General features: G+C 42.4%; 1 protein-coding gene across 1 annotated transcript; it reads left to right on the plus strand.

The window, feature by feature from the left end:
• Positions 1 to 293: 293 nt before the first annotated feature.
• Positions 294 to 32,441, plus strand: GFRA2 (GDNF family receptor alpha 2). The gene is made up of 9 exons (XM_075207164.1): positions 294 to 1,245; positions 20,531 to 20,827; positions 23,134 to 23,217; positions 24,295 to 24,634; positions 27,840 to 27,949; positions 28,034 to 28,174; positions 29,130 to 29,308; positions 29,510 to 29,557; positions 31,612 to 32,441. The coding sequence occupies exons 1-9, from the start codon at positions 1,191 to 1,193 to the stop codon at positions 31,732 to 31,734; spliced, it is 1,377 nt and encodes a 458-aa protein (XP_075063265.1). The 5' UTR covers positions 294 to 1,190; the 3' UTR covers positions 31,735 to 32,441.
• The last annotated feature ends 39,648 nt before the right edge of the window (positions 32,442 to 72,089 follow it).

Below are 72,089 nucleotides of genomic sequence, written 5' to 3' on the forward strand. Positions count from 1 at the left end.
CAGTACCTCCCTCTCCCTTCATCACTGTAACTTATGTCCCCCTTACAACCTCTTCTCTTCAGTACCTCCCTCTCCCTTCATCATTGTAACTTATCTCCCCCTTCTTCTATTCACTACCTCCCTCTCCCTTCATCACTGTAAATTATGTCCCCCTTAAAACCTCTTGTCTTCAGTACCTACCTCGCTTCATTACAGTAACTTATCTCCCCCTTATAAACTCTTCACTTCAGTACCTCCCTCTCCCTTCATCACTGTAACTTATGTCCCCCTTATAACCTCAACTCTTCAGTACCTCCCTCTATCTACATCACTGTAACTTTTGTCCCCCTTAAAACCTCTTCTCTTCAATACCTCCCTCTCTCTTCATTACAGTAACTTATCTCCCCCTTATAACCTCTTCACTTCAGTACCTCCTTCTCCCTTCATTACAGTAATGTAACTTATCTCCCCCTTATAACCTCTTCTCTTCAGTACCTCCCTCTCCCTTCGTTATTGTAATGTAACTTATCTCCCCTTTATAACCTCTTCTCTTCAGTACATCCTTCTTCCTTCACTAATGTAAATTATCTCCCACCTTATAACCTCTTTTTTTCCAGTACCTTCCTCTCCCTGCATCACTTTAACTTGTCGTCTCCTTTTAACTTCTTCTTTTCTGTGCATTTCTTCTTCGTACATCACCAAAACGCCCCCTTTATAGCCTCTTCTCTTCAGTATCTCTTCACTCTCTGGTTTATTGTCACTTGCCCACTATAACCTCTTCTCTTAAGTATCTCTCCCTGTCTCCCTCTTATAACATCTGCTCTTCAGCACTTTTCCTCTCCCAGCATCACAGCTACTTGTCCACCCTTTATAAGCTCTTCTCTCTTGTGACTCCCCTCTCACATCTACTTCCCCTCCTCTCTCCTCTTTCACACTCCTCTCTTCTGATAAGCACCTCTGGACTTGGTCTCCATCACACATCCACAAACTCTTCCTCTATTCCTCTCCCTCTTAATTCAAGAACCAAATCTCTACGCTCAGCATCTCTCTCTCTCTCTCTCTCTCTCTCTCTTGGATTTCCTGTGATCAGCTGTTTTGCTCTGTGAAGGATGTATGAAAGAAGATCTAGCACATAGAGGGAAAACTAAAGAGGGAGCTGGAGAAACGTTAGGATTTGGGGGATCAGAGTTCCTCTGGATAGTATCTGGTACATGGAAAACATGAAGATGCTGATCTTACACTTTCCCTACAGTCTCCTTTTCTTAGGTGAGTCCCAATATACAGTTCTGGACCTAAAATGTGATTTGCTGTGTTGAAAAGAAACAATACCCCAACATTAGAATAGATGTTATACAGAGAATTTATGTAGCACTTTCTCCATGCTGAGCATAGATATCTTAGTGACTGGATATATTACATGTGTGGGTCCTTGCAACAATATAAATGATCCTTAAGCCTGTGTGTATCTAATACCTCTGCACATCAGTGTGTGTTTAGAACAGCCCTTCTATGTGAAAATTATAGAAATGTATATGCTGTGATGATCTCAGTCACTTATTCATCATATATAGCTATATAACTAGAATTCCTTATATAAATACATATCACATCTTCAGTATAACTTTGTGTATAGCATGATGATCTATGTGTCTGTACAACACAGCACAAGTGTCTATAGATGTGCACTTTATATGTATATATATATATATATATATATATATATATATATATATATATATGTCTGTGTCTCTGGTACATATGGGCTAGGGGCTGCATAGATATGTTTAGGTGATTATGAAAATCTATGTTTTAATGTGTGCATCTTTATAACTTTGTAGTGGAAGCAAACTGCTAGTTCTTACCAGACCCATTGAATGTAATGAGAAAAAAAAAAATGCCAGGCTTTTCAAAGTGAACCTAAGAACTGTTTATGAAATATTATCATCTATTATACACAATAATAGATTTAAACTATACCAGGTATTTTAGGTATGTGTTTATATTTCTAGTGCACAATGTTATACAATATATATAACACACAGAGATCTATGTGTGCCGCACTGCATAAAGTTTGATTGCCATTAAACAGGGAGAAGTGTACACATTGTTAGAATATCTGGGGGACTTGAGATTATCCGAATGTGCTTGGGGAATGTCAAATGACATACTCTGAGGTCACAATTAGGTTCATTTTAACCCCAGAGGCTCTGAAACGGAAGGTGTGGGCTCAGAATAGGTTATACATTTAACCCGAATTATCAAATATATTTGTTTGTAGTATTCTAGACAGACTCTAATACAAATAAATGCACCGTCAGGCAAGAAAAGCTGCTGAAAATGCCCTCAGTCTTTTTTACATTAATATCTGATTTATCCAATATCACCATTGTCAGTTTATATTGTGTTTAAAATATTATGAATACAAACCTTGCTTTACTTCAATTCTTGGATGGCACGTTTCCAATTTAAACTGTTTTCTAATGAAATTGAATACCAAATATGTGTTCTATCTATCTATGTTTCTATCTATCTATATTTTGCACATCTATCTATCTCATATCTATCTAGTATCTCTCTCTCTCTCTCATATCTACCTATCTATCTATTGATCTATATATCTCATATCTATCTATCTCATATCTCTCTCCTATCAATCTCTCGTATCTCCCTCTCTCATATCTAATCCATTTCACTCTCATATGTCTTTCTCAAATCTATCTATCTCTCATCTCTCTCTCATATCTATCTACACATATCTATCCATCTATATATCTCATATCTATCTATCTATCTATCTATCTATCTATCTATCTATCTATCTATCGAAAGATTGCATATGTTAGACATAAAATCTCATTGGAAAAAGTAATGATTTTCCTTGGTAGCTATATAAAGTAAACAGGTGGAGGGATGGAGGGCAGAAAAGTTTTAAAGACATGAATATACATGTGTGTGTGTGTGTGTGTGTGTGTGTGTGTGTGTGTTTGTGTCTGTCACATGAACATCTGTATGTATAAGAAAATATCAAACATTATCAGTAAAAAGCAGGGTTCACATAATGCAACCCCAAGCACTGCACCTGCATGGTGACAGATAGCAGCCAGGCTGAAGAGGCTGCAGTGTGTTTCTAATGGAAAGAGATCTACATTCCTATATACAGCGCTTCTATCTCTGTATAGCTCAACATTCTATGTCCTGCATCACAATATTACAATATGTTATATTCCTCTGATTATTAATACTTATCACAATCTGCTTCTGTGCAATATTTGTACACTATGGTTGTAATAATAAGAGACAGTCATCATGCACTGGGTGTGTCTGAAGTGTAAATAATATGAACATAGTATCCTTCTGCAGGTCTGCGATGTAATCCACCATACTCTCCGGCTACTGTTAGTGCTCTCTCCTAGAAAGCTCTTCCCTGGAGTGATGATTGTACTCCAATACTGTTCTACCATATAGTGTTGAAGTATAGACTCATATAAAAGAGTAACTGGGATACCCCTCTGGCATAACTGTTGCTTAGTTGATAAGCCTCCCTAGGTTCCTATAATGTGCTGAGCACTGTAAAACCATCATGGAAAACTATTCCCTATCATGCTGATAATCCAGGAGCTGCAATCCTAGGTAAATTAAGGTTTCCAATGCTATGAAACCATCAGCAGTGTAAGGGAATACTAAATCGCACTCAGGATATATTGAGTGCACCAAGACCACATGTATAGAACGATTTACCAGTACAGGACCCTTACATCCACTGCAATTATCCTCTTACTGACCCTTTGACCTATTGCTTGTCTATGCAAAGCTGATAATGAGCGCAGTGTAATCACTAACTGAAGTAAACTGAACAGGGGAGAGGAGTCGTCTATAAAAAAGAAATGTGGACATGATATTTTTGTTAAGTTCTCTTACCAATAGCTGCCAATATATACACGTAAACCCATCACAGATCATAAAATATGTTGAATAGTCTGATGATCTGATTTTGAAATAGATATGAAATGTTTTCCCTCTTCTGCCTATTGCAACCCTTATGGTTAATACTGTAAAACATTCCTATTATATCATATATTTTTTAAATGGATCACGGGTCTACTTTTACAGTATTGGTGATAGAAAAAATGATATGTTTTTTTCAAAAGCAGATGTCCACCCCAACACCTTTAATATTAAAATTTCTATATTTCTAAACCCACAATCGGCAAAGAAAACCCGGCATTGACTTCACAGTCAATGGTATATGTAAATAATATATTAATAAAAAACAGATTTAAATAACCAATAAGTATACTTAGAAAAGGATCAGGTTTGCTGATTAATTTAGGAAGTTGTTGTGTAGCAATTTCAAAAGAGAGGAAAATTACAAAAGAAACCAACAAAAGAGGTGCAAGAAAGATCCTAAGTTACAATATCACCGTAGAATAAATTCATACTTATTAAACGTTATTCAAATCACAACAAACAACACGTATACATAAATAGGTTAAAAGTAATCTGACTCCATACAACCCTTGATCCAGATCAATAATAGTCACAAATTCTATAAAAAAAATCACCTATAGTGCAATTATAGGAAAAAAGTTATCTTGTATTTAATGTTATATAGCGTGATCAAGAGTTCGTTTCACATGAGATCACAGAATCAATCCACAATCCAAGACACAATTGTGTCTATTGCAATCCACAAAGCTGTTGTGACTTATAAACCGCACCTTTATATTATTCATAAACCCATATTAGTCACAATTATTCAAATATTTTAGAAAGCTTGAGGGCAAAAGAGAGATATAGATCATCAATATTACATCTGACTCATATAGTCCTATAGACGGACTGGGCTCCGTCTCCTAGAGCTACATACAGAGTCCGTTTTCTGAAATAGAAATCATTCTCTCTCTGTTGTAAAAGTCTTACCCCACTCTGGGCTGGTATATAAAAGGATTTGTGTAAAGGAAGTGGTGGGATCCAATCGGACCTTGAAATCTCTTGTAAATTAATCAATCCAAATGGCAAGTTGGCATCAAATTCTGTAGAATAGAGTTCTATCTTTTTATACAAGCCCCAGAGTGGGATTAACCTATTTATATATACATGTTGTTTGTTGTGATTTGAATATATTTTAATAAGTATTAATTTATTCTACGGTGATATTTTAACTTAGGATCTTTCTTGCGCTTTTTTTTGTTGGTTTCACCTTTAATTTTAAACCCACTTCTCCATAGTATTAGAACAGCAAAGGTATGATGACATGGGCTCCTGGGCTCCTGGCCCTTGGAAGATAGTCAACAAGATTGGAAGCTGTAGAGAACACTCATTGGCAGGCGCGGGCTGGGAGATGTCAGCCCGGTGGACGCACAGGCGGCCGCATCACATGACACGCGATGCGGCCGCGTCATTGATGACGTGGCTGCATCACGTGTCATGAGATGCAGCCGCCTGTGCTGACACGCCCGCATCCCGTGTCATGAGATGCGGCCGGCGGTGAAAACAGGCTATATTGAATACGGGGGGCGTCCGGCCTACCCCCCGGCCCTAATAGTGGTAAGACTGAGCGGCCCCCCTGCCCCTGCTCATTGGTCTGTGTTCTCGACAAACAAAAAGCTCCTATGTGCCTAAAGCCATCAGTGCCAGGTGAATTAGCTGTTAGACAGGCTCCAGGGGTGATAATTAGAACCTTCCATTCTGACACTTTGGGGAACTGTTGGTAGGATTAAACAAATATGTTTGGGCTGTCATCGTCATCATCACCATTTATTTATATAGCGCCACTAATTCCGCAGCACTGTACAGAGAACTCACTCACATCAGTCCATGCCCCATTGAGGCTTACAGTCTAAATTTCCTAACACACACACACCCACACAGACACAGACTAGGGTCAATTTGTTAGCAGCCAATTAACCTACCAGTATGTTTTTGGAGTGTGGGAGGAAACTGGAGCGCCTGGAGGAAACCCACGCAAACACAGGGAGAACATACAAACTCCTCACAGATAAGGCCATGGTCGGGAATTGAACTCATGACCCCAGTTCTGTAAGGCAGAAGTGCTAACCACTACGCCACCGTGCTGCCCATATGTCATCTCATTGAATTCCTTCCCAATTAGCTTGTTTTTATAGTCATATACTATTTTATGCTCACGCAACAACTTTGCCACCAAAATACTAAAAATAAAATAAACACACAATTATTGTTACCACTTTATTAACATAAACTGTTTATTATTGATCTGTCATATTTTTTTTTTCTTTCTTCATTCTTGATCCGTTGTAGTATATGGGGGTAAAAAGAATACAGATGAAAAACATTGTGTATGGACATAATTGCTACCCGCCACTAAATTATTACAGCATGGAGTCCTTGGGACGCAGATTTGCCACCAGCCAATCACAAGCAATTTCCCATAGTTGTGGATTGGCTGGCAGAGAACAGGAGTCCAATTAGCGCTGCCAAGTTTTCGAAGTGCCAAAACTGGCGAGCATGTTCAGGTGCTGATAGTTCATTGCATGTGGGATTTAATACATTGCATGTGTATAAATAGGTATTTCTGCTCTTACCTTGCATAAGGAAGTAGTATGGGCATTGAAGACTTGAATGGAATGAAGCTAAACATACATTGTTTTTTTCTGCATTAAGTATTATGATGCGCAAAATGGGGAACTGAAATTCTGGTGAATTTTTCTTTTTTAAATTGTCTGTATATCTGATTACCTCTATTTTGCATAGGAAGTCAAGTGGCATAGCAGCTGATTTATCAATGGGCAAGAAACCTTATTGATGGGAAACCACAAGAGATAATACCCAAATGATAGCAAATAGCTTCCACAGTGTCAAGCCCATACCAATGCCCTACATACTACACCAACCACAGCAATGTCCCTAAATTATATACTAAACACCCTGCCCTCTCCCCTATCTCCTGTCACCCCCCCCATGTCTTTCCCTGCGCTAACTATAATCAGCACAGAGCTGAGTCTACAGGGGCAGAGACCAGCATCCACCCCCCTTCCTAGAAATTACAAGACCGGTGCTGGCCTCTTCCTGATTTCCACTGGGCTGTGGGGGATAGGAAATGAAGAATGAAGATTGGGACCTGTGAAGTAGCACCCAAGTTGTGCCCGGGCTATCCCAATGAAAATGATAGTTAATGCCACCTCCTAGGCATTTTGTGTGGAGGAACCAGCCTGTGTCACCAACAAAATAGTGGAAATCTTCAGGGTCCTGCTTGTTGAAGATTAATTGTCAATTATCTTAGATGTATAAAGAAACCTCTGTTTTGGCACTTAGGCAATTGTGAATAGATCATTATGAAGGAACGTCCCTGATACAGTTCACAAAAGAACAGCTTTACGAGCCAAGACGTGCACAATAGGCACAAAGCCAGGAGAAAGTAGAGGAAAAGCAGCTGACTGATGTCACAAGAGAGGAAAAATGCTGAGAGCATGGAAGAGTCCATGTCGCCTTCACACAGGGGAGGCAGCCATTTTGTGGGCTGGACCACTATTCAGCCTATCAATTCACCGGCCACTGGCAACATCACTGAGGCATGAAGCTGTAATCTCATAGTGGGCAGCACAGTGGCGTAGTGGTTAGCACTTCTGCCTCCCAGCACTAGGGTCAGGAGTTCAATTCCCAACCATGGCCTTATCTGTGTGGAGTTTGTATGTTCTCCCTGTGTTTGCGTGGGTTTCCTCCGGGTGCTCTGGTTTCCTCCCACACTCCAAAAACATACTGGTAGGTTAATTGGCTGCTATCAAAATTAACCCTAGTCTCTCCCTCTTTGTCTGTCTCCCTGTCTGTCTGTGTGTGAGTGTGTGTCTATATTAGGGAATTTAGACTGTAAGCTCCAATGGGGCAGGGACTGTTGTGAGTGAGTTCTCTGTACAGCGCTGTGTAATTAGTGGCGCTATATAAATAAATAAATGATGATGATGATGATGATTAGCCTGATGTCAATATAAAATGGCTGCCTCCACTGTGTGTAGGTGACGGTTACACAACACAGAAACTTTGCTCTAGAATATCCCTTAGTCTAATGCCAGATTCTGTTGGATCATCACTATCTTTATGCCCTATGACCGGCCAAAAACATTATATCTCATATCCAGAAGACCATATTGTTTTTTTATTCTTGCTTAAGTATTGTTATAAAAATATTCCTTTTGCCATCACTGTTGTTATCTAGGTCAAGTGTTTTGTACTCTTGGCCCTTGGCTCAACCATGTTCCAGTTTCAGCACAGCACGTACCACCTCAAACATGCGAGACATTTTCTCTAGTGTCATTATGTTCAGATAAATAAAGCTATGGATTGTACACTTTCTGGTATTTTATGTTATAATTACATTTTGTAAATGTAAAATCTCAGGTTATTTTAGGTGTGCCCATCACCTTGAGGCAGCCATTTTTGTAGGCAGCCTGATTCCCTGGGAACCAATACATTACTGAGACTGTTTTAAATAACAAGGACAATCATATCCAGCCAAACCCAAGAACAAATATTCATTAGTTACATGAAAAATGTTTTGTTCTTTTATATATTCACAAGGGATAACTTTGATTTTTTGGAAATAAAATATTAGTCCCTCTGTGAAGAAAACAATGCACTCCTGAATACTGTACCTTGGTCACTGTAAGGAGTCACTGAACACCAATTGGAAATTTTGTGGACATCTGGTCTCATACAAAAACATTGATCCATACACCCTATGCCACCGTTATCAGCATTATTGAGAAGAAGTGGCAAAACCGCTGGAATAACCTATGTGGCATTGCTGGTCCTTCCGCTATGAAAGGTCCTGTTTAATGAATCCCTGTCCTAAATGGGGCTTCACTGCACATGTGCCAGCCCATGCGCACGCACCGGCTGTTGGAGTGGGTGGACCGGCTCCACTGACCCACCTGACCAAATTTGTGATTGAGTGTTACGACCCTGTTGTGGAGGAAACAATATTTTTTATTGTTAACAACAGAAGCGTCATTGACTAACAAATAATGGAAAGTGAAGGTGATGAGGCCATGCAAAGTAAAGATAAGGCATGAGAAGATGATAGAGTATGATGTTATCTACTAAAATAAGGGCTATGATACAAGGATATTTAGGAAATGTGATATGCGTCCCTGAAGAGATGTATTTTCAGGCCATGCTTACAATTTTAAAAGTCTTGCTCGCTAAAGTTGGCGTTGGTAATAAGGGAGGATGATAGGCTTAGGTCATTGGCAGACTGAGGTGCATAGGTAGGATGGGAAACATAAATAGGGAATAGATGCACGGATGCAGCAATGTGAATGAATTTATAAATAAGAATCAGAATTTTAAATTGTATCCTTGTATTATCTAAATCTGGGATAGCTCTGCAAATGTCATTTTTGCTACCAATACTTTGATCTTTATGGTCCAATTTTCACTTTGTATCATCTGTATAAAATAAAGAATATATGATCCCAATTGTACAGCGCTACGGAATCTGCTGGCGCTATATAAATAAATGTTGATGATGACAAGTGTTAGAAGAGACAGAAAAAGACATCCAGTGACACAATTTCAAGCCAGACATCATGAGACCATGCAGGACTCCTTGTATGCAGTCCAACAGCATTAAAAAGAGGCTGCTATTATAATGGTCTTTTATCATTATTATTATTATCATTTATTTATGTAACTCTAGCATACTGTAGCACTTTACAATTGGGAACAAACACACTAATAAAACAAGACTGGGTATTAACAGACAAAGAGGTAAGAGGGACCTCCCTGCTCTACAATCTATAGGGAAAGAAGCGTTTCACACATGAGGTTTAGTGCCCTACACTGGATATTGGTCCAGCCAGATTGCAATGAGTTGAAGGGCCTCATTTACTGTTAGAAGCAACAGTTAAAAGAAGGAGCAATTTAACTCCCGGAGAAACCATGTTGCAATGCAAGGGGTGCACAGGCATTTATTTATTTTGCAGTGAAAATGCTGGCTGTTTCTGCATGCAGCACACAGATACAGGGTAGTTTTATCTATACACTGGGATTTAGAGTTGAGTTAGAACGAGCCCCCCCAAAGTGCTTAGGTGACTATATGATCCAGTGACAAACCAATGTTGGTTTGGGGTTCATCAGGTTGTTTGAGAAGAGAAGGAGAATAAATATAAAGTTTGCATGACCTACATAGTGGAGTGGTAGTCGGGTAAATAGCCTAAGGAGGTTTGGGGATTTGATACACTTGCCTAGGTGGGGTTTTCAGGAAATGCTTGAAGATTTGCAGACTAGGGGAAAGTCTTGTTGTACGAGGGAAGAAATTACACAGAGGTGGGTGCTGACGAAAACATTACTGTAACTGGGCATGGAAGCAGGTAATGAGTGCGGATGAGAGGCGCAGATCTTGGGTTTGGTTCAAGTTGGGAGATTTTTGAGACAAGTGAAGAGATATTTGCTGGTGCAGGTCTGTTAATGGCTTTGAATGTTAATAGAAGTATTTTATATTGTATGCTGTAAAGCAGAGGCCACAGATATAGGGACTGTCAGAGCAGAATAGCAGTAGAAATCCTTTAAATATTTAGCAATAATTACCGGTCTGTATGTAACAGACTCAGATCTTCTTTCCTGTTTATATTATGGGACACCGTCAGTTTTCTGCAGACCAAGCAGTGCGGTGTCTAATTCAGTTTCTTGAGGTGTTATGTATAATGATGACTCTGCAGGCTCTCTGTAGATGAGAGGCTTCTACTATTTCCTGTAGTGCTTGTTTTTTTGTTTTATGTATTTATTGGTAGATAGCCTGCAACTAAACCAGTGTTATGTAGCTCTGAAAGAACATGACAACTCCCTACTGGCGCTGCTGCTCTTGTGCTGGTGGACTAATTCTGTCCATAGCTCTACTGTAGCGCTTTGAACAGTCCCTTTGTCTGGTCTGGCATCCGGCTTCAGGTAATAGGGACAGGGGCGCACGCAGGGGGGGTTTCTGGTTCTCCAGAAACCCCTCCCCTCCGTGAAGAACGGGGGGCTAAACAATGCACTGTACTGTACAGCTGCCGCGGCGCTGTCAAAGAAGTACTACAATACAGCACCGCCGCGGACGCTTCTTTGACAGCGCCGCGGCTGCTGTACAATACAGTGCCGCCGAAATGGAGCTGCTGCGCATGTGCGGCCGCATGTGCAGCAGCTCTCTCTCTATTTTTTTTCGGGGGGTAACCCCCCCTTAAAAATTCTGTGTGCGCCCCTGAGTGGGGAGGGAGGTTCCTGGTGGGGTGGGACGGGGTTATGCAAAATTGAACAACCCCTTTAATATGCAATGTCAACCTGGAAAGAAATGGTGAGCTTAAAATAGTTTAACTGCAAATAGAGATTTGTATCAGATCCGATAAAGGAACTTTTGTCCAACATATTCTTAATGTGTTATTACATGTGTATATTGTATGCATGTTATGCATATATGTAGGGACTGATATGAGGAAAGGCGACGACAGTCTTGGCATAAGATTGTGGTGGGTAGAGATGAGCTGTACACAGGCAGTTAAAATTAGTTTTACCCACTTTATATAAGACCACTAAAATACAAGTGACCTATAAGATAAAGCTATTTATGAGATTTGCACATATAAATGTAAAATTTCTAGAGATGCTCGGGTTCGGTTTTCTGAAAACCGAACCCACCCGAGCTTAGGGAATCCGAATAGGCTTGCGAGCCGGCTCGGTACTTTCGTGCTTCCTCGGATCTGAATTGAGGCAAAGCGGCATTGTTGTGTTGGAGGATCTTGCGTGTTTTGGATTCCATAAGTACCTCCCTCCCCAGGAGATCCAGCGCCATTGTTCACACAGAAACAGGGGTAGCAGTGTTCTTGTCACTCTCCCTTCTCCAGTGACATTGCTCAGTGCCATTGCTCATACAGAAACAGGAGGGGTAGCAGTGTTCTTGTCACTCTCCAGTATCCAGTGCCATTGCTCATACAGAAACAGGAGGGGTAGCAGTGTTCTTGTCACTCTCCCTTCTCCAGTGACATTGCTCAGTGCCATTGCTCATACAGAAACAGGAGGGGTAGCAGTGTTCTTGTCACTCTCCAGTATCCAGTGCCATTGCTCAGTGCCATTGCTCATACAGAAACAGGAGGGGTAGCAGTGTTCTTGTCACTTGGCAAAAATTGACTGGAAATTAATGTTATTGGGGTTAATAATAATGTAGGAACAAAAAAGAGCCAAATTATGTGATTTTAGCAAAAAAAAAAAGGGAACCAAAACAAAAACCAAAACACAGAGTTAATCCAGATCCAAAACCAAAGCCAAAACCAAAACACGGGGGCGAGTGAACATCCCTAAAAATTTCAGGTGCTTATTAGAATTGAATATTTTTAAAATTGGGGACATGGACATTTTTCTTGTAGTAATCACATTGAAGTCATTTTTAAAATGGCTGAGAGCAGACAACAATCACTTACATTGAACAGCACAGCAAATGCAAATAGAATGTCCAACATCTCCAATTCAATCTAGGTATGGGAACTTATACACACACAGACTCATAGTTACCAGCATTAAAGAATTCAATTACATAGTCTACAGGGAAATTTTCCTGCTGCAGTTAAGCACCTCACATACAAAACTTGGCAGATCTTGGAGCACTACAATCCAGATCACTCATGTTCTCTGAATGTACTGTAACATTATTGCATTTTCTAATACTGTTTGTCAATGAATAGCAAACTAGAAAGTCCAAGAGGTAGATTTACTAAGAATTGTGTTTGGTGGTGGTTTTAAACCGCCATACATTGCTGGGGGGTTTAGTGCTTCAAACCTACACATTTACAATAGGGCGGTGTGAGGATGGGATGTTAAATGGCTGGGGATACGTGGCGATTTGAAAACAGCTAAACTGGTGGTGTTTTAGTCAACACCCCTATCAAAAAGACAGGTTTTTTATACTTGCTTTCAATTGGATAGAGAGCTCAAACAGGCAAATGTGTCGCTACCCCTCTATTATATTAAGGCGACAATATGAATATATAATTATATTGCGTGGACAATACTATTTGATTGCTAATGAGGGCAATAATTATTTATGATGCACTACATATTGCCCCCATAATATAATAATGCAATAATATTGCCTCCTTAACATAAAAAATAAAATTTGCTCACATAAGGTAGTCACACATTTTTTTGGCCCCATAATTAATAAATAATGTTTGCCCACATAATTCATAAGTCAATGGTGCCTCTTATATTTTAAATGGCAAACAGTATACAATTAGAGCAATGTCACCTCTCACAACCACTTCTTTTGTTTTGGCTGTTTTACTCGCGGATTGTCAAACAGCAGCTTAGTAAATCTGACTGTTTGTATTCTGATCATGTTAAAAAAATTGCGATGGCAATTTGTAAATTGAAGTGAAGTACTGGCGGTTTGGCGTTTAATAAATCTGTCAGTTTTAAAATTGCCGGAAAAAACACCATTTAGTAAATCTACCCCCAAGAGAAAGAATATATGATAAGAATTACATCTAAAAGGCAGAAAGAGATGTCCAGGACCAAGTATGGTAGGGGGAAAGACCACCCACTGGACAATCCTTTCTCGGCACACTCCTCACTAAGAACCCCGCGTTCCCACCATGTTATCATCATTATCATCATTTATTTATATAGCACCAACATATTCCGCATCGCTTTACAATTAGGGACAAACATAGTAAACTAATAAACAAACTAGGTAAAACAGACAAAGAGGTGAGAAGGCCCTGCTCCCAAGCTTACAATCTATGGGACAATGGGAGTTTGACACATGAGGTTAAGTCTACATTTTGAATTTTAGCCCAGCCAGACTGCAAAGGTAAAATTGAGTCATAAGCTAAATGATCCTGTCACACAACAATATTGGTCAGGGGGTAGTTGTCTTGTGTGAAATTGTGTAACGGGGGTAATAGGGTAATGTAGTGAGGTTAAGAGGGTGGTTGAGGAATATTATAAGCTTGTCTAAAGAGATGGTTTTTCAGAGAACGCTTGAAAGTTTGTAGACCAGAGGAGAGTCTTATTGTGTGAGGGAGAGAATTCCATAAAGTGGGTGCAGCCCGAAAAAAGTCCTGCATCCGGGAATGGGAGGATGTAATGAGTGTGGATGAGAGACGCAGATCTTTTGCAGAACGGAGTTGCCGAGTTGGGAGTTATTTTTGAGACGCCTCCTCTTGATGGTCGCCTTGGTGCAGCTTTGCTGATGGCCTTGTAGGTTAGTCAAAGTATTTTATATTGGATTCGGTAGAAAACAGGTTGTAGGGGTTTGAGTCTGTTTTAGGAAAGACCATTAAGGAGGGAATTGCAATAGTCAATACGGGAGATGATAAGTGCATGAATTAATGTTTTTGCGGTGTCTTGCGTGAGATATGTGCGAATTCTGGAAATGTTCTTTAGATGTATGTAACATGATTTAGATATAGAGTTAATGTGGGGAACAAAGGATAGGTGTGAGTCAAGGATTACATCTAGGCAGCGAGCTTGTGGGGTGGGATTTATGTCATGTTATCAACAGAGATAGAAAATGTCAGGTATGCTCTTGTTGGTGGGTGGGAATATTATTAACTCTGTTTTAGAAAGATTAAGTTTGAGTTGGCGAGAGGACATCCAAGATGAAATGACAGACCTCTTACCACTTGAGCTAGGGAAGAAACTAAACAGGTTACTGAAAGGCAGTAATGCCGGATGGGAATGGAAGGGGTGTCCGAGGAGACGGCAGGGAGTAGAGATGCTTTACCCCAATTGTCGACACCTTGTTTTGTTCTGGGCCTGGGTACGGGATTACAGATATTTGGGACACTGAAGAATCTCTGAGGAATGGTCGCCGCCCCCTCTTGATGGTCGCTTGCAATCCTCCAACCCGCTGCCTGGGAAATAGGGGAGACACAGCACTGCCTAAACACAGAGCTATCTACCCTCTCAAATGTGCCTCCCACATTAGCACTAAATACAGCAACAAAAAAGCATCACCCTGATCCTAACAACAAGCTATGTGATCAGACGCTGCACAACTATAATACTATTCCCACTAGGTGTGGAGCACTACCCTAGCTCAAACCCCACAGTACACAGACACCAATGCAAAGATCCAGATGAAGAATAAAATACCAAAAGCCTACCTTTGATGGGGCCTGACTTCTGGACCCTGGAAAGAAATTACACAAGGAAAATACACACAATACTGTACAGTACTGTGCTACAGAACACAAGGAAGTATCTTACAGTAACCACCACAGAAATGACCACTCAATTACTATCAAGGAGAACAGACTGGGAGCAGTCTCACTAAAGAATATCACCTACTGTTGTCTGCCTAATACCACTGCACACTTACAGGCCTAGCACCTGAGTCAATCACTCAAACAGGCATAGAGCCTGACTTTAATTTCCTTACAGGCTAAACCTGACTTAGGTGATGCCATAGGCTAAATCCCCATTTTTATTACTGGTGCCACAGGCCTACAGCCTGAACTGACTTGCCACCACAGACCTAAGCCTGAATTATGTGCCTACAGGCCTAGAGCCGGAACTTTAATAGGACATTACCTAACCAATCCTGCTTTTCAAAGGCCTTGTGCCCACTGCTGCCAAATTGGCCTTGTGCCCAACCTATCTAGTGGGATCTATACTTACCTGCTCTGCATAGCATACCCGACTTCCTTTCCGGCATCTCTGTCTCTTCCAGACCCCCCAGCTACTGGCGCTTCTTCTCCTGCTTGGCACTCTGGACTTTACTCTTTTGGCAGGGATGCCCCTAGCTCTGAAAAGGGCTCGCAGCCATCTGGTGGTGAACCCCTGCTCCGTCGGCACCTCTGGTCTCCGTGATGTTTTCTCTACCTGGGTCCACCGTCAGACTCTCCTGGCCATGCTGTCTATTTATTATGAGTGGGCATGGCCTGATTGGTTCATTGCGGCTTCAAACATTCAAACAGTCAGAGGTGAGCCCTGATTGTCTCATCTCTCTGGCCGCTGAATGGCCGACAGCCGGAGGTGAGCCCTACCTAGCTCACCTGACAGTTGTTGCCCACACCGGATCCTAAAGGGAGAAGAAAGTTGGACTTACCATCACTGGGACAGCAGAAAAGGTGAGTCTCTTTTTCTTCTCCCTTTTTTCTCTTCTTTTCTTTGCCCTCTTCACAGGCTGCAGGGGACACTCTCTTACAGGGACACAGTTTTTCAAGAACAAATTTCATAAACCTGAAACTGTGCCTAGCAATTAGGGACAGATGATGACTATGAATATTTGTCAATGTTATTAGATATTTCTTTATTTTATACGAAAAAAAATAGTTTTTTTTAGGTTTTATAAGAACATTGACCTTTTCAATGTAGTGTACACAAAATCTCCGATAGCAGCATTGTTTAGGGACTGTGGAATGCTCCTCTCTGAACAGCAGCAATAGTAAAAGACATTTTTTTTTCTGGTGTTTCAGAACTTCAGGGTAAGAAGTTTGCAGATAAGTCCCATACCTGTACTATCTATACAGCTAATTGGGCAAATAATGTCTCATATGTACTGTATCTCTGGGCTGCAATGTGGCTTAGTGGTTAGCACTTCTGCCTCACAACACTGGGGTCATGAGTTTGATTCCCAACCACGGCCTTATCTGTGTGGAGTTTGTATGTTCTCCCCGTGTTTGTGTAGGTTTCCTCTGCGTGCTCTGGATTCCTCTCACACTCCAAAAACATACTGGTAGATTAATTGACTGCGGAATTAGTGGCACTGATTATGATGATGATGATGATGATCTCTGTGTGTACAGGAAATGATCATTTGTATAGGGATCTATGTGCAGATAAATACATTGCTCTCTATGAAGTGTTTGCAATACAATCTGAGACATGACCTATCTTCTACATGTAGCTTAGGACGTATCTGTCCCAGGAATAGTTAGTGAAAGTCACCTCTGATGTCCCAATCATCCCTTCCCCATCTAATCTTGCAGATTGTTCCACATCTGTCCGCACACTGCCCCCATTCTCTCTATCACAGCTCAGAGTCCCCACAGGACTTCATTAAAGCCAACGCAGAGCACTGGGGCCACGCTCTGCATAGATTAATCAGAGGATCCTCGCTCTGCAGGGAGGAGCAATGTTCTGCAGAGATGAGAGGAAGGGGAGACTCTAAACAATGCATGTCGGAGCGGAACACTGCGGCAGGTAGGCTCATATGGAATGTTGACCAGGGAAGTGAGGCAGTATAGTAATCCCCTTCAGAGATTAACCCATTCACTCCCAGGTGTCTGCAGAACATCACTCAATTAACAGATGATCGTTGAACAGTTATCTCACTAAGTGACCTACATTGATATCAGAACTAGAATGACATACAAGAAAGGAGCACATCAATTATAAACCCCCCTTGCAGACAAATGTACTTATTTCTTCTGCTGCTGAAAATTAAAGCCAGCAGCCAGCAGTACTATACTTTCCCTTGACAGAAGTTGCCTCCTGCCTGACAAGTACCCCTTTACCTGTCATCCACATTGTTCTGACACTGTCCAACCCTCATAACTGTTCTCCCATCTGCTAGTGCTACATCCCCTCATCTGTCAGTGCTCACACCTCCCTCCTTCTGCCTGATGCTGCACAAGATTTCCCCTCTTCCCTGGGTAACTGATAAAGCAGTTTTTCTAAGTGCTGGGTTAGCAAAGTTAACAAATTGAATTTTGTCCCCTCAGTGACTGACTAGCAAAAGCCACTTCCACAGGGGGAGAGGTGAGGAGGAGGAAAAGCCACAGGCACTTGGGGAGAGTGGATAGGATGTGAGAGATGGGGAGGAGAGAAGGAGCTGAGAGAAGCTGGGAAATGAGGAGGAGAGACGGGGACTGGAATACAGGAAAAGACTATTATAACTACACACTGAAAAGGGAATAAGTTAAGTGAACTGCATTCAGTTGTATATGAAAGGGAATAGATTAGTAATGGGCAGGTAGGACTTGTGGTGTTTCCATGGGTGGGGAGCGGAGGGGGCATATGCCCCCCTGGCTGGCACATAGTGGGCTATCTTGGGCTGGGTCACTGGACCAGCTGCTTTTTTTCCCCTTTAAAATAGGCTGCTGAGTCAAGTTTTACCCCTCGGGCCAGCCCCCCCCTGGGTGTCTCTAAGACTGTAAATGTGACTGGATACAACTATATATGCAAAACCGTGTACAATCCTAAATGGAAAGATTACTATAGGAGAACAGGGAAGGAAATATGAGAAAGTCGATGTAGAATTACCTGAAGGTTCCCCATAGATGAGGGGTGAAAGATATTAGGGGTTGCAGTATATGAATGTGAGGTGTGGGGGATAGCTAAGGAGTGATGTAACATGAGCAAGGGCAAGCAAAGGATTTTGACATGGGATTCTTAAATATATTTATATTATTCTACAAATACTGTACATATAGCAAACAGTAAATATAAGTCATATCTGGAAAAGCCTTCATCTTCATATCACTCATTGCAGCACATATGCAGGACTGGATTAACCTGAGGTCTAACTGGGCTACAGCCCAGGGGCCTCGGGCATCCAGGGGGTCCTTGACAGTGCTCAGCGACATTATTGATTGGTGCTGGGGCGGGGGCGCCCCCGGCCCGATCAATGCTGCTGAGCACTGTCACTGTAGTCCTTCTGCGGCGCTCAGTAATCTCATTACTGAGGAGATCTTGTGAGTCTCACTCTCACGAAAGGAGCATAGAGCGCGCCGCGGTAGGACTACAGTGACAGGAGGAGGAGAACAGAAAAAGGTAAGTGCTTGGGGAAGGGCGGTGGGCGGCTCACAGGTGGTGGGGGGCCTCATGGGGGAATGGTAAACACCCTTAGCCCAGGGGCCTCCATTCCTTGATAACAATTCACGCATATAAGGCTGGACATACTGTATACATAGCTAATATATTCTTGTTTTTATGTTGATCTCTCAGAGCAAAACAGTATGGAAAAATTGATAAAAACAGAAAAAAACTCCTCTTAAGCTGGTCAAACACATTGTAATTGTTTCAATATTTCAATGTGTATGGCCTGAAAATTATGCCAGATAATGAAAAATCTAGGACCATAATGAGCATGGCGGAAAATGAGTTGGAAAGTTTGCCGTCATTGGCCTGTGTGTGGCCATCTCTTGTCTGCTTTGGCCACCAACGTTGGAATGAGGAGATTGATTTAGAATCTGAGGACCTGATTCATTAGGGAAAGTTAAGTAGAACATTGAGTAAGTAGTCTCCTGGACAAAACCATGTTACAATGGGGGTACAAATTAGTTTTCTATTTTGCACATAAGTTAAATACTGACTGTTTTTTCATGTAGCACACAAATGCTTAACAGCTTATTTGTACACTGAAATTTAAAGTTGATATTTGTGTGCTGCATGAAAAAACAGTCAGTATTTAACTTATGTGCAAAATAGAAAACTAATTTGCACCCCTTGCATTGTAACATGGTTTTGTCCAGAAGACTACTTGATCTATTTTTTACTTAACTTTCTATAATGAATCAGGTTCTGCGTGTAATACTATGTATACCGTGCTGAGCAGTGATGTCATACAGGTGCCAGGGTACATACCTGCGGCTATAAGATGAGTGCAGAGATACCTTACCAGATTTTATGGAGTCTTCCTCACCAGTCTCCATACCTATTTCCTGTGTACTGACTCTGCTCAATTTTGACCTCCATTGTGACCACGGCTTTCCGCTTGACTCTTTTGATTCTGTGCATCTGTGATATTGTGTTCACTATTGCTCTGTGATACTAAATGCTGCATGAACTATCGCTACTCACTTCTGGTTCGGAGTGGAAGCTGACTGCGTTTCGAGTGTGCTACCTGATCAGCTGCTTTATGTACTCCTTTGCAGATTTGGCATCTGTATTCCTGTGCCCAGGATTACTACTACTGTTGCGGGTTCTGTGAATCTACTAATGCTCATTATTGATTAGTGAAGTCAGCTCTTGCTTGTATCTACTATCACTTGTTCACCATTTCACTACTGTTACACTGGCTGACAAGTGGATGCTTAGTGCTACTGTGCTCAGGACATTTGTTGCTGTATGAATTGCTATGTGCATTTACTCTCAGAACTTTGAAAATGTTTGAACAACTATATTGCTGCTCTTTTAACTGGAACTGTAAATATAACAGGCACACTAGGCCTAGCTGAAGCCTCTCCCAGAATCCTTTGGGAATGGTATTTGAACACTGCTTCCTGCTCTTTCTATTAACATTTTAGCTAAATACAGATTGATATCTACAACCTATGGTATTTCAGTCATACCTCCAACTGTGAAACAGACCTGCAGTTCCTGTAATATCTATCAAAAGTATAACCACGTATGTTACTGCATTTATAGAAATTGGCTTTAGAGGTGACCGCCTAGCACTAAGATAGAATACATGTGTGGGCATAGGTCCAATATGAAGAGGTGGTGATGAGTCCAGTTTAAAATATCTGATCTTTGCAACTATGTGATTAAAAACAAGAAATTGTGTATTTCTCCCTTGGATTTCCTATAAAGTAGTTTATTCAATTTTCAAGTCTTCTGTGCATAGTACAATATGCTCACCAATCTATTTCCTGTACAGCTCAGACCAGCCTCACTCTCTCTGGCTCTCCATCTGCCTCCTGGCCACAACACACAGATTGCATCCAAGCTAATGAGCAGTGCATTGCTGACCTGTCCTGCAGCTCAAGGTACCGTACACTCCGGCAATGTCTAGCTGGGAGAGACCGCGACGTTCTTCTGTCCAGCTCGGAGTGCAAGACTGCTCTAGAGGTGCTTCAAGAGAGTGCCCTCTACATGTGTCGCTGTCGAAGGGGAATGAAGAAGGAGCTGCAGTGTCTACAAGTCTACTGGGGAATACACGCTGGCCTGACAGAAGGTCAGTAGACATCTACATTGCTCTAAACACTGCCCAATCAGATGCTTTGTTGTCTATTCTTCTTTTCTTATTCTCATCTTCATCAAGGCGAACATTTGCAGTGGATGATGGGAATTGTAGTTCAGAGGAGTACAAGGTGCTGCCAAAACTTGTGTTAAAGAACAGAGGGCACCAGGAACTATTTGCAACCAATAGGCAAACTCAATGACCTGGTCTACAGGCCAAGGCTCTTACTGTCCAACAAGACACTCCTTCTTTAATAAAAGTACCAAAACACTGGATCCAGCCCTAACCTCCTATCGATGACAGACATAGTATGGGATAACCTTATCCCACACTGGTCAGTAACTAAGGCTATTCATATGATAACATGTTTTGATGAGTTTTATCAAATCATCATCATCATCATCATTTATTTATATAGCGCCAACATATTCCGTAGCACTTTACAATTGGGGGCAAACATAGTAAACTAATAAACAAACTGGGTAAAACAGACAAAGAGGTGAGAAGGCCCTGCTCGCAAGCTTACAATCTATGGGACAATGGGAGTTTGACACATGAGGCTAAGGCTAAGTCTACATTTTGCATTTCGGCCCAGCCAGGCTGCAAAGGTAAAAGTGACTCATAGGCTAAATGATCCTGTCACACAATAATGTTGATTAGGGGGTAGTTGTCTTGTGTGAAATAACGGGTGGTAATAGGGTAAGGTAGGGTGGTTAAGAGGGTGGTTGAGGAATATTATAAGCTTGTCTGAAGAGGTAGGTTTTCAGAGAACGCTCGAAAGTTTGTAGACCAGAGGAGAGTCTTATTGTGCGAGGGATTGAATTCCATAAAGTGGGTGCAGCCCGAAAAAAGTCCTGTAACTGGGAATGGGAGGATGTAATGAGTGTGGATGAGAGACGCAGATCTTGTGCAGAACGGAGTTGCCGATTTGGGAGATATTTTGAGACAAGAGAGGAGATGTATGTTGGTGCAGCTTTGTTGATGGCCTTGTAGGTTAGTAAAAGTATTTCTTTGCACGTTCAAGGATAGTTACATGCAGGTTTACCAGATATCCTGGTTTCTCCAGGACAGACCTGTATTTTAGAGGATAGAAAACTGAGAAGCTTATTTTTTAAAGAATGCAGTGGTCTTTTTCACTAAGATCACTAAGAACTAATTGCATGGAATATAGTTTTATAACTAGATTAATGCATATGAATCCCCCAAAAATGGGGTAACTGACTATTATGGGCTCTCTAAATGTTATGTCACATGAAAGTTCCAAAACACAAGAGCCCTACTTGCAGGTTGTGAGTAGTCACCTATTGCTGTTAGGTTAAACTCTTTTGTTTCCTGATGCAGTGGCGCACGCAGGGGGGGTTTCTGGGTCTCCACAACCCCCCCCCCCTCTGCTAACTAAGTGCCCACAGTGGCACTGTCCTATACAGCAGCCGCGGCGCTGTCAAATAGGCGTACGCGGCGGTGCTGTATTGTATACAGCACCGCTGCCGACGCTTCTCTGACAGCGTCGCGGCTGCTGTATAGGACAGCACTGCCGAAACGGCGCAGCAGCTCTCTCGCGGGGTTTTGGGGTTTTTTGGGTCAGGGGGGGGAACCCCCCCCCTGACAATCCTGCGTGCGCCCCTATGACGGATGTAAATTATACCTGTTCCGTGGCTAATTAAATCCAAATAAGAAGCTAACTGCATTAAAGTGTAATCTGTGTAATGATTAAGTAAGAATATGTCACTATGCAGCGCCGTAACTAGGGCTGTGCGATAGAGGCAACCGCCCAGGGAGCAACGCTGAAGCTGAAGGGGGGCGCAGCTTAGGAATATATTAGGTTCATTTGGTTAAAATTGGACGTAGGGGGGCGGCGTTTTTGTTTCTCACTTCAGGGGCTAAAATTTTAAATTACGGCTCAGCCACTATGTAAGTATAATGTATATAAATAAAAGGATAAATTCATATCTGGGCAGGACTCTAATGTGTAATACAGACAAAGGGTGAGTTGCATGTTCAATAAGAGATACTGTGTGAAGAGCAGAGGGCATCACATACAGTACACTAGTAAAGGAACACTTGGAGGTATATTTACTAAACTGTGGGTTTGAAAAAGTGGAGATGTTGCCTATAGCAACCAATCAGATTCTAGCTGTCATTTTGTAGAATGTACTAAATAAATGATAACTACAAACTGATTGGTTGCTATAAACAGCATCTCCACTTTTTCAAACCCGCAGATTAGTAAATATACCCCTTGCAGTCCTTGAACATTGTGAATTTTGTAAAAGACTACAAATTATAACTTGTCTTCACAGGGGATGAGTTTTATGAGTCGTCGCCATATGAACCAGTGACCTCTCGTTTATCTGACATCTTCCGTGTGGCATCAATTAACTCCGGTGAGTAACAATGAGCAGCCTCACACAAAGTAGGTAATCACTGTCACATAGTTGTGTAAGGCTTTTTTTTTTTTTTAAGTATTTAGGTAAAAATGTACAAAGATGACAGACAAGTGAAAGGACCAAAATGTGACACATTTATACCATTCACACAAACAAAACACTGATGCACAGAGAAAAGAGAAAGCAGTACAAAGGGCATCATAAATGGCTAATGCAAGAAAAGAAGTCCTAATTACCCAGTTATCAGTATGACTGGAATAGAAAAAGTACAACGCATGGTACGGAGTATTCAGGCTTTGCAGTATGAAAGGCTTCAAGGTAGTATTACAATGCAATTGGTGTGAGTATTAAAGAACTCCATGCAAACAAAGTATCTGACCTCCTTCCCACAATCAATATCTGGTGGTGATTTCTTCCCTAAGAGCCACAGTCATGATGGGTGATGGCTGCATTGTCTTAGTCCTGAATGCTGTAGAAGATTGGGGCCAGTGGGGGTTGCCCTGTAAACGGCACCTAACTGGACTGCCCCAGTATCTGTCCAATGAGAGGCCACTTTCACTACACACCTCTCTCTCACCTTCCATATACCATCTGTGAAGAATGACAGGGGCAAATGCAAGATTTGTAGAGGGGGGGATTTCCACACCATGCCGCCAGTGGGCGTGACCAGCATGCATGGGGGCATAGCTATAATTTTAGACAGTACTTGGCTGCTCTCCAACTCTTCCTATCCCCATAATATACATGGGCAAAGCTGCCTGCACTACTGTTAGGTGCATGCAGCTCTCCCTTTTCAAGCAGAGCTGTGTGAAGCGGGAGCAGGACCCAGCCACCTCAATTATACAGTGCCCCGGACTTGGAGGGGGGTTTCCAGGCACTAGGACCCCTCGGTTTGCCTATGAATGACTTAATATCCCTTATGATTGCCAAATATCTATAGAAAAACAAAGTTAAAGTAAATCCTAGAAGAAAATTAATTATAATTAAGGCTTCTTTGTTTCCTATGTGAGTGTATATGTTTCTCTGTAAGTAAACTATATTTTGAAGAATTTCCTCTGGTATTATGCCCCACAGGTACAGAACCAGCCACCTTTAAGCAGAATGCCTGCCTGAACGCTGCCAAGTTCTGCAATGTGAATGATACATGCAAGAAATTACGCTCCACTTTCATCTCGGTCTGCAACCCAGGGGCAGAGGAGCCATGTGCCCGTCGCAAGTGTCACAAGAACCTCCGCAACTTCATGGAGCGCATTCCTGCAAGCCTGACCTACCCGCTCCTCTTTTGCCCCTGCACAGACAAACCATGTGCTGAGCGCCGGCGGCAAACTACAGTGCCCAGCTGCTCCTTCGAGCGCCATGAGGTTCCGAACTGCTTGGAGGTGTGGGCCACCTGCAGACAGGACCATGCTTGCAGGTAACATTACACTCTGCACATGCACTAAACATGTAAACAGCCACTGCAACATCTACAAACAGAGGTCTTGGTCTGGAATATTAAAAATAATGAATAATAAATATCACTCTCTGGGCACACATACTGAGCGCAACCTGCATGTAGTAAAAAACGCACGCATTTCAGCTGTGTGCATGCACCAATTCATCAAGTTACAGATCTCAAGATAAGCGCGCTGTTGAATTCGGGTGTAGGTCTCCTGTGTTCTACTACACAGCACACTGCACAGCCATACGTCGAAAGCCTATGTGGATTATAAATTTGCAAAATAATGCACAGAAAAAAATAAAAATAAAAATATATATATAATATTTTAATGCCAAAAATAAAGGCATTAATGGTCAAACAGGTAAAAAAAATAAAATTTTTTTTTTGCATGAAATACATTCATTAGCTTGTTACAACATGCATACCAGACTGTCATCACTACTTTTCAGGACTTAGACTAGCCCTATAGCTGGATCAAGAGATACGGCAGAATAACAAGTAACTTTGAGACGTTCAGAGCTTAATCCGGATGTGACTGCATGCACTTAAGTTTAGCACGACCCTACTGTACATTGAATACGGCAAAACACTCCTTACACACCCTGTTCACTCCCTGAAATGTTAGGCTGAAGTAAGTGTCCTTTGTGGTCGAAGACGGAGCGGACAGGGCTGTGTTTGGTTCTGGACATGCGCAGAGTGATTTTGCGTATGATGCGCTCAAAATTGTTAGATACATGTCTTGATGAATCAGGCTCTCTATGTATAACAAACTGTAATACGGCATCATGTACAGTGGTCATTATGTTCTCTTAGGGGCTCATTTAGTGGTGGACATTTGCACTGAATATTTCTAGGGAGAAGACGCATGTAAAAAAAAAGTGCATTTATATAATTATATATACACTATATGGACAAAAATATTCGGACGCTTGACCATTACACCAACAGGGACTGTACTGAGATTGTATTCAAATACATATACTTTAATATGGAGCTGGTCCCCCTTTTGGAGCGATAACAGCTTCCACTCTTCTTGGAAGGTTTTCCATAAGATGTTGGAGTGTTTCTGTGGGAATTTGTGCCCATTCATTTTGTAGGGCATTTATGAGATCAGGCACTGATGTTGGACGAGAAGGACTGGCTCGCAATTTCCATTCCAGTTCATCCCAAAGGTGTTTGATGGGATTGACAGAGCTTTGTACGGACTAGTCAAGTTCTACCACACCAAGCTCATCAAACCATGTCTTAGTAGTCCTTGCTTTGTGTACTAAGCACAGTCATGTTTGAATAGAAAAGGACCTTCCACAAACTGTTGCCACAAAGTTGGAAGCATAGCATTGTCCAAAATGACTTGGTATGCTGAACATTAAGATTGCCCTTCACTGGAGATGAGGGGCCTAGCCCAAACCCTGAAAAACAGCCTCATATCATTATCCCTACTCCACCAAACTTCACAATAGGCATAATGCAGTCAGGCAGGTAACGTTATCCCGCATTTGCCAAACCCAGACTCACTCATCTGACTGCCAAACAGACAATCATGATTCCTCACTCCACAGAACACGTTTACACTGCTCCACAGTCCAGTGTCGGTGTGCTTTACACCACTCCATCCGATGCTTGTCATTGGTCTTGGTGATGTGAGACTTGCATGCAGCTGCTCGGCCATGGAAACCCATTCCATTAAGCTCCCGGCGCACAGTTTTAGTGCTTACATTAATGCCAGTGAAAGTTTGGAACTCTTCAGCTATGGAATCAGCGGAGTGTTAGCGACTTTTACGCACCATGTCGTCGCTCTGTGATTTTACGTGGTCTTCCGCTTCATGGCTGAATTGCTGTTGTTCCACAATGCTTCCACTGTCTAATATGACTTACAGTTGACCGTGAAATATCCAGCAGGGATGAAACTTCACGAACCGTCTTATTACAAAAAGGTGGCATCCTATCACAGTACTGCGCTTGAAGTCACTGAGCTCTTCAGAATGAGTCATTTTGTATCACAAATGTTTGCAAATGGAGACTGCACAGCTAGGTGCTTGATTTTATACACCTCTGGCAAGAGGGTCTGATTGAAACACCTCAAATCAATAATTAACAGGTGTGGCCAAATACTTTTGTCCATATAGTGTACATATGATATGGTTGCACCTATGTGATATTTTGAAAATCTGCATCTGTACATGTTTTAGATGAAATAATAAGTCCCATACACATTTCATTCTCCCATACAGTTTATTTAATTGAGATATTATTCTTGTATGCCTACTGACATGTTTATCATTATTGAATAATTGTGTAGGCAAATATAACTACAATTTTATCCAGCACTGCTTACCATAAACACAGTCTGTACACTACACAGTATATTATGTTATCTTACTGTACTCCACTCAACTGTTATCTATTCTGTACTTTACTCATCTCTTGTCTATTATGTACTGTACTCATCTGCTATCTATTCTGTACTCCACTCATCTGCTATCTATTCTGTACTCCACTCATCTGCTATCTATTCTGTACACCACTCATCTGCTATCTATTCTGTACTCCGTTCATAAGTTATGTATTCTGTACTGCACTCAACTGTTATCTATTCTGTACTCCACTCAGTTATGTATTCTGTACTGCACTCATCTGTTATCTATTTTGTAAAAAGCTCATCTGTAATCTATTCTATACTTCACTCTACTGTTATCTGTATTCTGTACTCCACTCATCTCTTGTATATTGTGCACTCCACTCTACTTTTATTTATTCTGTACTGCACTCTACTGTTATCTATTCTGTACTCCACTCATCTGTTATCTATTCTGTACTCCACTCATCTGTTATCTATTATGTACTGCACTCATCTGTTATCTATTCTGTACTCCACTCACCTGTTATCTATTCTGTACTCCACTCATCTCTTGTATATTGTGCACTCCACTCTACTTTTATCTATTCTGTACTGCACTCATCTGTTATCTATTCTGTACTCCACTCTACTGTTATCTATTCTGTACTCCACTCATCTGTTATCTATTATGTACTGCACTCATCTGTTATCTATTATGTACTGCACTCATCTGTTATCTATTATGTACTGCACTCATCTGTTATCTATTATGTACTGCACTCATCTGTTATCTATTTTGCACTGCACTCACCTATTATTATTCTATACTGCAATGTGCAGGTCTAGGTTGGCAGAGTTTGTGACCAATTGTCAGAGCTCTCCTCAGTCTGCGAGCGGATGTGTGTGGGATAACTATGCGGCCTGCCTGGGGGCATATGCAGGGCTGATTGGTAAGTCATTTATTTTTCTCTGTTGCTCTAGTGGTAGATACCTATTTCCATACTCCATGGCAGTCATTGCTCTTCTTTCCACAGGGTATGACGTGGCTCTGAACTTCCTGGACTCAGACCCTCATTCACTGTCCATAGGACCCTGGTGTACTTGTAATGGGAGCGGTGATCAGGAGTCTCAGTGTGAACTATACCTGAAAGAGTTCACCCAGAACCGCTGCCTACGTGAGTGAAGTAGACGGGTATGGGAGAAGGGGGATTGACGTTGTCTGCTAGAAATTAAGAAACATTACGGGTCGATAAATAATTTCAGAAAATAGGTGTGCATACAGAACATACGCAATATTATTATTTTTGAATAGTGACTTACATGCCGCATAGCGCAAAGGAAGACGAATCCCCAGAGTCCCTCAAGTAACATGTGACAAATATTCAAATTTCTCTTATTGCAAGAAATCTTATTCCTGCAATGCTCTCTTTCAAAGTGAATCTACGTCACCCACAGTGTTCGTAACCTGCAATTTAAAGTAAGAAAAGACAAATTGACTTGGAATGCCCAAAAAACTTACTGGGCCTGATTCATTAAGGAAAGTAAGGCAAAAAAAAAAGTTTTCTCCTGGACAAAACCATGTTACATTGCAAGGGGTGCATATTAGTTTATTATTTTGCACATAAGTTAAATACAGGCTGTTTTTTTCATGTAGCACACTTATAATACTTGATAACTTTATTTTTACACTAAAATTTAAAATTGATCTAGGACATGTCCTACCCCAACTATAAATCTGCCATCACATTTTAAATTTAGCTCCTCCTCCAATGCAACATGGTTTTTCCAAGGTGCAAAGTTACGCTTTCCTTTCCTTAATGAATCAGGCCCACTGTGTCAATCACTGGGGAGAGAAGAGACAGAGGAAGAGGCAACGTTGTTAGATTCTCTGTCTGATGGTAGAGACTAATGCATCCATTCATATATGCATTTCATTTACAGAAGTATAAATATAGAATAGCCATATAACAAGGCATAACTGATTAGTTCATTATATGGTGTAAATAATGCATATCAGGTGCATGCTAAAATGTCAGATTATACAAGCCCTAACAATGTAGTTTTAGACTTGGTCCCCTCAGTTTTCATTTATAAGAACAGCTGCTGAAACCGCTCTCCTTACCCCTATAGAAAATGCCATTCATGCCTTTGGCAACGGTACAGATGTTGTACACAAGCAAAGTATCCCCAGACCTCCTCACACCACCGCAACTTCACGAGCTGAGAGGAGACACCTTCTCCCAGACAACCAGAGTGACAGCAACACCCTGTATGAGACTAACCCAGTCATCTGTGATCCATCAATCCAGGTAAGGCTCACTTACTTTACCCGTATCATCGATGGAGCGGATTGGGTACTTTGTCTACACCGGCATCGTACGTGAGTAAAGGTGAACATGCCTCTTGTAGTTGCTGTTGTTAAGCCAGCTTATCCAAATGATACCCAGTTGTGTAATCTGTTGGGGTTCTTGTCCTCTAGAAGATCTAATGTTTGTTATTTCTGGTTGCAGGACATGAAGAATACCAGCTCCCCGGAGCTTAGGATCTGTGTTTCTGAGGTACTATATAACAACTCCAGTCATTATATGATTAAAGTAAGGCCATATGTGGACAGAGGTGTCACACAGACCGGAGGTGCTTTACAAAGTGTTAAATGGCCAAGGCACAGCGCAAAATCCTCTTTGGTGATATCACGTGCCACAATTTGTGCTGAGATACCCTGCTTTCCCGCAGTGGGAATGGGTATGCAGAGCCAGGTGGTGGCATTTGAGGAGGATATAACGTTTTCCCTGGCTGATGGGAGAAGCTGGGCAGAGTGAGAGCACAACTTTGCTAAGTACAGTAGGTGAACCTTTGGCTCTAGTTATATGGAGAAGTACATATAATATTTCATTATGTAGAGAAAGATTATTGAAATTATAAAAAGTGGCGGAGAGGCCACATTTATGGGGGCCTTGCTGTGAGGAGGGGTGCATAGCACGTTTCACTTCACAATAAACAATGTAATTATGCTTCAGCTCTGAACCGGTGGACATCAGGTCTTGCTCTACACTCTCAATACAAAGCGTTTTGCACCTTCCAGTTACCATGTGGTGGAGACGCACTTTGTCCAATGTAAAAAAAAAAACATCAAACACACAAAAGTGCCACAAGTAATAGTTAATCCCACTGTCCACTCACTTTCCTGATTAATGTAAGCCAGAAATAAGGCTAAGCTGAGCAGTGATTAGGAGAAAATGCCAAAGATTAATTTAATGAGAGGGGTAGTACTTTTGCACAGTGCGTCATTTCAGATATTTACATCCTATGTAAGCCTAGGTGCACTTCTGGTTTGTGGAGGTCCCTCTCAAGAGCGGAGAGAAAGCATATACTTTGAAGTGCGCTGGGATGACATGCTAATTTTTGGTGCGCATCCACTTTTCTCTGAGTCCAACTTTTAAAGACTATATTGTATGTACTGTAAGACGCACTTGTTGTGTGTGTCTCATAGCCCAATTATAACATCCCAGCAGTACTTACAAGCCCTCAGATTTGCTACGCAGTAGTTACACTGGCACACCCTGGCAACCCTGAGTGTAAGAGCACCTACCCTGCCTCTCATTGATTGCAGACAGAAGGAGCAATAGATGACGGGTAGTGGGAGGTGCACTCTGGTACCAGGAAGCAATGATGTAACTAAAAGGCTGATCTTACAGTACTGTATGTAAGTGTCCTAGAATAGCAGCTCCCAGTATCTATTCATATAGTAGTGCAATGAGCCACAGTCCCTGCACTGCTCCCTATCACACTTCAGCTCAGTCTTAGCAGATCAGCTTCACTATAAGTGTCATTTATTTATGATCTATATGCACAAGTCAGTTAAAGAGAGATGCTTTTATTATTTATCCCGTACCCTAATTGTGTCATATGCCTCTGCTCTACACCCGTTACCCTTGCTATGTGACTTATTCCCACCTTATGTGTCTTGTGCTCTCACTCTGTGTCTGTTTCAGTTCTTAACTATTGCTCAGTTCCCTGGGCCTGTATCCTATGTCCTCATTCTGCATTATATACCCTTATTCTGGGTCCTATGCCTTGATCCTGTGCTCTATATTCTTGTTCCATTCCTTATTCAGTTTACATTGTTGCATACCATCGTTCTGTACCCTATACCCTCTTCCTGTGTCCTACGGCCTAAGTGTTCTGTGTTCTATCCTATTTATCTGTGTTCTGAATCCTTCTTCTGTAGTCTATACCACCAACCTGTGTTGTATATGCCATATTTACCTACTGTGTGTCCTATTCAGTCATTTAATACTCAGTAAAGGGTGACTCATAGAGAAACCCATCCGACAGTAGCTCACTCTAGTGAACCACAGTTTGTAAAAATGCTTCTTAGTGACGGAGGACTTGTTTTCACACTGTGACATGTCTTCCATCTGTCTATATCAGGCAGATATACTAATTGTGATGAGTTCTTATGTCATTCTCTAGAGTCTACAGTATGCACTAAAGTGTGTTTATCCTGATCTGGCTTGCTGAGTCCTCTCCTAATACACAGTTACGGCATATCTTAAGTGTCTATCACACTACCTTGTATTATATTTACACCATCCATCTCCTCTCTTTGCAGTCACAGCTCAATACAGATCTTACACCAGACTTAAGTATCGATGGGGACCAGTCCGGGATATCTCGGGGCCAAGCCAGTGTTTTGTACACCCTCCTCGCCCTGTATCTCACAGTCCTCTTTTGACAGTCTCCTGGTGGACAGGGAAGGCAGGGACATTGGGACTTCCCTGATAATGGCATGAACTTAAAAACTTGTATATAATCCAAGTGAAGCCTCCACAATGGGGTGTGAGCCTGTCATCTTGTGACAAGCAGACAAAGATGAGGCACGCAGGACTAATAACATACTGTGTCTCCGACTTGCCTCTCTAGCACTACAGCCTCTTTTAGATAAATATATGACAGTGGTAGGTAGAACACAAATGTGTGAGTTAAATATATGTATAAATAGGATTAAAAGGGATAGGAGTGAGATGCAAGAAAATAGTATACAAGTGAGAGAGCCATGAATCTGCAGAAAACGGTCCAGTGGAGAGATGATCTGCGGGTGTATAACAGGAATGATATTCTGCAGATCTCTGTCGGTATGGAATTCTCAAAACGAAACTTACGGAACTTTCAGTCCCTTGAAGAAATATTACAAACGTATCGACTTCAGCTGACCAAAAATAAACAAAATTTAGTTGTAAACCTACGTAGAAGCAAATGAATAAAATATACAGGTTACCTGCAAAACAACCATGCCAGCAGCATCTGTCGAGAACCTGACAGGAGATGAGTTAGCAGTGGGAAGATCTGTAGCTCTCGCTCCCTGTATATAAATATCTTTATACTCCTTCTGCAATTCTGCATTTTTCTTCATTTAACGAATTAAAATGTATTGACCCCAAAGTCTCATTCATTTTATTACTGGTCTAGAAAAAGTGGCTAGCTGTTGCCAAGGGGCGGGCGGGGATGGGATGGAGGGAGCAGGGTGGGGAGGGGATGTGGATTAATGGAAAGAGACTACGGAAAGACACAGATCTTTGGATGTAATTAATCGGTTGAAGTAAAAGCAGAAGGACTGAGCTTCCCAGCGGGCGGCGGACGCCTGATTATCTGCGGTACACGAGTGGAGAGTTTTTGGAGAAAAGAATCAATGAATTCAGAATTAATGTGCCGTGCTTCCAGAGTCTGTTATTTAAATGCTATCTTAATTAAACATGGCTTGTTATCATACTCATTAGCTATGATAAATCAGGATGCAGGGCAATATTAGGTTAGAGGCACAAGACATGGACAAAATAAATAAATTGTATATGTGTTATGGGGATATATATGGGTCCCAAACACATATAACAATGTATCTGCACCAATTTACTTGGTTGTTCTCTAATAAACACAATACTCAGGCAGTCATATTACCACTGTTGTAGGCACAGGAAGAGAGATTAGGGGCTAGATTTACTAAACTGTGGGTTTGAAAAAGTGGAGATGTTGCTTATAGGAACCAATCAGATTCTAGCTGTCATTTTGTAGAATGTACTAAACAAATGACAGCTAGAATCTGATTGGTTGCTATAGGCAACATCTCCACTTTTTCAAACCCGCAATTTAGTAAATATAGCCCTAGATATTAGATGTGATGTGCTGCTCCACCGCTGGTCACAGAATGAAAATGAAGTGCCCCCAGCTTTATATATATGTATATATATATATATATATATATATATATAGATAGATAGATAGATAGATAGATAGGTATATTCATCTCCTAAACTGAGTTAACAGTAACACTTCAGTAACACTTTTGTTACATTTTCACAGTTACTATGAGAAAAATATAAATCAGTAAAATAGAGAATTGGATTGATTCATTAAGGTACATAGGTGCAGAAGTGCTTTATTTTGTATAAAATCGCTCTGCACATGCCCAGAAACGGACTATGCGCAATGAATGCAAGTGCGACCAATCCAACTTCGAGCACAAAGGACACTTCTCACAGTCTACGATTTCATGGGCGCAACGGGGGATGGAGGGGGTGTATGCACGTAGTCAGTGTACAGTAACGGTGTGCCAAGGTCGAACGCAAGCAGCAGCGCCCGATTAAAGCTTTGGGCAACTCTAACTTGTTTTTCTGTTATATCGCATGCACAAGGTCAGGTGTAAGTGCCGATAGACAGTGATGACGGTGGCGTATACATGCTAGAACATGTGTTTGCAATCAGAAGCAACTGTGAAAATGCATTTAATGTACAGTAGACATTACTAACATCCTGATAAATGTATTTAATGTATAGTAGACATTACTAACATCCTGATAAATGTATTTAATGTATAGTAGACATTACTAACATCCTGATAAATGTATTTCATGGGGAAGAAAAAAAAAACCACAGAACCTATTTTTTTATTTAGATGTTTCATTAATGACTTTATTATTAACAGGTGACAATAATTGAATACTTTTTTTCCCCTATGCATTCTGCTGGGACTTTATATTAAACATATATATTGTACGTATCCCGCAGTATGTTGTGTCTGTCTGAATACGGCAAGTGCCATATAGGCAGAGCGTAGCTACACCCGTATTCAACAAGAGACTTTTCTTCAGATACACTTCATTATCATCAGTTATTTATATAGCGCCACTAATTCCGCAGCGCTGTACAGAGAACTCATTCACATCAGTCCCTGCCCCATTGGAGCTTACAGTCTAAATTCCCCAACATACACACAGACAGACAGAGAGAGACTTCTAGTTGAAATTGGACGCGTGTATCCCCAAATCTTTTTAAAAAAATACACAATATATTAATTTTGCGTGCCTATCCTATTGTCTACCTCTAACAATTATAATATAACATTTTTATATATAACATATTTATAAAATTGTCAGTAAAAAATATTTTAAAGAATTGGGAACCCTGGTGAATTCATTGGGAACATATCTTTTTCCCAAGTAATTGATTATTCGATCAGTGATGGCATCATATGTGCAGACAATGTGAGGCAGCTATCAGTGTATAAAGTATGTGTGTGTGTGTGTGTGCAATTCATAAGGGAGAATGGCAAGACATGCTTGACGCTGTCACTTGTATATCAAGACTTGACAACTACACAACAGCATCCAGCCAGCATTTGAATGCCACAAGCTATCTGAATATCGCTGGTGATCTGGTGCACGGCAGCAGTGTCCGAATCCCATCTGTGCATAGCCTGTTCAGCATGAATGCTACAACACCAAATAGGCACTGGAACAAGCTACTCAGATTAATTAAGGATCCAACACCAAGAACTAAAGAGGTGTTATCTAGCATGACCCGTTTCTGGGTTTTTTGAGGAAGCAGTGGGGGGTATGGATGGTACCGACAACTTTTTGACCTTGGCCTTCATTGTACACAGGATTCATATATTACACGGATAGGAGATGCACCTTGAGTTCTTGTTTTTGTTTGATAAATTCTATTATAATATATAATATTCTATTATATGATGAGAATGTTAAGTGAAGCCATTTTAGCTGAGGGCACTTAAAATGCATGGATTATGTTTTTCAGGTCCTTACCCATTAGGGGTTAAAGTTGTTTTAGTCCCAGCCAATAGAATCCATGGGGAGTGGTTTCAGTCACCTCATTAGAAACTCCCATGGGCTTCTAGACCTTTCCTTCCTGTGATTTCACTGATGCAGGAGCTCCCTGGAGACAGATAAGATCGTTTTTATTGCTTTAGCTTTCTATCTTTTCTAACTCCCTGTTTTCATCTTTTTCTGTTTAATCTCATCCTTCACCTTATCTTTTAACCCCCCTCGTTTTTCTTTTTCTTCATTTATTTCTCCTCTTTCTCTTTTTTCCTTCTCCCCCTCCTTTTTTCCCATTCCCTCATTCTTCTCCTCCCCTCTCTCAATTTTCTCTGTTCCCCTGTATTTCTCCTTGCCAAAAATGTCCAGACCTAGGAGATCAGCGGGCCCCCCTGCACGTCTGTCAGACGGGTCACAGCTCCCGGCCGGGAGTCTGCGCCCGCCTGTTACTTTATCCAGCTCTGCCCCCTCTAGTGAAGCGCTGGGAGCGCTGCCTGAAAGCGTGCATCCCAGCGCTGTTAATATTGCTGCAGGGGACTCCCCTGTCGCTGGGTCTCAACGGAGATCTGGGCAGGGGGGGAGGGGCGGCGCTCGCAGGTCCCGGGCTCCAGAGAGATCAGCGGCGCTGGCTGCCTCAGGGGACGCCAGCGCTGCTGTGCAGCATAGTCAGCAGAGGAGGAGATCTCCTTCTCCTACCTCTGCTAGGTCCAGCCAGTCCTCTTTTCCTCCTTGCTCTCCACCTCCCAATTTGGCAGGTCAGGTCTCCCCCAGGTCAGCAGGGGGAGAGGGAAGCTTACAGGCACTGGCTTCCTCTTACAGTTCCCCCGTTGGTAATCACCTGATAGCTGTGAATGAGGTAAATTTGGAGTCACAGCATGTCTCTGTTTCTGCCACAAGTCACAGACCCTGGTTACACAGCAGCAGTGGTGACAGTATACCTCAAATTAATATTATCCCCCCACTTATGCCTCAGGGATGGATCAGGGGTAGAGTGCGCCCTCATATGGCTCATAATGTAAGTTTTCAGCCCATGTTATCTTCTCAATTACACACACCCTCACCACCTCAGGTTGGGCCCCCTATACAGTATAATTTCATATCTCCAATACAAGCTGCTAATGTTCCTCTGCAGAGGCTTCCATATAGCGATTCAATCAATGTCGGGGGTCACCCCTCGGCGCTGGTTCAGTCTGGGAGCTTTCAGCAAAGCCCAAACACAACGCTTAGTCCATGGGCAAGACCAGCAGTAGCACAGGTGGAGGCGCCCCACGGGAACCTGCCTCCCTGGTCACTACCGTATCCTCCTCCTAATCCAGATAGGGTCCAGCGGCCAATGCAGAATTGGATGGCACCGTATCCACCTCCTTATGTTTCAAGTTATGGGCATGCTTCTAATGCAAGCATTACAAATATACCCGTCCCTGATCTCAATAGCTCCCCCTTTGGGTTTGGTTCCTCCCAAGATCTGGCCCGCCCACCAGCCCCAGGTTTTTCCTTTGGTACGCCTGTCCCAATAGAGTCGTTAAACAGCATTTCAGGAGTTAGGGTTAACCAGTCGTTTGTGTCTGAAGTAGCTAACATACATTCTGTTTCAGTGACGGCAGTATCGGGCGGAGGGGCGGCCGCGCCATTGCCAGAAGTTATCACAGTGACGGGGAGCTCTGCCTTACAGACGGAGCCAGCAGGGGTTTCGGCTTCAAGAGAAGAAACATCAACCCAAGCACTTGCGTTACCAGGGACATCTGGGCAAAGTGGTGAGTGTGATTCTATTTTGGCACATCGTTCACATACACACAGTCCTCCTTTAGCTACCACTAGTGAAGAATCAGATGAGGAAGGTCAGGGTCCGCGTAAGCTTTTAAAAATCTTAACAGAGCATTTAGCGAAGCCCGCTAGGGTGACCCCTTCAGGCATAGCTCCACCCACGGCTTTAGGCGGTTCTATGGTACGATGCGACAATACAGCATTGTTAAGAGGCGTGCGTCGCAGTTCAAAGGATAGGATTGACAAAGGGTACTATGTCGATTTGTTTATGCTCACCTCTGCAGCCAAAAAAGAATTGCTGGCTGCCTGTGGTAAGGGAGGAATGGGTGAAGAAAATTATAGAACGTTCTCAAACTGGTTGAGGGGGTATTGTATATTCTCTGCCATCTATGTGGAGTCTAGACCGGACACCAGGGCGGATGTGTGGAGGTACCTACACCTGATTAATGATCTGTGGATTAACGCGGGTGGTACAATTTGGAGGCGTTACGATGAGAGTTTTCGTAGCAAGGCAAACAAAATGCATACTATCCCATTTGGGTGTAAGGACGTTGAGTCATGGATGGCACTGATGCTGCCAACTGAAGATGCTATGCCTCCTGTAGTACCTAGGTTTCAGAGCCAGGGGAGGCGTAGTACTCCCCAAAACAGTAAGAACAGATGTTTCGCGTATAACAATGCCTCGTGCGGAAGGGGTGACTCTTGTAGATATAGACACGTATGCTCCAAATGCCGAGGCAGTCACCCAGCTAAGGATTGTACCAGGCAGTCATCAGGAGTGGGTAGGGGCCGCGGTGCGCCAGGAGGTGCTAACTAAGGGGCCATCCCCTATTGATTTAAAAGTTCTAGATAAGTGGCTTAGTTTTTTCCCAGATGTTGTTCAAGCCCAGTGTCTATCCCAAGGCTTTCATCATGGTTTTCAGCTTCCAGTAGTAGGAGAAATTAGGTCATCATCGGGCAGGAATCTTAGGTCAGCAGTCTTGCTTCCTGATGTGTTGAAGGATAAGGTTATGAAGGAGGTTAGCTTGGGTCGTATGATTGGGCCTTTTGATTCCCCCCCAATTCCTGATTTGATAATTTCCCCTGTAGGAGTTGTCCCTAAGAAGGCTGCGGGTAAATACCGTCTAATACAGCATTTATCCCATCCTCCCGGTTTTTCAGTTAACGACGCAATAGATGTTAGCTTCAGTTCAGTCAATTACCAGTCCTTTGAGGAGGCCTTGACTTTAGTTAGGGGCTTTGGGCAAGGGGCTTTATTGGCCAAGTTAGACATTGAATCGGCATTTAGACTGCTGCCGCTTCACCCAGAATCTTTTAGATTCATGGGCTTTAGGCTACAGGACGGTTTCTACATTGATCGCTGTCTCCCCATGGGGTGCTCAGTGTCATGCGCTCTTTTTGAAAAGTTTAGTTCGTTCCTGCATTGGTGCGTACAAGCAGGAACGGGTCATCAAGGAATCGCCCATTATTTGGATGATTTCTTGTTTATAGGTCCCCCTTCATCCGCAGTGTGTGCAGACACGCTTTTTTCAGCTACGGCATTGTTCAAAATCATGGGGGTCCCAGTGGCGCATGACAAGACTGAAGGGCCTAACACATGTTTGTCATTCTTGGGCATAGAGATAGACACCATTGCAGGTTGTTGTCGTTTGCCTGAGGAAAAGATAAACAAGTTGGGGGCAGCGGTTTCTGAGGCGATTAGTTCACAGGGTAGCTCCTTGCGTCAGGTTCAGTCTCTTCTCGGATCGCTCAATTTTGCATGCAGGGTGATACCGATGGGACGTATTTTTTCTAGAAAATTGCAAATGGCCACATCAGGCTTAAAAAGGCCTCATGCCAGAGTACGCCTATCGGCGGAAATAAAGGGAGATTTGAGAGTATGGGCCAAATTCTTGCAGTCTTTCAATGGAGTGCGGATATGGCCTAAGAGACAAGTCTCGAATGTTTTGTTGGAATTACACACAGATGCCTCTGGGGCGAATGGTTTTGGGGCCATTTTTCAGGACGAGTGGTGTGCAGCTCCTTGGCCTGAGGGGTGGCGTCAGAGCGGTTTGGTGGCAAATTTGCTGGTTTTAGAGTTATTCCCAATAGTTTTAGCCATTGATCTATGGTGTCATAGGTTAGCGGGCCAGAATGTTGTTTTCTGGTGTGATAACCTTGGGGTTGTGCAGGCAATAAATCGCCAAAGCGCTACGTCATTGCCGGCAGTGAACCTTTTACGTAGACTTGTTCTGAAATGTTTGGAAAATGATATAATTTTCCGGGCCAGACATGTACCCGGAGAGGTGAATAAGGTGGCAGATGCGCTTTCGCGTTTCCAATGGCGCCGCTTTAGGGAGCTAGCTCCTTTGGCTCAATTAACCGGCATCCCTTGTCCTTTCTATGCATGGCAGTGGGTCGAGTCGGAATGATCGAGTTGGCGGAGTCATCCTTGGCGCAATCCACAAGACGTGCGTATCAGTCAGCGTGGAGTCAGTGGGAGGCTTTCTTACAATCCAGGGCCCCAAGTACATCAGGTCAGGCGGAGGAGATTTTAGAGTTTATGTGGGAAAGATATAACACGGGTGTTAAAAAGGCGGCTATGGCCTCAGCGTTAGCAGGCATTTCTTTTATGGCCAAATTACATTCAAAAGTTGATCCCACAAGAGGTTTTATTATTTCCAAGGCTATGAAAGGGTGGGCTAGAACCCGCCCTTCGGTTCCTGACTCTAGGCGTCCCATTACGGTTCCCTTGCTTAGGCAGTTGATTATGTCGCTTGCGGAGGTCACTTCTAGCTCCTATGAGTCCACTTTATTCAGCACAGCTTTTTCTATGGCGTTTCATGGAGCATTTAGAATTAGCGAACTTGTGGCTAAATCGAGAGTTTCCCTAGGTACAGCCCTTTTGAGAAAATATACTTTAGTTGCTAGTACGCAGGTCTCCATAAAAATTGCACGATCCAAAACAGATCAGTTTAGTAGGGGTCATTGGGTCACCTTGTCCCCTTGCAATGATACGAGTATATGTCCGGTGGCTTGGTGTAATAAATTTTCAGGAATAAGGCCTAAGGATAGCGAGGCTTGGCTAGCACACATGGATGGGTCTCCTTTGTCCAAGTTTCAGTTTAATGCCATTTTTAAAAGTGCAGTGATAAAGGTGGGGTTAGACCCAAAATTTTATGGAACGCACTCGTTCCGTATTGGAGCAGCTACAGCTGCTGCCATGGGAGGGGCCTCCGTACCCGATATTAAATTGTTGGGGCGATGGAAGTCCGATAATTATAAAAGGTACATTAGACCTTAAGGCAATTATATGCTCATGTTTTGCATATGTTATTTCTCTATTGTCTATACTTGGTTCTCTTGCTTTACTTTTATCTTTCTGGTTCTTATCCCCCCTCCTCCTTACTCTTCCCCCCCCCCCCCTTCCTCGGTAATCCAGGGCGAGAGCTGCTTGCCGTGTTCAACGGGGGCATGGAGGGATTTTTTCCCAATTTCTCCTACGGATTAAGGCCTGATTAGTGGTGAGCCTCCGGGGTTTTTTGGGTTGGTTCACCTTCATCTGGGTTACCGTTCCTTTACTTTCTTATCTGATTAAACCTGTTTAGGTTGGTGATATTTCCCGCCTAGGGGTGTTAAATCGTTTTGGGTTGGTACCTCATAGCTTATGTTAAACCATGATTGGTTGGTATGTTTGCATGTCTGTATCATAAATCACGCAGTGGTTGGTAGTCGGGCATAGAACCATAGAATTAATATATTGTCATGTTGGTGTAACATACGGTAAACCATGACTTATTTCCCACCTCCTGTTTAACCTTTAAAGGTTGGTATGTTTTCAAGGCACGTATAGGCGTCATATCGTATTCCCATTGAGCATATATATTCATCAATTCACCTCATCAGATTGGTAAAGGTAATACTGTTATTAGTGCCCCCTCCCCCTTAAAATATAAGTCTAATAGGTTGGCATTTATAGCCTCACATACGTAGTTCCCCTCTCTTTAGCTTAAGCAATTTTATTCATCATTGGCCATATTAGTCTTCTGGGCTATTAGATAAGCAGTTCTATCATATATTTAGTCATATAAACCGGTTGGTTGGTCCATTCTCCCCCCCCCCCCCCCCCCCCGTCCCACATTTTCATACGAAGTTGGTATTAAACCTTTGCGGTTGGTTGCAAATATGGACAATTTGTTTAAAGTATGCAGGAGTCAGGGTCATTGCTCTTCAGAGCTGGTGTGTCTTGGTGTTATGTATGCATATAGGAGGAAAAAAGTAAAGGTTACAGGGCCTGTGTTGTCCCTGGTTTATATTCCAGGAATATTTTGGAATATTTGTTACTACTCCAGATCACCAATTCTTTCTATCTTCGGTTTACAGGCCTGAAGATAAACATTTGGATAATGGGACACTCATTTGTGTATTGGGCTTCAAAACATCATTTGGCGAATGAGTGGTCTAATTTCCCATGCCCGGTGGATATAAAATGGATGGGGAAGAGGGGCCTTTGTTGGCCATTCCTGTTGTCTTGGTTAGAAGAGGAATTGGCAAAATCACAACATCCTGATATTATTGTTTTGCATCTTGGGGGGAATGATGTGGGGAAGACTAAATCATTGGCCCTCATAATAAGCATTAGAGAAGATTTACGTGCTATTCGGGCACGATGGCCTACAATTGGGATTTGTTGGTCCAACATTGTCCCTCGTTTATACTGGAGGTTTCCCATTCGCCCCTCTACGCTTACTAGATTATTAAGAAAAATTAATAGTGTTACGGGGAAACTGGTTAGAGAATTGGGGGGGGTAGAAATTTTCCACCCATCCATTAAGGCGGATAATACACACCTGTTCCGGCCGGACGGTGTTCATTTGAATAAAGAGGGGATGGGGTTTTTCATCAGGGAGATCTATGAGCAATTAGGTTCGTGGTTTTGTGCTCGTGGTGGCGGGCTGGGAACCCGTTGAAGGGTACCAGCTATGGTAGGAGAGCAGTGCAGTCAATGACTAGTCACAACGGTGGTTAGGATATTTGGCCGCACGTCACTGCCCCTTTCAAGTAACATTACTCTTGATCCTTCTGAGTGGAGGATCCCTTGGCGTGCTTTGCGTGGCCGTCAATGTTGAGTTCAGAGGGGAGCAGTCATGCTGACGCCTGTTTAACACCGGCCAATGTTAAGGGAGTATTCCTTGGTTTAGTTTGAATGCCATTTGGGCATTGCAGTATTTGGTTAGATGATTAGTTGTTTAGTTGACTGCAGTTTGCTCTCGCCACCACCAGGTGACTTTCATTTAATTGGTTTATGATTAATAAAAACTGCGACCTTTTGCCAAAGTAGCTATACGTGTCTGTGTCTTTATTTCATTAGATTAAGTAACACTTTTAATGTACAAAGGTTGGTAAGGTGCGTGAAGGAAAAGGACATTAGCCATATGCGTTTTATGTTAAGTGAAGCCATTTTAGCTGAGGGCACTTAAAATGCATGGATTATGTTTTTCAGGTCCTTACCCATTAGGGGTTAAAGTTGTTTTAGTCCCAGCCAATAGAATCCATGGGGAGTGGTTTCAGTCACCTCATTAGAAACTCCCATGGGCTTCTAGACCTTTCCTTCCTGTGATTTCACTGATGCCTCCCTCCCGCCCAGCTAGTTATTGTTTGATTTAACAATCTTTTTTACAGAGGAGGCGCAGTTGGTGGGAGAGCAGTGCAGTCAATGACTAGTCACAACGGTGGTTAGGATATTTGGCCGCACGTCACTGCCCCTTTCAAGTAACATTACTCTTGATCCTTCTGAGTGGAGGATCCCTTGGCGTGCTTTGCGTGGCCGTCAATGTTGAGTTCAGAGGGGAGCAGTCATGCTGACGCCTGTTTAACACCGGCCAATGTTAAGGGAGTATTCCTTGGTTTAGTTTGAATGCCATTTGGGCATTGCAGTATTTGGTTAGATGATTAGTTGTTTAGTTGACTGCAGTTTGCTCTCGCCACCACCAGGTGACTTTCATTTAATTGGTTTATGATTAATAAAAACTGCGACCTTTTGCCAAAGTAGCTATACGTGTCTGTGTCTTTATTTCATTAGATTAAGTAACACTTTTAATGTACAAAGGTTGGTAAGGTGCGTGAAGGAAAAGGACATTAGCCATATGCGTTTTATGGATTAACTCAGTGATCTATGCACAGTTTATATAATTACTGTTTTGCAGACTCTGAGAAGATATATACAGCTAGAACTGAAAATTTCAAATGGGTACAAGCTGAGAATCAGTTTAACTTGTATCTTCATATACTAACAGCTTTATGATACTCTCGCTTGTATGCTTCTCCTTGTTTTTCATTTGTACGTTGTGTTTATTTTCATTCAATAAAAAAGATTTTTGAAATGATCCAACACCAACTAGTTTATGAAAACTATGGGACACATTGGAGAGATCTGGCCCAGTATCCCTGTACCGCAGATTCTACACGTTTGTAGTGTCTATGTCTGGACAAATTCAAGCTGTTCTAAGAGAAAATGGGGGCAACTTGTTGGTAAGTGCATGTACCTAATAGAGTGGCCGCTCAGTTTATGTGAAAGTGCAAAATTATGCTACTTGCTGAATACTCTCCTTAGGATGGGAGCGCTCACATAGACATTAACATATAGATGTAAGCAGTGGTTGACGGGGAAATTTAGAACTGGAAGTATGGAAATTTAGAAGTGGAGGTATGGAAAATGTAAGTGAATGGAATATAATAGTTTTACAATGAAGGTAGCAGGAGAAATGGCAATATGGAATATCACTGTATACCAGCCCACTTTGGCCACTGCAGATAAAGACAATGTGTCCACAATTAACCATAGCCTGTATCGGATATACCACATGCAAGGGGCTTGTGACAGCTAGGAGGCCCGAAAATGAGGATGGGGGCTTGTTCAGCTGTTCCACCGCTGCCTGCACCCACTATAATCTCCTATAGGCACACAAGGCATGTGCAGTAAAGTACAAATGAGATCAGAAATCAGAGTGGGGGATGGAGAGCCATTGTCGAGCCCAGGGTTGGATTAAGGGAATGGAGGCCCCTGGGCTAAGGGGGTCTCCATTCCCCTGTGAGACCCCCCCTGTGAGCCGCTCGCCGCCTGCCCCCCCAAGCACTTAACTCTCTGTTCTCCTGTCACTGTAGTCCCTCCGCGGTGCACTGTAAGCTTCTTACTGAGGAGATCTCGTGAGATTGAGACCATGAGTCTCACTCTCACGAGATCTTCTCAGTAAGGAGATTACTGAGCGGGGGGAAGGACTACAGTGACAGGCTCAGCAGTATTGATCGGGCCAGGGGGCGCCCCTGCCCCGATCAGTAATGCTGCTGAGCACTTTCAAGGGCCCTCTGGATTAATCCTGGTTAATCCAGCCCTGGTCGAGCCCCATTCCACATTTTCCTTTGGGCCAAGTGATGTTTTGTCATACCCTGTTTTTAAGTGTTATAAAAACAAACTGCAATAAGTATAAGCAATGTGCAATAAGTATAAGTACCAACTAAGTAGAGAAAGGTGTATAGAGCAAAGAGGCAAAAGTGAATTCCAGTGTACAGATAGAATGGGAAGGAGGGAAGGAGTGAGGTGGCAAGTGAGTCAGTGGTTGAGGCAGGGCCGACATCAGGGGGGTACGGGGGGTACTGTTGTACCGGGCCCGGGCTCACCAGGGGACCCTGTACAACAGCTCAGCACAGACTTACCTGGGGCCCGCTGCTGGTCTCCGCTATTCTGTCTTCAGCCTGGCTGTCACCGTGACAGCCAGGCACCAGGATCCGATCGCAAGGGTGGAGGATTCATTCCCCCTGCGATCATGTCCTCTGCCTTAGACAGATCACATGATCGCAGGGGGAATGATTCCTCCACCCCTGCGCTCAGATCCTGGTGCCTGGCTGTCACGGTGAGGCTGAAGACAGAATAGCGGAGACCAGCGGCGGGCCCCCAGGTAAGTATGTGTTGCTCATGGGGGGTGGGGCCCGCTCATGGGGGTGGGGCCCGGGTGGCACGGGGGCCCGTACTGGGCCCGATTTTTTCTGAAGGCGGCCCTGGGTTGAGGCTGAGTCCAGTAGTGAGGCCGTCACTTACAGGATCAGGGAAGAGATGGAGAAGCGGAGGCATGGGAGAAGAGGAGAGTTGTAGATAGGGGAACAGTCAAGTGATGAAATGGGGAGGTATGATGTGTAAAATGAGTGTAATCTATTCCAGGCACGTTGAGCGTTGTGGATTGGTCCCAGGCGACCAGTGAGTATAAGAGATGAGCTAGGAACCTCGCTCAGAAGTGAATTCCCCCCATAGTGTTTCAGAAGAAAATCAGAACAAATAACAAGATGTGTTACACTTGTCCAGCCTTACCTAACCTTTGTATTGTGAATATTGTGTTGTTGTTGTCATATACACCAGCGTAGGAAACAGAATATGACCGATACAGCAGTGTGATATATATGAACCTTTTACTGTCTCCAAACTAACAGTGACCGAGCTGCGTGTTATGTGCTGTGCACAGATCCCTGTATTCTGCATTAAGCAGAGCAGAAGAGGATATAAGCACAGCAGACTGAAGGGCAGACCGTCTCAATGTAGGCCATATGTTTTCTCTGGGCGAAGTACTGCCAATAGCTCAGATACTTGGAGCCAGAGCTACTTATCTCTGTAGTCTATTTCTAGACCCGTAGAATTAAGCCAAGATTCGTCCCCCCATAAGTCTCCACTCTGGAATCTCTCCTGGAGCTGGACCACTCACATCTGGGAGGGCTGCCAGAAGATGGTCTACACAGATAATATATTATACAATGTATTCCTAGGCAGATGTTTCATTTAGAATGCTGCATTATTCAATTCATTTTCAATGATACAGTCAGTTACTGCTCTCAGTGGTAGCTAAATGAGCCCTTGACAATAATTACAAAAAAGAGACAAGTAATGAACAATTACAGATTACTCAGGTGTGAGCCAAGCTGACTGAACACCAGACATATCAGAGTCCAGCTCCAGAGGGAGCAGGGATGGAGTAGCAGATTGGTTCACTGAAAGTGCACAAAGATGTATAAACTGTCCTGATGAACCAGGTCAACATCACTGTAGCTAACCAGAAATGCACATATTAGTAAAGAGAAGGTTATAGAACATGTAGCTCTACAGCCGATGTGCATTTCCCCCCCCCCTATCACTCTAAGGGGCATATTCAATTGTTGGCGTTATAGCCAAAAATCTTGCGGCACGTGCACTATTACGGTCGTTACGGTAATAGTGCACGTAAATACCGGTATTACGGTACTTTTCTCGCTGGATTTCAGCTGAAATCCAGCTTACTATTACCGTAATACTGGTAATAGTTTTTCCGCGGTGGAAAACTCAGAGAATTGAATATGCCCCTAAGACTCTAAGGGGGGTATTCAATTGTTCGGCTTGACGGCCGAAAAACTCGCGTTCTAAAACTATTACCGTTAATACGGTAATCACTCGCTGAATTTCAGCTCGCAGCTCCCTGAGCTGAATGTTCCTTGTTGAGTTGAGTCTAAGACTCTAAGGGGCATATTCAATTAGCTTTCCGGTCCACGGGATCGCGCAGGAACAGCCGCAAAACTTAATCCACGTTACCGCAATAACGTGGATTTTCATTCGGATCCCATAGGGTTGCGAACGAAAATCTGCGTTATTGCGGTACTGTAATACCAGCAATAACATGCACTTTCCGCGGTAACGCGCGTTACCGCGGTCCGGAACCCTAATTGAATATGCCCCTTAGTGCCCCTAAGGGGCATATTCAATTAGCTTTCCGGTTCGCAGTAACGCGCGTTACCGCGAATCCTGCGCAGTATTGCCGTTAATACGGTACCGCATTAACGCGGATTTTCGTACGCAACCCTATGGGCTGCGAATGAAAATCCACGTTATTGCGGTACCGTGGATTGACTTCGCGGGCCATTCCGGCGCGATCCCGCGAACCGGAAAGCTAATTGAATATGCCCCTAAAAGTAATTTGTGAAACTGCAAAAGTGAACTAAAAATGTCTATTTGTGATGTCACGTACCTATTTTTTTAGGAAACACAGGAATTTCCGTACCAAGACTACAGTATCTGTGGGGGTACAGAAACTTGCGCCTTGTGATGGGGGAACTGGGATGTTGTGAGATGTTCCTTGTTGAGTGCAGGCTAAGTACATTAATTAGATTTTGTTTTGTGGGACAAGATTATTTAAATGTAATTTAATGTGAAAGTACAGTTAGGGGAGATTTTCTGTTTTATGAGGCAGCATAGCATTTATCTCCCTGCAAAGCGACAAGATTTTTACTGGTACTCGGGAGGTGTTGGTAATCAGGAGCGGTCCCTTTAATAGGCTGCCTTCCATGTGCACTTCACACAGCAAAGTGCATTTTAATTAGGGATGAGCGCACTCGGATTTATGAAATCCGAGCCCACCCGAACGTTGCGGATCCGAGTCGGATCCGAGACAGATCCGGGTATTGGCGCCAAATTCAAAAGTGAAACTGAGGCTCTGACTCATAATCCCGTTGTCGGATCTCGCGATACTCGGATTCTATAAATTCCCCGCTAGTCGCCGCCATCTTCACTCGGGCATTGATCAGGGTAGAGGGAGGGTGTGTTAGGTGGTCCTCTGTGCTGTTTAGTTCTGTGCTGTTTAGTTCTGTGCTATTTAGTTCTGTGCTGTTTAGTTCTGTGCTGTTTAGTGCTGTGCTGTGCAGTGCTGTGCAGTGCTGTGCTGTGCTGTGCTGTGCTGTGCTGTGCTGTGTTCTGCAGTATCAGTCCAGTGGTGCTGTGTGCTGTGCTCTGTCCTTCTGAGGTCAGTGGTGCTGCTGGGTCCTGTGCTGTGTCCTGTTCAGTCCAGTGGTGCTGTGTCCTGTGCTCTGTGCTTCTAAGGGCATAGTTATTTCCCCATTATTCCCAAGTTTTTAAAAAATAAAAAAAAAGTAAAAAAAAATAAAAAATTAGAAATTAAAAAAAATATATATAATTATAACCAAATGTGCAAAACCAATCCAGCAGTATAAGTCCATTGGTACTGCAATATTACCAAGTTCACACATTCTGCAGTATCAGTCCAGTGGTGCTGTGTCCTGTGCTCTGTCCTGCTGAGTTCCGTAGTGCTGCTGGGTCCTGTGCCGTGTCCTGTTCAGTCCAGTGGTGCTGTGTCCTGTGCTCTGTGCTTCTAAGGGCATAGTTATTTCCCCATTATTCCCAAGTTTTTAAAAAATAAAAAAAAAGTAAAAAAAAATAAAAAATTTAAAAAAAAAATAAAATATATAATAATTATAACCAAATTTGCAAAACCAATCCAGCAGTATAAGTCCATTGGTACTGCAATATTACCAAGTTCACACATTCTGCAGTATCAGTCCAGTGGTGCTGTGTCCTGTGCTCTGTCCTGCTGAGTTCCGTAGTGCTGCTGGGTCCTGTGCCGTGTCCTGTTCAGTCCAGTGGTGCTGTGTCCTGTGCTCTGTGCTTCTAAGGGCATAGTTTTTTCCCCACTATTCCCAAGTTTTTTAAAAATTAAAAAAAAGTAAAAAAAAATAAAAAATGTAAAAAAAAAAAAAAATATATAATAATTATAACCAAATTTGCAAAACCAATCCAGCAGTATAAGTCCATTGGTACTGCAATATTACCAAGTTCACACATTCTGCAGTATCTTGTGCTACATATAATGGAGACCAAAAATTTGGAGGATAAAGTAGGGAAAGATCAAGACCCACTTCCTCCTAATGCTGAAGCTGCTGCCACTAGTCATGACATAGACGATGAAATGCCATCAACGTCGTCTTCCAAGCCCGATGCCCAATCTCGTAGTACCGGGCATGTAAAATCCAAAAAGCCCAAGTTAAGAAAAAGTAGCAAAAAGAGAAACTTAAAATCATCTGAGGAGAAACGTAAAGTTGCCAATATGCCATTTACGACACGGAGTGGCAAGGAACGGCTTAGGCCCTGGCCCGTGTTCATGACTAGTGGTTCAGCTTCACCCACGGATCTTAGCCCTCCTCCTCCTCCCCCCCCCTACAAAAAATTGAAGAGAGTTATGCTGTCAGCAACAAAACAGCAAACAACTCTGCCTTCTAAAGAGAAATTATCACAAATCCCCAAGGCGAGTCCAAGGGTGTTGGTGGTTGTCAAGCCTGACCTTCCCATCACTGTACGGGAAGAGGTGGCTCGGGAGGAGGCTATTGATGATGTAGCTGGCGCTGTGGAGGAACTTGATGATGAGGATGGTGATGTGGTTATTGTAAATGAGGCACCAGGGGGGGAAAAAGCTGATGTCCATGGGATGAAAAAGCCCATCGTCATGCCTGGTCAGAAGACCAAAAAATGCACCTCTTCGGTCTGGAGTTATTTTTATCCAAATCCAGACAACCAATGTATGGCCATATGTAGCTTATGTAAAGCTCAAATAAGCAGGGGTAAGGATCTTGCCCACCTAGGAACATCCTCCCTTATACGTCACCTGAATAACCTTCATAGTTCAGTGGTTAGTTCAGGAACTGGGGCTAGGACCCTCATCGGTACAGGGACACCTAAATCCCGTGGTCCAGTTGGATACACACCAGCAACACCCTCCTCGTCAACTTCCTCCACAATCTCCATCAGATTCAGTCCTGCAGCCCAAGTCAGCAGCCAGACTGAGTCCTCCTCAATACGGGATTCATCCGAGGAATCCTGCAGCGGTACGCCTACTACTGCCACTGCTGCTGTTGCTGCTGTTAGTCGGTCATCTTCCCAGAGGGGAAGTCGTAAGACCGCTAAGTCTTTCACAAAACAATTGACCGTCCAACAGTCGTTTGCCATGACCACAAAATACGATAGTAGTCACCCTATTGCAAAGCGTATAACTGCGGCTGTAACTGCAATGTTGGTGTTAGACGTGCGCCCGGTGTCCGCCATCAGTGGAGTGGGATTTAGAGGGTTGATGGAGGTATTGTGTCCCCGGTACCAAATCCCCTCGAGATTCCACTTCACTAGGCAGGCGATACCAAAAATGTACAGAGAAGTACGATCAAGTGTCCTCAGTGCTCTTAAAAATGCGGTTGTACCCACTGTCCACTTAACCACGGACATGTGGACAAGTGGTTCTGGGCAAACGAAGGACTATATGACTGTGACAGCCCACTGGGTAGATGCATCCCCTTCTGCAGCAACAGCAACAGCTGCATCAGTAGCAGCATCTACAAAATGGCTGCTCATGCAAAGGCAGGCAACATTGTGCATTACAGGCTTTAATAAGAGGCACAACGCTGACAACATATTAGAGAAAATGAGGGAAATTATCTCCCAGTGGCTTACCACACTTAGACTCTCATGGGGATTTGTGGTGTCAGACAATGCCAGTAACATTGTGCGGGCATTAAATATGGGCAATTTCCAGCACGTCCCATGTTTTGCCCACACCATTAATTTGGTGGTGCAGCATTACCTCAAGAGTGACAGGGGTGTGCAGGAGATGCTTGCGGTGGCGCGCAAAATTGCTGGACACTTTCGGCATTCAGCCAGTGCCTACCGCAGACTAGAGGCACATCAAAAAAGCATGAACCTGCCCTGCCATCACCTCAAACAAGAGGTTGTGACGCGCTGGAACTCCACCCTCTATATGCTGCAGAGGATGGAGGAGCAGCAAAAGGCCATTCAGGCCTACACAGCCACCTACGACATAGGCAAAGGAGTGGGGATGCGCCTCAGTCAAGCGCAGTGGAGACTGATTTCCGTGTTGTGCAAGGTTCTGCAGCCATTTGAACTTGCCACACGAGAAGTCAGTTCCGACACTGCCAGCTTGAGTCAGGTCATTCCCCTGATCAGGCTGTTGCAGAAGCAGCTGGAGAAAGTGAGGGAGGAGCTGGTAAGCCATTGCGATTACACCAAGCATGTAGCTCTTGTGGATGTAGCCCTTCGTACGCTTTGCCAGGATCCGAGGGTGGTCACTCTTTTAAAGTCAGAGGAATACATTCTGGCCACCGTGCTCGATCCTCGGTTTAAAGCGTATGTTGTGTCTCTGTTTCTGGCGGACACAAGTCTACAGCGGTGCAAAGACCTGCTGGTCAGGAGATTGTCCTCTGAAGAGGACCGTGACATGCCAACAGCTCCACCCTCATTTTCTTCCACATCTATGGCTGCGAGGAAAAAGCTCAGTTTTCCCAAAAGAGGCACTGGCGAGGATGCTGATAACATCTGGTCCGGACTGAAGGACCTGCCAACCATTGCAGACATGTCTACTCTCGCTGCATTGGATGCTGTCACAATAGAAAAAATTGTGGATGATTACTTTGCTGACACCATCCAAGTAGACATGTCAGACAGTCCATATTGTTACTGGCAGGAAAAAAAGGCAGTTTGGAAGCCCCTGTACAAACTGGCTCTATTTTACCTGAGTTGTCCCCCCTCCAGTGTGTACTCGGAAAGAGTTTTTAGTGCAGCGGGGAACCTGGTCAGTGAGCGGCGAAGGAGGTTGCTTCCTCATAACGTTGAAAAAATGATGTTTATAAAAATGAATAATCAATTCCTCAATGAAGTACAGCACTGCCCTCCAGATACTACGGAGGGACCTGTGGTTGTGGAGTCCAGCGGGGACGAATTGATAATGTGTGATGAGGAGGAAGTACACACTGTAGGGGGAGAGGAATCAGAGGTTGAGGATGAGGACGACATCTTGCCTCAGTAGAGCCTGTTTAGTCTGTACAGGGAGAGATGAATAGCTTTTTTGGTGTGGGGGCCCAAACAAACCAATCATTTCAGCCAAAGTTGTTTGGTAGGCCCTGTCGCTGAAATGATTGGTTTGTTAAAGTGTGCATGTCCTATTTAAACAACATAAGGGTGGGTGTGAGGGCCCAAGGACAATTCCATCTTGGACCTTTTTTTTTTTGCATTATATGACCAATCAACAGTCGTTTGCCATGTTCAAAAAGTAAAACCAAATTTAAAAAAATACAAGAAATTAAACCAAAAGTAAAATGCCGTGTCATAATTTAAAACAAGAGGTATTGACGTGCTCTAAAACTACTGTATTGTTGTTTATATTTTATAAACACTACACTTGACAGCTTGAGTCTTTCAATAAAAAAGTAACTGTCCATTGCACGAATATTTGCCACAGGGACAATTTTAGGGTTAAGAAAGTCAACTAATAACACTTCGACGCTGTCTGTCTTTATAAACACTACACTTGGAAGTTGGAGGAGGTATTGTGGCCCCGGCACCAAATTTACTACCGGGGCCACTCCACTGTGCAGTCCATATTTAGGTGTATCAGATATTAAACAACGGTGACAGTTGATGCCCAATTTTTTAATTATATTGTGGCCTCGGTACCAAATTGTGTACCGGGGCCACCACACTACGCAGTCCAGATACTTGTTTGGTGGAATTCTGACACGTGGAGGGTTTTATTATTATTATATTGTGTGGACCACTCTATCTATACCACACTACAACTCTATATACCACTCTATTTCATACTTTAATTCTATTTAATACTTTAATTCTATTTCATACTTTAATTCTATTTCATACTTTAATTCTATTACTAATTACCATAAAGAGGAACAAAATAAACCAATTTTACCAAAAGTATAATATGACTTAGACTTACAAACACTACACTTGAAAGATCGTGCCTTTAAATGAAAAAGTCAGTCTTCATTGCACGACTATGTGCAACAGGGACAGTTTTTTGGGTTTACAAAGTCAAACAATAACACTTTGACCCTGTCTGTCTGGGATCTCAATGACGAATTGTCTGTACCATGTTTGGAGGAGGTATTGTGGCCCCGGTATCAAATTGGGTACCGGGGCCACCCCACTATGCAGTCCAGATACTTGTTTGGTGGAATTCAGACACGTGGAGGGTTTTTTAATTATATTGTGGCCTCGGTACCAAATTGTGTACCGGGGCCACCACACTACGCAGTCAAGATAGATAGATGCGTATTGCGTATCATAGATAAAGTACATTCAGTGGTGTGGGGCAAATTGAAAAATATTCAAAATGCACTGACATTATCAAAAACAAGAGGTTGTCACACGCTAAAACTCCAACATGTATATGATGGAGAGGATGGAGGAGCAGCCGTATGTGTAGTGTAATGCAGATCTGTTGAAGGTTTTTTATATATTTTATTGTGGTGCCCAGTGCCCACTCCTCTACGCAGTCCAGGTACATTTATTGGTGCGAATCATAAAAGTTCAGGGTTTTTAATATATTGTGGTGACCCACTCCTCTACGCAGTCCAGGTACAACTATTGGTGCGAATCATAAAAGTTCAGGGTTTTTAATATATTGTGGTGACCCACTCCTCTACGCAGTCCAGGTACATTTATTGGTGCGAATCATAAAAGTTCAGGGTTTTTAATATATATTGTGGTGACCCACTCCTCTACGCAGTCCAGGTACATTTATTGGTGCGAATCATAAAAGTTCAGGGTTTTTAATATATTGTGGTGACCCACTCCTCTACGCAGTCCAGGTACAATTATTGGTGCGATTCATAAAAGTTCGGGGTTTTTAAGATATTGTGGTGACCCACTCCTCTACGCAGTCCAGGTACATTTATTGGTGCGATTCATAAAAGTTCAGGGTTTTTAAGATATTGTGGTGACCCACTCCTCTACGCAGTCCAGGTACATTTATTGGTGCGATTCATAAAAGTTCGGGGTTTTTAAGATATTGTGGTGACCCACTCCTCTACGCAGTCCAGGTACATTTATTGGTGCGAATCATAAAAGTTCAGGGTTTTTAAGATATTGTGGTGACCCACTCCTCTACGCAGTCCAGGTACATTTATTGGTGCGAATCATAAAAGTTCAGGGTTTTTAATATACTGTGGTGACCCACTCCTCTACGCAGTCCAGGTACAATTATTGGTGCGAATCATAAAAGTTCAGGGTTTTTAATATATTGTGGTGACCCACTCCTCTACGCAGTCCAGGTACATTTATTGGTGCGAATCATAAAAGTTCAGGGTTTTTAATATATATTGTGGTGACCCACTCCTCTACGCAGTCCAGGTACAATTATTGGTGCGAATCATAAAAGTTCAGGGTTTTTAATATATTGTGGTGACCCACTCCTCTACGCAGTCCAGGTACATTTATTGGTGCGAATCATAAAAGTTCAGGGTTTTTAATATATATTGTGGTGACCCACTCCTCTACGCAGTCCAGGTACATTTATTGGTGCGAATCATAAAAGTTCAGGGTTTTTAATATATATTGTGGTGACCCACTCCTCTACGCAGTCCAGGTACATTTATTGGTGCGAATCATAAAAGTTCAGGGTTTTTAATATATATTGTGGTGACCCACTCCTCTACGCAGTCCAGAAAGATACCTTGTTGCAACGTTTTGGACTAATAACTATATTGTGAGGTGTTCAGAATACACTGTAAATTAGTGGAAATGCTTGTTATTGAATGTTATTGAGGTTAATAATAGCCTAGGAGTGAAAATAAGCCCAAAAACTTGATTTTTAAACTTTTTATGTTTTTTTCAAAAAAAATCCGAATCCAAAACCTTAAATCCGAACCGAGACCTTTCGTCAAGTGTTTTGCGAGACAAATCCGAACCTCAAAAATAACGAAAATCCGGATCCAAAACACAAAACACGAGACCTCAAAAGTCGCCGGTGCACATCCCTAATTTTAATTAATGTAATATATACATTTGTGCACACAGCTGTGACATATGTAGTAAAACATATCCCCATACTCTCTTTATTACATTTAGTATATAAATAAAACAAGCAGTATTTGAGTAAAAACTGAAATTAATGAAGGGGGTAGAAAAAAGGACATTAAATTGACATTTGTACTCTTTCCACTGTGTGCGGCCAGTGTGACCTGCAGTACCGGATAAGTAAGTGCAGCTTGATTTTCTATGCTTAGTTCCAAACACCGGAATTTGGACATGTACCTATGAATGTGCCGATCAAATAGAAAAGGTTTGTGTGTCCACATGTTTTGCAGTTTCGTAAATGACCTCTATAGTGTTTTTGGGGCTCGTTTAATGCAGTGTACATGTCTTTTCTGTGCCCTATTGTTTTGCTAAGCACATACAATACTTTGAGAACACTCCAATTCTGTTTTGATCGTCCATTTGAGCAGACACTTTGTGTGAAAGTTTATGGTACACAACACGAGGGTGGAGTAACCTAAAAGTTAAGCAAAGCACAATATGTTATCCTATAAATTCACCTACTTGATTAAATACGTTTCATTTTTTTCTCCTAAATTAGGGTTCGTGTGACCCTTACTTGTGTATTAAGTAACTCCTCTTTTTATTGCAATATATTCTGTTTGTATAAGGTTGTATGTTATTAAGTGGCAACAAGGGCTATGGTGGGAGTTGGTGAAATTAACAAATAAAAAGTATTAAAAGGGTGCGATCGATTATTGAAACTATCTATGAAAAATGTAATAAAAAGTGAGAGCGTAGGACACCGCAGCTACCCTCCTTTTTTACCGTGGGTGCAGAAGGTGCGACTGCTATGAGGCCTAGAGAGAGGTGGGGGAGACCAGGGATTGCTTTTGGGCAGTTTTTGGGCCATATATGCAATATCACAGCAGGTATGGTCACCACCATATACAAGGACATTTTTATTTGACCCAGTAAAAGATGTGCATGGTGTTAATGTAAAAAATAGCACATTACATGTAGCCCTCTTTTTCACAGGGATTGGTGGCGTGGGTACACAACGGGCTCGGTCACTCTGTCTCTAGGTACACTGTTACAGAGTGAGCTTCTGCTCAGGATACCTTCAGGCTAGCTCAGACTTTTCACATCTCCGGGTATTGGGGGAGGATATATAAAACAGGAGTTGATAATGTGGTGCCCCAAAATCTGAGTACCCTGGGGTGCATCTATATGTTTTTAATTTGTTAATTTAATTTGTTAATTGTTAAAAGTATTTATAAAGATTTAAAAAAATATATATATATTTTCTTGAGGGAGAAGTGGTTGGTGGTTGCCGGGAGTAACAGGAAGGAGGAGTGTGTGGCTTAGCAACAAGTCCACTAACTTTGGTAATAACTGTGAACTCCCAGAAGGCAGTGGGAAGAGGAAAGTTCTAGACTTCGGAGGGAGAGAGATCCCTGTGTCTGCATAGACTGAGAGAGAAAAATAGGAACAGAATGAAAATCGGACAAAGTGATCTATAAGCAGATTAAAAGTGAAGTAAGTGTAAGAAGAGAAGAAGATAAGAAGTGAGCCAAAGAGAGGTGTGAGTAAAAAGGAAAGTACTGAAAACAAATAAGCAGTATAGAGATCTGTGACATCACACTAAACAGACTGTGCTATGTACTGAGAACAGTGTGAGAGGAGAGAGAATAGAGAGGTCTGTGAATACACACAAAAGAGACTGTGTAATACAAAACATCATCAGCTTATTTGGCGTGAAAAAGTAATTTATGGGCCCCAACCACGTGTACCACTTCTACTAAATTCCTGTGCACAGTTCAACCCAGGACTGAGTGTAAATATGGTAACGTTACCAGGGATAATATTGGTGCACCAAATGTTTTAGATGAATATTAATGTTAAGTGATTTACCTGAAAATTGATTTATTATTATATGTTAAATGCTATTGTGCTCTATGTTGATCAAATTAATATTTTGTCATTACCATTGAGTTGAAGGGGTCAGTGGCGCGGTGGTAAATTATCTTTACCGCATTATTAATAAACCCAAGTTATTTGTCCAATCCTTGTCCCTTTCATTGAAGAATTTATCTCCTGACCACCGGATATCCGACCAAAAAAGAACCTGACTCGTGTCTGGAGGACAAGGTAAGGGAAGGAAGTCCCATCAGTACTCGGCCACCACAATAGTAGTATAATTAGTATAATCATTTGCGCCACATCATCTCTCAATAAAATCCACGGTTTGTTAAGCACCTCATGCACAAGCTTCTACACTATCAGGTTGCTTACACTTCACATTCTGGTCCTCCTGTTCCTCTCTCCCTCTGGGCAAACTGTAGGCCTCACCCTCAAGCTGCAACTTTCCTCATTCATGGAATTGGGGTCTACTCCATACTTGCCAACATTTAATATTTTTCTTCCGGGAGCTGCCAGTAGGAGGTGGGCGTGTAGGGGGCGGGGCCCCGAAAATCGCGGTGAATCGCAGCGTTTGAACCGAATCGGGGAGATTGCCACACTCTCCCGGGAGTCCGGGAGACTCACGCGAAATGCGGGCGTCTCCCAGACATTCCGGGAGAGTTGGCAAGTATGGTCTACTCACAGCTTGGGCAAATTTAGCAGTTTTGGGCTTGTCACTCCCATTGATAGCACTATTATCCCATCAATTATTTCTTCCGAACTGTGTCATTGAGATCCACCCATCTCATACTTTCCTACTTTGCCCCTGGATCTCCTGGAAGCAAAGTAGGTATTGTATGGAAGAATGGATAGGTAGACAATCTACTTCCAACCTCTGTCTAACGGCCATGAGATCTATTCTTTTGGGATATATACTTCTCATTGGAGTATATTGAATTCCATTCTCTATGCTCAAGTTCTCTACTGGATTTGTTGACCTCTAGTTAAATATTCTTTTCCCACCAGTTCAACCAGTGGCGGAACTACCATTGGTGCAGCAGGTGGGATGCACCGGGGCCCATAGAGATAATGGGGGTCCACTGCACAGTGAACTAGTGAGGTGGGGCCCCAGTTCCTTCCTCCCCGCTTCCCTGCTCCTGGGCCCACAGCTCGCTAGTTCGGTCTCTGAGTTCCACTGTGACATATTCACCTTCTGGTGCTTCATCAATGTTCAATTCCTGCTGGATGAGGAAAGAGGAACTCAAGCATGCTGATACATCTTATAGCATTTCGAGAAGTTGCGTTGACTGATGCCAGAGACTTTGTTGTATTAACGCACCGAGGAATGGCCATATGGTGCTGGAAGCGCCAATGGATCCAGGGTGGTTTTTCTCTTAAAAAGATTGTTCCCACACATCCGATCAACTCTTTGGAAGGCCTATAATGACGAGCTGTCTGAGAGCTCTAGCCTCAAACTACTATTCCCTCCATCACCAAGAAAACTGAAAGCTGATCAGCAGCCAGGAGGTAACTCACAAATGTGAGGTCTCAGACACCAGACTGCCTTGATGTAACTAGCAGGAAGGAGAGAAGTATTACTCTAAAAGTTTATTCCTGGAGAGAGTTCTGTAATTGACAGCTATAAAATGTTTGCAATTTATAAATAACATTTTGATTTGATTATGCGTCAAACTATATATTGTTCTTTTATACTTGGTTTTATTGCTCAACAACCTAGGATTGTATTATGTGTCTGATTTTGTTGCAATTACCAGCGTCTCAAGTCTACAGAGAATGGTAATTAATTGTATAATTAGATATTAATTGAGTAATGAAACATTATCCCTGTAGCATCTGTTTCTGTATAATCTATGCAATTAGGTTGTATTATCGAATTCCGTTGTCTTTGTAGCTGACTAAAAATTGTGGTCAACTTACCACGTGAGCAAAAAATAGAAAATACTGCGCAAAATGTCTCTACAAACAATACAATAATTTAGCAATTTATGTCCCCTCTGTACTGTGTAGATAAAACATGAACAGTGGAATTTTATATATTTATTTTCCTGTTTCTGTAGACATACAGGGGATAAACCCCCACCATGGGAAGGACATGACATCAGAAACGTGGCTCCTCTCCCCTTACTGATTGTGATATGTACATCCTGTCCTTTGCATGGCAGGACTTTGTGGTGACGGCAGGTTGCCAGGCTAGGTGAAAATAAAAGATAAGCCCGCTTAGCATCCCCTCACACCACTTCGATGACTGTAATGAATGTACTGTATATGGTCTAATACAGTGTTGGCTAACCTGTCACACTCCAGGGGGTAAATGTATGAACCTCCGGATTCTTCAACTCTGGCGAGATTAGCATCTTCAGCGCTTAAATTTAAAGCGGCGCTGCCTTGTAAAGGGAAGTTTCCCTTTACAAGGCAGCGCCGCTTTAAATTTAAGCGCTGAAGACGCTGAACTCGCCAGAGTTGAAGAATCCGGAGGTTCATACATTTACCCCCAGGTGTTGTGAAACTACAAGTCCCAGCATACCCTTCCAGCAATAAGCTGCTATATATTGGCAAAGCATGCTGGGTTTCACAACACCTGGAGTGTCACAGGTTAGCCAACACTGATCTAATATGTGCTTTAATGATATGTTTACACATTTCTTAAATGTCACCTGGTGGGTTTTGTACCGCTAGATTCCCAAACATATTCCCTAAAGGAATTGCCATAATTAGAAGTCTTTGAGGCACCCAGCTGACTGGCAGCACCCCGAGAATTTGCAGTGACGGCTGGACTTAGTGCTCTAGCGGTCAGTCATATTTTGCCAGAAGCGTTGGTCAGTCCAGAGTTAGTTTTCACTAAAAAGGGCTACAATGGGTAAATTTGGGGCATGGCTCAAGATGCCCAGAAACTTAAGTGACTATATTCTTTTGTCTAGTTAAGTGAAAGCCTATTGTTCCACACCTAGTTCACCTAAACTAACCAAAGCCAAACACTACAGGGTGCCTGCTGCTACTTGTAGTATAGGGCGGAGGCAAGGTGAAAGCCCTCTGATAATAAGGTACCAATCCGAAAATTCTTATCTACAACCTGCCATGTTGTAGCCACACCACCATGGGAAGCAGTCGGGGGATAAAAGGATGCATCATCCTGTCGACAGGAGTACTTTAATTTTGGAACAGGGGCTCCAGCTCCTGTTGGACTGGTCTGGGATTGTGATGTTGAATTGGAACCTTGAAGCTTCAGTGGACTTTGTCACTTTGTGCACCTACCAAAAGTGCTAAGACATTGGCTTGGTTCCTACGTTGGTGGTGGAGGAGTAAAGTACGTGGCTCAGGAATGGTGACTGTAGCCCCTTTTGACTGCAGTTGTTTAGTAGGGTTGTGTGTGTTGAACACCCTGGTAAGTGTTTGCACAATAAAGCCTGTTACATGGAAACATTTGTATCATGCTTTCTGATGCTACTAGATAATGTCAGCATGACTGGGGGCTTGGTGGGAAATTTAATCCCCAGAGTTCACTATTTGCTACCTGCTTATTCTCTGCTCTCTACTGTGGTCTGCACTGCCCTATTCAGTCTGTTTATATGCCCTCTGACATAGTGGTTCAGTATTGGGTATATTACCTGAATATACTTGGCTTGACAATTTAGTTTTTCTCTCTTCAATGCCCGATTTGTCCTTGTGCAGACATCTTTCACGGGGATGAACATGAAATGAAGTGCTATTAGGATCCACTATTCATGACAAAATATTAGTCCGTTCTTCTTCTTTTCCAGGACCTGTAAATATCATAGAGATGAAGACGATCAGTGATGAAGACCATCAGTGTAGAAGACAATCAGTGATGAAGACCATCAGTGATGAAGACTATCAGTGTAGAAGACAATCAGTGATGAAGACAATCAGTGTAGAAGACAATCAGTGATGAAGACCATCAGTGTAGAAAACCATCAGTGATGAAGACTATCAGTGTAGAAGACAATCAGTGATGAAGACCATCAGTGATGAAGACCATCAGTGAAGCAAGTTCTTTGCCCTCTACAACAAGACGTTCTGTTGGTTTTGCATGGAACAATGAGATTTAGTAGATGGTTTAAGCCTTGTAGTCTCAGTCTATGTAGACAATAATGGAGAAAGAAATTGCATCAGTCTTGGCTTGAGTAAATGTGGATGGCACTGTTTCACAAAGACATGGATTTTGTGGAAAATTTGGAAACTAATGATGCAGCTGTGAATGCATTAGCTAGATGTCTTCCTCAAAGTCTTGTGCTATGTCTGTAATTCTTGTCTCTTCTGGGCTGGGACTTTTATAACTTTACAGTTCCCATATCCCAAGAGAGGATAGGAGGATACCATTGCTTGTGATCCCATTGGAGGGTTTAATCATAAGGGAGCTTGACATTGCTGTTCGAAGTTACCTGCCTCCTCTTGAACCCTTGCTGGGATCAGCTCCTGCCAGTCTGGAAGGGGACTCTCAAAATAATGGACAACACTGTCAGGGAACAATGTACTGCCAATTTAATTAGCTTGGGAGGGCTTAGTTATCTCCCCCATTTTAAGCCCTTGGATGATTTCTGATTCCCCAGCCTACAGTCACCGGATGCCTATACATGTGGTCAGTACATACAGCACATCTATCAGATTCCATATCTGTAATGAAAACCTGGATAGTTACTATGGTGGTGTCAGGTGCCATCTCCGTGCTCTCCACAGGCGCGGGAGATGGGCAACTTCTCCCCGCAATCCACGTCCTGTTGCCTAGCAGCAGAACGCTATCTCTGCTCACCTGTCTGCAGCCAGCATGTCTAAACCGCCAAAATCTCCCTAAACCAATCAGGAGGTACCTTAGAGTACTTAAAGCAGCCTCTGACACATGTCTAGTGCCAGAGTATTGGTTCTACCCTGCTCCAGCATTTAGTTTGCATTCCTGTTCCCGAACTCCTGTGTATAGACTCCTTGGCTTGTTTGACCTCTCTTCCAGATTTCCCTTATACTTCGCTGCCCGCACTGGTATTGACTTTTGGACCGTCCCTTACTACTCTTGCCTACTCTCCATGGTACCTCGCTTCCTTGGTTTCGACTCGGCCTGTCTGACTACCCTATTCGCTGCACTAGTGACTTCCTGGGAGAACCGCGACCTGCACATCGCACGCAGCCAAGCCCAAACCTCCTTGCGGGGGTCCCTGGTGAACACCGGTGGTGTGTTAGACTCCGCGCCTCTCAGGTTAGTAGCGCTAATACCAGTCGGTGATATTCTCTGTGTAAAAGTGTGAGAGGTGGCTACTGAAATTCTTGTATTTGTTTTATGCATAATTGTGCTTATGCATTATTTGGATTTATGTATTACCATTGTATGTATTAGTCTTTTATTGACGTATTCTTGTTGTACGGCGCTGCAGAATCTGTGGCTCAATATAAATAAACATTGATGTTGATGAATGTCCAGTACTTTGCCTGTTGGTCCTCTACGTCTCTGTAATGTGCTTCCCCACTGCCCGGCGCTCCAGATTTTTGTAGCTCCTTATAAAAAAAAAATCATAATAAGAACATAATAGTAAAAACCCGATCAAAGCTGATTCGGATGATTGCTACGAATAACCACCGCTGAATGACTGTAACTTCCCTTAGCCGCAAGCCAATTACAAGCAGCCAGTGTGGGAAAATGCTAATGATTGGCTAAGCAGTTAATGGGACTTTCGGTAATTCCAGGTCACAGCTGTAGCGAGCAGTTGAGTCAGCCTTAGTGTTTTGTTTTCTATTTGATTACAAGGACGAAATCATTTCCCAATGGATTATAACAGATCAATAACAACAAAAGATTTTATTTCATAAAAAAGTAGTGAACAGGTGTTTGGGGTGTTTTATTCAAATAAACTTTATTAAAAATTATGTCTGTGTGTTTAATTTTCTTTACACTCTTGGTATATTGGACAAGGGTCTTAGGGACCAAGATCGCTGGAATGTCAAAACTTCCACTCCAGTGGCTGCTATCCAATTCCTTTACCCATCCGAGGCAGATCCCTGAGCTTTTCAGCACAGAGCTGGATATCTCTGGGAGAGGACTCACGCTGTTTTTGGCACTTCCCACCATAGAGGCCCCAACCCACACTGACTAGTCTCTCACTATGGTAGGGTAACCCTGTTGTAGTGTGACTGGCCCAAACTGTCTAGCCTGGTGCTGGTTTCCATAATAGCAGGGTTATCCCACACATATAGCTGGTAATGGATTTTAGAAGGCTCCTTTCTGTATTGTCAAGTAAGGGTACATTTCAATTGGGTTTATATACACTGAAAATCCCATTAAAAGGCATGGGCTATTGAAATTAATAGGAAAAGCTCTGAGCTGCTAACGTCTTCATTGCCTTCACAAGCGTATACAAGCTTGTATGCAGCAAGTAAACTGCACTTCTAACACAAAACCCTTATGGGCTAGATGTACTAGACTGCGGGTTTGAAAAAGTGTAGATGTTGCCTATAGCAACAATCAGATTTTAGTTATCATTTATTTAGTGCAAAATGACAAGTAGAATCTGATTGGCTGCTATAGGCAACATCTTCACATTTTCAAACCCGTAGTTTAGTAAATATGCCCCTATGCATTTTTGCTTGAGGTTTGCACTTGCGTTTTTTGACACAAATACAATAAAAGTAAGTTATTGGCCTAAGAGACCTGCACAGGGAAATTTTACTTTGTAGCTGGGTTTTATTAGCCCATCAATAGGACAGGAGGCATCTAAGAGTACTATTTAAGATCCTTAAACTTTCATGAATGGGGTGACAGTGGCAAAGATTCAAAAGAAGACTCACTAGGGTGTTGGGTCCTATCTTGGCGCAGCCTCGAGAAGGGTTCTTGGCTTCACCTTTGGGTAGACCTCAAATAGAAGCTGGAGTCTTTTCATCACCTATCTCTTCCAGAAAGTCTGTCCAGGAATGCACTGACCTTACGCGGTGTTCAGCGGGCACTATTTGACAAGGAGCTTATTAAAGAATGTGGTGTGTGCAGGATTGGCTAGTAGAGATATTAATCATGCATTTAATTTGTTACCGATCCAACTGTCATGTTTTCTTTTGCTGGGGTTTTGCTTAGCAGACAAGCCCTTTTTTCTCTATTTTTGCCTGCTGATGGGGTGCTCTATTTCACTTTTTTTTTAATTTCCTATTTGGACTAAGTGCTCCGAGATGTGATGCAGTTTATATCACTATTGTTTTATCTTGATTACTTTTAGTTTGTGTGACACTTATCGATGTCTTGGAATACTCCATTGGCTGCTGATAAGACAGAAGGAATGATTTGATCACAGCAAAAAATAATAACCATTACTCTCTTCTAATTCTCCTGGATCTCTCTGCTGCATCTGACACTGGTGACCACTCTCTCCTCATACAAACGCTACAATCCCTAGGTCTTGAAGGCACTGTCCTATCCTGGTTCTCATCCTACCTATCTAATCGCTCTTTCAGTGTTAATTTCTCTGGATCCACCTCTGCACCGCTTCCTCTATCAGTTGGAGTACCGCAAGGCTCAGTCCTATGCCCTCTGCTATTCTCTATCTACACCACTTCTCTTGGAAAACTAATAAGCTTCTTTGGATTTCAGTATCATCTCTATGCGGATGATACACAAATCTATCTATCCTCTCCTGATCTTTCACCATCTGTGTTGTCTCGCGTTACTGACTGTCTTTCTGCCATTTCATCTTGGATGTCTTCTCGCCAACTCAAACTCAATCTTTCAAAAACTGAATTAATAATATTCCCACCCAAAAACAGAAGCTTCCTGCCTGACATTTCTATTTCTGTTGATAACATGACCATAAATCCCATCCCGCAAGCTCGTTGCCTAGGTGTAATCCTTGATTCACAACTGTCATTTATTCCCCACATCAACTCTATATCTAAATCATGTTACATACATCTAAAGAATATTTCCAGAATACGCACATATCTGACACAAGACACCGCAAAAACATTAATTCATGCACTCATCATCTCCCGCATCGACTATTGCAATTCCCTCCTTACTGGCTTCCCAAAAGTTAGACTTGAACCCCTACAATCTATTTTGCACGCAGCGGCTAGATTGATTTTCCTTACAAACCGTTATTCCTCTGCTGAGCCACTCTGTCAGTCTCTACATTGGCTGCCTGTATTTCAACGAATCCAATATAAAATTCTTCTACTAACATACAAGGCCATCAACAAAATTGCACCGACATACATTTCCTCAAAATCTCGAAATATCTCCCTACTCGACACCTCCGTTCTGAACAAGATCTACGTCTCTCTTCCACTCTCATCATATCCTCCCATTTCCGGTTACAGGATTTTTTCCGGGCTGCACCCACTTTGTGGAATTCCCTCCCTCGCACAGTAAGACTTTCCTCTAGTCTGCAAACCTTCAAGCGTTCACTGAAAACCCACCTCTTCAGACAAGGTTATGATATTCTTCAACCACCATCTTAATTTCCCTATATTACCCCATTATCATCCTCTACACAGCTAACGCAAGACAACAACTCTCTGACCAACATTGCCACACACACAGCCCACTCAATACTTTTACCTTTACATTCTAGCTGGTCCATTGTGCAATATGATGTAGCACATGCCCTTGTGTTTCAAACTCCCATTGTCCTATAGATTGTAAGCTTGCGAGCAGGGTTCTCTTACTTCTCTGTCTGTATGTATTACCCAGTATTGTTTTATTAATGTTTGTTCCCAATTGTAAGGCGCTACGGAATCTGTTGGCGCTATATAAATAAATGTTGATGATGATGATGATGATGAAGGAACAATGTCTCAGTTTTTTGGATATAAAAGTTGCCAATGGAATACTGGATTCCGCGCACCAAATTGGAGACGTTAAGATCCTTGACTTTGCTAATTTTTGCAAGAATTGCAGTCTTTTCCTGGGCTCTTGTCCTTATCCAGGGTCTATTGTACGGTAAACAAGTACAACAGTCTTTCCCTGATCTCCCAGGTTTCATTGGGGACTACCATTTTAAAGGACAATGAGCATGACCATTACCACAGGAATCCTGAAGGTGGAAGCGGCAAACTGAAAGGGTTTATGGGCCCAGTATTACACTTGCTTGCAGCCGAACGTGTATGTAATTTTTTTCATGTTAATTATGTTCCTATATATATATTGTTTAATAAAGATATTTGATTTGAAATAAAAATGAATCTGCTTTAATTGAGACAAAAGGTTGAGGATCAGGAGGTCATGCCATTATGGGGAAAATTACAGACCTATCTCTGCAAGCACCTTTCTACCCCTATATTATTAAACCTTTTAGAGCCTACTAGTTTCTGAATCGACCCCTGTCCATAACCCTGTTAACAGCGATCGCCTGTCTGCTTCTCCCCACTGCTGGGAACTGCTGACACCTGATCTGCTAAGTGACACTGACTCTGTCCCCCAGTGTGTGCACACAGCCTTCATGTCACTGCCGACACCCAGGAATACAGCTATTTCAGGCAATGTTTAGACTCCTCATAACACAGTTACGGACACAGCGCATATCTTATAACACTAAAGAGTGTTTATCCTCCTGGGTTCCGCTTGATCTGATCATAATTACATGTTTAATGGACAGCTAAAGGCTGAGTTCAATACAAGAGCAAAGTCTAGTGGTCTGTCATCCTTAGGGGCAAAGTGAACTACATAGTGATACAACTGCCCTACAGCAGACATTGGCTTGCCTGCGTTACTGTGAAATGATAGTTATACTTCAATAAGGAAGGCTGATAAATGTATCACCATTGATTACTAACCAGTTGCTGCCATGAAAAAAGACGGGTTAGTAAATGTTATTTACAGAAGTACAAAACATGCACCCCCAGCTTTCACCTTCGAGCGCAAAGGATCCTTACGTCAGCCTACGATTTCATAGGCGGAACGGGGAGGACACTGGGCGTATGCCCATCATCAATGTACAGTAAGGGCGTACCAAGCTAGAGGGCAGCAGCGTCTGATTCCAGCTTCGGGCATCTCAGAGGTTTCTATTCTACCACTTTTTTTCTGTGCGTTCTTTAGGCAGACTTTATATTCCACATATGTATTGGAGGTATCCTGCAGTGAATTGTTTGTTAAAGCAGAGCGTACCTAGAACCATATTCATCCACAGACGTATCTTTTCATCCGTTCTTTGTTGAATACGGAAATGTGTATTCTCGATGTGCGTGCGTTTCTTTTTAAAATAAAACGCATATTACGTTCGTTTTGCATTCTTTGAAGAATCAGGCCCTATGCGTATAAATGCGTCTAGGAATACACCCAGGTGTAAAGATGAGATCTTGGTTTGTGGGAGGAGGTTATGCAAATGAGATTGAAGGAGTGGAGAAGGCACAGTTTTGTGATGCCCATCATGCATTGTACTCACAGCTCACATTTATCACACCCACATCAGAGATGGTGGAAACCAGGTATCCGGATATAATTTCAGTAGGACATCTTATTCACTTACCAGATGCACTTTATACAGGAAAACACGTTTTGACTAATAAAAGCATTGAAGCACACAAGTGACACATGTAATCAATACAGTCCTGATGTCCCTTCACTATTATTAATAATTTAAGACATACACATTTAAGACATGGGAACTAGTTGCACCTTGTGTTTAGTGATATTTATGACAGAAAACATATAGATTATATTGTTATCCTTTATTTACATAGGACCAACATATACCCGCAGCACCATACATCATTCACGTGGCAGCCACTCTGCAAACCTGTCTGTAACCCACAACATACTGACCAACTGATGAATAAACCATAGCTTTCTGCAGAAATAAATCTACAACATTATTTAATCTTATCACAGTGACATGTTTATGACAAGTGAAGCCATAAGCTAAACGTCCCTAAATGCAGATGATAGGGTTAATGAATGGTACTTACCATTTCGAGGTTAAATTCACTCCACTTTCCAGCCAATGGGAAGTAGCTGGGAAGTTACTTCCTGCAGAGTATATATCCCTAAGAAAGGCATGCTGGATCCTCTTTCCCTGCTGGAAATCCCATCTCACCCTCCCGTATATATATATAACGTTTGGTTTATGACTAATCTTTTTCACCTTGTGGAGCAGCCACAGTTGGCAGAAAGGCATTTTGTGAGTCGGTGACCGGTCACACGGTGCTATTGCTGATTGGCTGCAGGGTCCTACCCTCTTTGAAGCACCTTGGCTCTTGGTTCCTTTTAAACAGGACTCCTTGGCCTGCCTTGTACGGGCAGGGCATTGTGAGCCCAGAGGGGGGCAGTCACGCTGACGCCAGCTTTAGCCCCAGTCAATCGTAAAGGATTTGTCCTGGGTCCTGTGGTTAGTGCCGGATGGCCATACACTGTGGTATTTTGACGTTGGTCGTGCCGCCTCACAATTTTGCCTTCTCCACCACCTATACAAATTCAAATTTACATTTTAATAAATTGTGACTTAAATTTTGCCAAATTTAACAGTTGTCTGGTGGTGTTATTTTAGTGTTAAGTTTAGTAGTTAAGTTTTTATAAAGATTATAGTAACAGTAGTATGACATCTGCAGTTTGCAGTGTAAAGGAAAATTTCAACATTACTCATTTTTAATTCCTAAATAGGGGCCTGATTCATTAAGGATCTTAACTTAAGAAACTTCTTATTTCAGTCTCCTGGACAAAACCATGTTACAATGCAAGGGGTGCAAATTAGTATTCTGTTTTGCACATAAGTTAAATACTGACTGTTTTTGCATGTAGTACACAAATATCAACTTTAAATGTCAGTGTACAAATAAGCTATCAAGTATTTGTGTGCTACATGAAAAAACAGTCAGTAAATAACTTATGTGCAAAACAGAATACTGTTTGCACCCCTTGCGTTGCAACATGGTTTTGTCCAGGAGACTGAAATCAGAAGTTTCTTAAGTTAAGATCCTTAATGAATCAGGCCCTAGGTTTGTATCTAAAGGCTCACAAAATAAACACATAAGCCCAGAAAACAATTTTATATCTAGGTGGAGTTGTCTTTTGAGCACCTCACACATGTAAATATTTGCTGGTTAGTCAATTTTAATCATATTGGACACATATCATTGCATGTATCATCACCAATGTGGGAAAAAAAATCTGATCTGGGCCATCAATTACCAAAGTAACATTGTGAAGTTTAAGGAATTCTATAATAATAAAAAAAAACAATCTACACATGCAGTTCAAACTGTAGTGTGCGATGGACAATTTGATCATTCGCAGATATCTAATTGCTGTACATTATGTACTTACACAATCTGGTTGTTCTGTGTGTGGTTAAATTGGTTACCTACCTGAAAATTCTGCTATCAAAATCAATCCATTACCATTAGGGTGTGATCTCTGAAATTAATAAAAAAAAAGCGTATCACTCTTCCAGGTGATCATGGAGGTCCCTTATAGTCAAATCCAAAATCTAAGCAGTTGGCCAGGGAGGTAAACTCGGTGTGAATGGTAATCAGAGGAAGCCATTGCCAGTTATTGTGCTACTGGAAATATATAGAAAAAAAGAGGGATGGTGAAACTGAAACGAGTGGCAAAATTCCTCCAATCACGGCACCAGAGGTGGTTGTACGTCTAATAATCAGCAAACATATCCAAAGAAAGAAACAAAGTATAACAGATTGACAACAAGTGATAGTGGTTGTACAAGAGCCACTTAATCTTCTTGCTTTTTCCGATCCTTACCTGTATAGGTCTATGGAGTCTACACACTGGATTCTTCTGCCACATGTACTGAGTTTATCTATCTGTGGGAATAGAGATTTGAAAGAAAAGATGTATATCCAGTGGTAAGTTCTGAGTACAGAAGCAGAGGGAAATTACTGGAAAAGTTTATGAAGTTTAATTAACATAAATCATGTAGCTTTCCATGCTGCATTAGATGTCACCTAAATCGACCTATTCACTTAACCCACTATGCAGTCTCTGCTTTTCTTAGATGTGAGGTGCTGCCAGGTGAAATGCTTGTGATACTGAGAGGTGATAATGCTGAATAGTATCAAGAAATACTGCATCAAACTATAGGTGGATTATGTAACAGGAAACGGTATGTACTAGTCTCCTTTTATGATTTATGTCATCTCACGTACGTGTGCTTATAAATACACATGTACAAAGCGACAGAGAAAGACAGAGGGTGGAAGAGGGTTGGGGGGACGTCTCTTGAAAGCAAGACGGAGAGTCAACGAGATTGCTCTTCCTGGGATGAAGTATACGATCTGTCAGAGCCTGGGGCAAGGAACTCAGTGACAAAATGTCACTAAATGATATTGTAGACATTGTGTGGTGACAGCAAACATTTCCCATCACAGCTCATTCTATTATGTGTGTTTACATGTTCCAATACATGGAGGAAATTCACACACATTTGTGTTATAGAGAGGTTATTCTGAGCTGTAAGAAAATTCCTATCTTGACTCCTCTCTTTGTCATTTGTACTCTATTTTCTGACTACTTATTAAGTATTTTACCAGGAAGAAATACATTAACAATCACCTTCTCCTTTTCAAGCATGAGCTGGATACATGGTTACATGTATCCAGCATTCAGCATTACAATCACAAACATGCTTGTAGAACGTAGTGACAGAGGCTTTGAATGACCTTAAACAGATGACAATTTTAAGCGACTCAGGTAAGTTTCTTCCAGAAATGGGGAGCTCTGTAGGGAAAAGCAGAATGGTCACATGGCTTATTGAATTTATGAATAGTTAGTTGGCTTCTGGAAGTAGATCTTAGGTGATAAGTGCTGTCAAATGGGGGAGGGGTGGGGCTAATGGCGGTAAGATATCTGTTCAGGTGTTTGTCCATAAATCTTTTGAAGAATAAACAAGCAAAGTTTACTGTATGTGTTGATTCCAGGGATGGCCAACTTAGATCTGATAATATGTCACCATGGTAGGTTCTGGAGTTACATTTTACACCTCAAAATAAAACAACAGATTGAGTTGTAAAGTGTGTCAAGCTTGCCAAGGGAAGTTTGGGGGACTGTACCATAAACTACATCCTTTTAGGCATAAGAATTTCTTGTGTGATGGGGTTGGATCTATTTGTAGGGCTTGTCGCTGTCGGATTTGTGGTAAAGGCCAATAGAGTCATAAAAGTTTTGTTTCGAAAGAGTAAGACCAGTCTGGAATACATTTTAGATGTCAGTGTGTCTATATACAAACCAAACAAAGGCTAGGATCAATCCAAGAACCCAATTATTTCCAATCGGACATTGATAGTGTTGAAGTTTGTTCTCATCAGATTACATCAGGTGTAATTTTAGTCATTGCAAGTTTAGTCTTTGTCCCAAATAACATGGATACTGATTTTTTTTTATTTATTAATTGTTTCACCTAAGAGAACCAGTACACTTTTAAGATCAGAGAAGATTGAGCTATGCACATACAAAATAGTACGACCTACATACCTATAAAAAGAACCTGACTTATAGACTATAGGTAAGTCATTTAAAAATTATGATAGCTGCAGTGACCCCAGAGCAGAGCCACAGGTAACATCTAGTTGGAGCCAGAGCTAAACACATACTGCGATCTTCCTGATAGATAGGAGTGAAACCACTTTAGTGCATGTGTTCCAACTGTTGAGCACCAAATTTTGCTTAACAGTATAGTGTGACCCACAATGTCAAAAGCTTTTGTTAAAGCAGATCTGGCAGTTGTACTTATGTGATGATTTTGCCAGGATAACTGTTGTGAGGTATGGAAGTGGGTGTTCCAGGATTGTATGTAAGCATCACTTCTATGAATCAGTAACATTGTTAGGTTCTGTCACCTTCATTAGCAGAAGTTATTCCTTCATTGCTGCCAAAGTGCATAAGTTTATGGAGCAAAATGGTGACATTTGCGGAGGAGCAGAACTTTGCATGGGTTGATGGAAGGAGTTGGGCGTAGCGAGGGCAGTTCTTGCAGAGTATGGAGTAAGCCTCCTAATGTGCCTAATTTTGCAAGATATAGATTTGTGGGGTGAGATTACTGAAATGAGATAAAGGGGTGGAGAGTGCGCCTTTCTAGGCGTGCTGTGTAGGGAAGCATTTTGCACAAGGCCTTTAGTTTTGTACCAGCTCGGGGATGGGGTTGACTGGTCATATTTAATGTTTTAAATGGGACCCATTTTGCGCCTTTCAGTTGCTCTTTGGCTGAGAAGCGCATTTCAAGTCATATATCGCGTAATGCAAGAAAAAGCTTCTTACACAAAGTGTGACTCTGCAGATTGTCCCGTCTCTCCGCACAGCAGGTGTCCTTCTACATTGTCGAGGAGTCTCCCAAGAGTGTGCACCGGCAGGATCAAGGTGTACAGGTAACTGAGCTATTTTATGCTGCACTGCCAGTACGCTTCTTAAATAACTTCCAGTGTAACCAGAACAGCAAAGAAAAGAGAAGAGAAAGTGGAAGATGTGATTTGTAACTTTTCTGCCAGAGACCTGGAGAGCATTGTGTTATGCAATTTTTCCTGACCAACGCCTGCAGAGCCTCTCCCCTTAGCTCAATCCTGATAGAAGGTATCCCTCTGCTGACACATACCTGCCAGAGGAATGCAGAGCATTGCTCCCCTGGCTTATTGTCAAACAGAGTCTTACATTGCATCTCTGCATTAATCACTTTCACCGGTCCATCTCCTGGAAAAAGTTTCCGAAAATAACTGGAAGGTTATTGTGGCTGTATCAAAACAGAAATCGTC

The sequence above is a fragment of the Mixophyes fleayi genome, chromosome 4 (genome assembly GCF_038048845.1).
Source record: "Mixophyes fleayi isolate aMixFle1 chromosome 4, aMixFle1.hap1, whole genome shotgun sequence".
NCBI lineage: Eukaryota > Metazoa > Chordata > Amphibia > Anura > Limnodynastidae > Mixophyes > Mixophyes fleayi.

What these genes read in the sequence shown, in the direction of transcription:
- GFRA2 (XM_075207164.1), top strand. Translation starts at nt 1,191, where the DNA reads ATGGAAAACATGAAGATGCTGATCTTACACTTTCCCTACAGTCTCCTT. An exon ending in ACACGCTGGCCTGACAGAAG is followed by an intron (nt 20,828 to 23,133) that starts GTCAGTAGACAT and finishes TTGTCTTCACAG; the next exon opens with GGGATGAGTTTTATGAGTCG. An exon ending in GGCATATGCAGGGCTGATTG is followed by an intron (nt 27,950 to 28,033) that starts GTAAGTCATTTA and finishes TTCTTTCCACAG; the next exon opens with GGTATGACGTGGCTCTGAAC.